This window comes from Vigna unguiculata, chromosome 11, assembly GCF_037176805.1.
Source record: "Vigna unguiculata cultivar grain cowpea cultivar isolate G323 ecotype 2 chromosome 11, ASM3717680v1, whole genome shotgun sequence".
Taxonomy (NCBI): Eukaryota; Viridiplantae; Streptophyta; class Magnoliopsida; order Fabales; family Fabaceae; genus Vigna; species Vigna unguiculata.
Window position 1 is genome coordinate 16,134,868 of NC_140802.1, and position 72,089 is coordinate 16,206,956.

The window sequence follows — 72,089 nt, forward strand, 5'->3', positions numbered from 1 at the left end:
ATAATCATTTCTAACTAGTAACTCAGTTATGTTTGAACCTTAATCGATCTTGACAAACCCACTAAGTATTGTTTTGACATAATCACACTTAACTAATATAGAATATTATCTAGACAGAACTAATATAGAATATTATCTAGACAGTTCATAACTAAGATGAAATATTCTCTTGAGAACATCTACTTCTCACTGACCAGATCTTCTTTAGATAATTATCACTACTAATTAAAAAAGAGATTTTTTAGAATTTGGTCTCACTAAACAAATTGAGCTTATATGAAAGTGTTGCTGATGCTGAGATATAAGGAGTTTGTATGAAAGTGTGTTTGCTCATGCTTGGCAAAATATATTTTAAAATAAAAATTTACATGGTAAATTTTCAAAGAAAAATGTGAGCATTATATATTCGTACCAAAACCTAAATTGGAAGAACATACACATCACAGGCAGGAACATCATTAAATGAGCATTAATTAGGCGAGCAGGGTTGTGTATACCATCTTAACCATTCGCACACAAAGCTCGGTGTAAACTTTTGTACTTAGAAAACATCGAATGGTGACCTAATTATTTTTCAATTTTTGCTTATGTTTTAAAATTTCCCCAGAAAATTAAGCACGCTAGTACTTTAGCAATTGACACTAATGGATTTCAAATTTAAATATTGTATCTACAAAAAGAAACTCTTATCAAGAGAAATTAATCTTATCTTCTTATCATAGCTTAGATATTGCGGATTTCAATAAATTACTTTGCGTATATACCTGGTTCTTGGAAAAAGAATACGAATACGATACGGTAAGCAAAACTCTCTTTTAACACTCCTTTTTTAGATACATTTCATTTTATTAGTTAAGATTTATGAACTTATGAAATAGACAATGAAAGATTTATGAACTTATTAAATAGATGATGACATTTACATATTTAGTAGTGAGACTTACATAAATTTTACTTAATAAATAAATTTGTTAAAAACTATTAAAGAGTATATTAGTAGTTGTTTCTTAACACGGTAATAGTTCGAAAGAGTTAAACTAAAGTGATGTGACATAATCTTTTGATAAGTATATCATTTATGTATATAAGAAATTTGGTTTTCATATTTTCATGTTTTTGAGTAAATTATCATACCACTTCATCATTGGTGAAAAATTAATTTCTTGAAATACTGAAACTGCTATTTTGATCCTTTTAATTTATGGTTTGCCATTTTGGTTTCTATACTGTTTTCTGTAATTTAAGGACTTTAGAAAATTCACAACTTTGATTCAAAATTATTAATTTTACATATGTTTTATTTATTTTTTTATCCACTTAAACTATAGATCTAACACATTCATTTAAAGTACCATGAAAATGTAAAAACAAAATAACTATATGTATGGTAATTAAAAATTGAATAAAAATACAATCTTTTTAAATATAAAAACTAAAAAATCAGAAAAAAAAATAAATACAGGCGAAAATGATAGATGAATAATGAGAGGGAACGAAAATTATAATTTAACTAATTAAAATATATCAAAATGTTGATTCTTTTCTATAACATCTACTTGTTTTACCTCATCTTTGGATAATATTATTTGGTCAATGTTTCGACTTCAAATTCATAATATTATTAAATAACATTATTAAGATTAACCACTGCATTTAAATAATTGAACGCTTTAAAATTTAAAATTTAAAATTTTGTCACATCCTTACAAATAATATAAGAATACTGAGTATATCATAACATGTATGATAATATTGAACATAGAAAGATGTATAAGGTTACAAATTCTAAAATATTTGGTTAAAAGATGTGTTTAATATATTTTTTGTGTATAAAAATAGAAAAGCAATCTTTAATGAAGTATAAGAAAAAGTATTTATTGAGAGTGATATTTGAATTAATAGAAAGAGTAGTTTGAACAATGTCTAGGGTTTGATTGTTGAGGTTTGAGTAGCTCCACCTGGTGGTGTGAAGCATGGGAAGTGTAGGTGATGGGTGGTGGGGCCCTTTGTTGCAAGACTAATCAGCATTTGGGCCCTACCTATGAGAGTTGTTTTAGGGGTTTACACCATCGAAGATTTTTGTAGGCTTCATCGATTTTGATTAGATATTGGGTCATTGTGGGGTAGGGTTTGGTTTCATTTCCACATGCATTTTGGCATGTGTGGCCATCTACTCATGCACATCTCTTTCAACCCCTCTTTCGGTCAAATGCATGGGAGGAATCGCAAACAATGTCCTATGACAATAAAAACTAGTGTATCCTTCATAAAATCACATTATAGCTACCTTTGCTAAAAATTCCTAGGGATTATGGTGAATGAATTTATGGACTTAAATATTGAACTAAACAAAGATCAATAAACAAGTTAAAAAGTATAAAGTAACAAAAAAAATCTATTAAAGTGACAATATATTGAGACTCGAATAACAAGAAGTGATTGATTTGAGGAGTTATTTGAAGTCCTATAAATTTATTAACATTTTTTTTAATTTAAGGAATTAGTGTAATGATATCACTTTCTCAAACTAAATTGATTTGTTTGCTCCAGCCGAAATTGACATTAAATTTTTTTTTCTGTATATTACCCATCTTAGTCTATAATTATGAAATATAAATATTTTTTTATATAGTTAAATTATGATGAATAGACATTTTGAAATTGCTAGAAAACGTAAAACTAAAGTGGGTTAAAAGTACATATAAATTTAGGGAAGTGGTAGTTTGATACCGATCCTACCATTTGACGTTCATATAAATTAATATTTTATTCAAATAATAATATTTTATTAAAAAAAATTAGTGTCAAATAATAATTAGTTGAAAATAGTGGTATCAAATTACCTTTTTTTAAAATTTATCCAAAACTGACACTCGTCTTTGTAGTGGAAGATAAAAGATAAATAAAATGTTGACTTTAAAATTATTGAGGTTAATTAATAAATTGATCTGTACAGATTTTAAAAAGTATTCGAATTGATTCTTAAGCTGATGTTTATCGGAGTCAATCAAATAGACTTTTATGCCAACACTAATTACAGTTTACTAATTAAAGTTCATTAATTCTTTGAATCGACAAAAATAAAAATATCAGGAAAAAAAAAAACTCCACTGATATCATTTTTTTATCGGCTACGTTGATATCATGATAACAAGCTTTCCCTCTAATTCCCCACCCTTTTTTTTTCCTTTCTTTGAATCTAGGTTCCTAGCCACCATGAGTTGTTCCATGCATCTCTTGACAATTATGATGACAACAATCTCCACCATGTAAATCCTAGCATTCTGTTTTCCTTTTCTCTTGCTTCTTGGTCTTGATCAAAGTAACTTGCCAAAAAAGATCTTTGTGACAACCTCCGCACAGTAGATCTCCAATTTGCTCTCTATTGCATAAAATGTTCATCTTACATACAAATAGTGACAAATATATGAAAAAATGGTTAAATATATTTTTAGTTCTTGAATTTTAATGCAAAAGTGAATTTAGTTTTTGTTCGAACTTTTGATGCATTTTGCTCCTCAAATTTAAAAGTAAATGAATATAATCCTCTTAACCTAATTATTTTATATTATTTTGACGCGTCAAACGTATTTCATACTAGCATTTGTGTTATTTACATTATTTGACACATTACCGCATCAATGTCAATTGGAAAATGCGTATCACACGTCAAAATATTTTAACGTAATTGTGTTATAAGAACTTTATTCATTCATTTTTAATGTTTGAAAACCAAAATGTATCAAATTTTCGAACAGAGGCAAATTTTTATTTTGCATCAAAGTTCAGAGACTAAAAAAAACAAATTATTTTTTGACAAACTTTTGACATTGTTGACGTAGCACCTTATTGGATGAAAGAAATGTTTGTTATGCCTTGAAAAAGAAAGAGAGAGGAAGAAGGTGATAAAAAGAAAATGCAAAAAGAGGAAGAAGGGTTTGAGTGTTAAAAATAAGAAGATTTATAAATTTAAAATGAAAAAAAAAACAAGTAGATACAATTTCTAAGAAGTGAACTTTAAGTCTATCTCAAACTTACAAAATTGGCTTCTAAAGTGAAATTTGTACCTACTTATGTACTCTAAATTGGGTTTGTCTCTAGTCAATGTGTGACTTCCAACACCCCCTCGCGTTGAAGTATATATATCTTAAGCATGAGAGTAAACATTAATGGGTGGTTTGATAGTGGTCCGATAACAGGTAGAACAATAGACCCAATAAACAACAAATTTCCTTAGGATAAGCTCTAACTCATGATTTATATCATGTTAAAAGGTGGACTTTAAGCCTAAATTAACCTTACAAAACTGACTTGTAAGGTGAGGTTTTCACCAATTTATATATACTAAATTGGTCTTATCTCTAGTCGATGTGAGACTACTAACAATTTCTTTTTACATATAGGAATAAATATATTAAAAAAGAATAACTAGATTGTGTGAACACATATAAAAAATATTATATTTTAAATCAAAATATATATTAAGAGGTGAAATTTAAGCTTATTACTCAATTTTACTATACTCTCTCACATCGCATATACATGTCGAGCATGGAATTAGACATTAATAATCGTTCAATAGTTATCAGATAATAGATTATACAAGAGATCCTACAAACAAATCTTGCTAGGATGTGTAGGCTTCAAACTACTCCAACCATCTTAAGAAACTTTAAATCTATTTCTACCTTCAAATTATCTCTAATTACTTTAGGATCTCTAACTATGTATTGTTTGTTCCAGTGCACTAAGCTCTATTTTGACATACTATTAGTCACTTACTCGGTCATTACCCGTACAAATATCATTTACTCAAACAAAATGTGTCATATTTTCTTTTCTAAAAACGCTATAGGTATGTATTGTGACCCTACATACACATTATGCAACTACATTAAGCTTTCTTCATGCAACAAGTGAAAACAATGTTAATTTAGGTTAATACAAACTTAAAAAATGAGGCTTTTTATTTTATTTATTTTTTACCTTTATTTGATACAAAATTATTTATTAGTTTGTAATAATTAATTTCGTTTAACATTTATTTTTCAATAGATAATAAGATTAAATCGTTTAATATTTCTTGAGACATTGTTGATCTTAAATAAATTTTTATTATTAGTTTTGAGAAACTCTTTTCGACCGAAGATGTAAGACCCATGAAAATTAATTAATTAAATAATTAATTAAGTAATAAATGCGGGTAGTGGGAGCCTTTATGGCATTAAATATTGATTGATGTGATGTGGAAAAGTACTAGCTCAAGTGGTTGAGAGTACTTGCGTGATATTAGCTCACCCTATCTGCTTGTGTTTGGCGATGATCGTGTATGCGGTACACGAAAATAGATGATAGTGCAAGTGGTGCTGGTGAGGCATAGGCTCGGAGCGTGGACTAGTTTGGAAATTTATCAGAGTTTTAATATGTTTTGGACAGTTGTAATAATTTACATTACTAGACCTTAATTTTATTATGGATTTCTCATGTTGATTTATAATAGAGAGTTTGAGATTATTTATTACTATTATAAAGTTTTAAATTTCCTGCATTTTTGGGAAATGATGTTTTATTAAATGAAGATTATTTACATTTTCTTTATGATATTAATTAAATCCATAATATCCGGTCGGGATGTTACTGAAGAAACTGGCAATGAAATTATTAACATTAGTTTATAAGCTATATATCTATTTGAAAAAGAATCTATTATTTTTATATAATGAAAAATGTCAATTGGTTTATAATTTTCCAAACCTATACTTTTCCTTAAGATATTTAATTCTGAAAATAAATAAAATTCATCAATATCCAACAAATGGTCATGTTTTAAAGATTTTTCAAGGTTTAAACGATTTTCTAATTCATTTTTCTTATTTACTTTTATAAATTTATTTATAGCTACTTTTTGTGATGAAATTAAAGCAAATTCTTCTCTTGTTTTGGATTTTTGAATAACTGATTCAAATTTTCTAACATATTTATATACTTTTATATGAAATAAAAAATTATATTATGAATGAATTAAAACAACAAAACTTGGTTTTGGTTGTCAAGAAAGTAAACATGATAGTAGACTTATAGTATCTTGAAGTCTCAAGTCTCTTTTTCCTTCTCAAGTCTCAACTTTTTCACAAACTTGTAAAGTTTATTTTAAGATTAATCATTAATATAGATAATTCAAAAAAATTATTTTTCTTCTCAACTCAATAGTAAATGGGCAAGATATATACAAAAAAAAAAGCTCTCAAAATCCGTAAATCGAAAAGTACCAAAAAACAAAACTGAACAAAAGAAACACATTTCTAATTCTAATACAAATCTAAAACAAAATAAAAATAACAACAACACAAATTGAAAGGCCCACTTATTTTCCTGCCCTAATGTTTAAGGGTCTGTCCTAATCTATTGGGCCTAAAGTTGGCCCATAGGGTGCCTAAAACCCCTAAGCAGCCCTAACACTCTCATTCTACAATCACTTGAAAAAAAAAATAGTCACCTTACTCTCTCCTTTTTCCCTCAACAGAAGCTCTACTAGGGTTTGGTCCCCTTCTTGGTCACGCTAGCTCAAAACACATTTCCATCTCATGTAAGTTAGTTCTCAAACTGTACTTTCTCCTTTCTAAGTCTTGCTTTAGTGGTTCAAACTAGGGTTCCTCTTGGTAAACCAGTTTTGTTTTGGTGTTGCTATTTCTCAGCTCGTTAAACTGTTCTAGGAACTGTGGTGCTTCTCTGCTCGTACCAAAATCCTTCACAGTAGTTTTTACAAGTATGGGAAGCTAAGGTTTCGTGTTGTAATTCATTTTGCCTAATTTTATTTCTGTTTTGCATTTCTGGTGATTGTGTGGTGTTCATGATGAAATGAAAATGCATTGTTTGCTGTTTTTGATGAATCTCTGGCTTTGTGTGCTTGAAACAGTGGTGAGAACTGATAATCTCACCCAAGCGAGCTTGCCTCACCTAGCCGAGAATAGTAGAAGCTAGCCTAGGTTGCTGCTTGAGCTCTCGCTCAAGCAGAGAGCTTTTGGAAACCTGATGTGTTTCGCTTCAAAAGTAGCTCAAGCGAGGGAGTCTCTCTTTTGGGCGAAGAGTAGTATCGCCCAGGCGAGGAGAGCTCGCCCAAGCGAGAGCTCGCAAAACTTGTAGTGCTTTCTGATGGTAGTCTCGTCTAAGCGAAAGCCTATAGCTTGAGAGAAGGGTCTCTTTCGCCTGAGCGAGGGCCACGGTTTGAGCGAGAGTAGTGCAAGCTCTAATGCTATTTCCTTCCTTGTTTTCGAGGATTGATTGTATGATTGAGTGGATTTCCCCTAATTAAAGTATGAAATATATGAGTATGTATGCATGATCTGTTGTGTGGCTGGAATTGATGACTTTGGTATGATCTTCGTATGGAACCTGAGTGGATGGTTGGTTATATATATATATATATATATATATATATATATATATATATATATATATATATATATATATATATATATATATATATATATATATATATATATATATATATATTGGCACGAGATTGATATGTATGATAATTTTATGGTGGTTGGTGAGACATGATTTTGGTATGGTTTAGGACGTAATTCCATTAATCTCTAGGTAAGATCTCATGGTGGTGCCTCATGGTCAGGACGTAATTCCATGACCCCTTTTAGTGGGAGCTCATGGTAGTGCCTCATGGTCAGGATGTAATTCCATGAAGGTTTCATGGTGGTGCCTCATGGTTATGACGTAATTCCATGACCCCTTTTAGTGGGAGCTCATGGTGGTGCCTCATGGTTTGGATGTAATTCCACGAAGGTTTCGTGGTGGTGCGTCATTATATAATTTAGTAAGGATTCAAGTAAGGATTGCTTCCTAAAACTCTAAAGAGTCAGTTAGTCTCACGTAGAGCGTACTGACTCAAGTGGTGAGAATAGCAGGAGGCCCTAGTCTTTGGCAAGATAATGGCCTTAGATGTTTGAAGGCTAACCTTGTGCGTGATAGGGTGAAACCCATTGGCAATTGGCTCTGCAGAGTAGTAGAGGTCACCACAAGTGCAAACATCCAATGAATTTGACTGATTATATGTATCCGGATAATTGAGTCTTAGAGTCATGATTGTTGGTCATCACATGCTTGTATGATTTATGAATCTTTGACTTTAAAATTGTATGCAATTGTATGATAAAACATTTTTCCACTCTAGCTTACCCTTTATGTTTCCTTGTGTGTTCATGTGTGGTTTTCTCCTTTTGCGATGATCATTAATTTATTGATGTGAGCTGATGTGAGAACTCCTCGAGGTCATCAAGGTGATGGAGATTCCGCTGCGTAGCTTGTCTTGGGTCGAATCCTCCTATTTCTGACTTCTCTTTTAAGGTTGTAGCCCATGTATTGCCTTGCTCTTTGAATATACATTTTGGTTACTGTTAAACCTTTATTTTGTTTGGTAATGACATCGTGGTGTGCCTTAGTATTCCCCTCTAAGTATTCTTGGATAACTTTAAGCAATGACATTTATACTCCATGGCTTTGCCCTTTTATTATTCTTCGTGATGTTCCATTTAATTAAGTTATTTATTAAATGAGATGTTACACAAATAGAAAAAGAAACATAATAACCAGAAATGAGGATGAAAAAATTGGTACATACGAACAACATGAGATTCAAGAAATGTAATCTGTCAAAATCCTAAAAAACACGACTCTTATAAGAGAAGAAAGTAAGGATAGGCAAGAGAAGAGAGATAAAAGAAGAAAATAAAATATAAATTATAAATGATTAAAAATGATTAAAAAAATATTTTAAGTCATTAATTATCATTTTTAATACCAATAAAAATTAACAAACAATAATAATAACTTAACTCAATTTTATTCTCAAACATAAACTTATAATTAATTAATAGAGCTATATTAGTAATAAAATATTTTTTTGAGATTTTTTTTTCTTAAACATAATTTTATAATTAATTTAATAAAGCTATATTAGTATTAAAAAAATTGAGGTCTTTTTTCTTAAACACAATTCTATAATTAATTTAATAAAAGAATATTAGTAGTAAAAATAAAATTTTTTGAGACCTTCTTTTGTTGAAGGTCTAAAACGAGTCTTTTACCCTTTACCCTTTAGTCGCCCCACTCTGTTATGTAAGTTGTATTTTACAACTTGTTGATTTTCATTTAACTTGGTACTGTAAGGTTTCAATTGTAATTCTTTTTTAGGTATCATCAATTTGTAAAGGCTTCATCAAGAATTTGAGCAACTTCAATTTTAAATGAGTTTGTTGAAGTAAACTCAGCATTAAACATTTTGCATTTTATTGAGAGAAGACTATCTCTCATCCTTCTCTTGTATGATTTTAGCTTGGGCATAACTTGTTTTTATTGTTGAGTCAACTATTTTTGTTACAATATTCAAAAGGAAAAAAAATCAAAGTATTTCACGATTTAGATATATACCATTAATTTATTAGTTTTTTTGTTGTTGTTAAAACTCTGTAGAAAAATCATCTGGACAAGGAAAAATAATCATTGAAAAGTGGGTTGTTCATATTACATATATAAATAGGATTCTAGTGTTTTGAAACTAGTTTTCACCATCATATTGAACCTTTCTCGTTTCGAGGTGAACAATTTCAATTAATAATGCAACATAGTGCCGATGGGCTTATGTAGTTCTTATTGATTGGAAGATTTTTGAAAGCACATTGATAAAAATAGTTAATGATTTGTACATATTCTACTTAAACATATAAGCCATGATTTTATGAAAAAAATTACATTTTAAATTATTATCATCATAATCATTAAGGTGATTGGAAAGCAATGAGTAGACCTATTTTAAAATTTGGCAATTAATTGGTATATATTAAATTTTAAATTTATAAAAATACATAATTATATATATATATATATATATATATATATATATATATATATATATAACTTTTTATTCAACAAAGATAATTATTTTTTTCCACATATGATACATATAGCCAATAAATTTTTTATAGCCATTAAAGAATTTATCTTTGAATAATTTAAATAAAGAATAAACCGAGAAAATAAATAAAATATATTTTTCAAAAATATTTTATTTTGTTACTTTGTAATTATAATATTATTAATGACTATTTTTTGTTTTAATTTTAAAAAATGTAAGCACGCAAGTAATGACTATTTTATTACTTTGCTTGTAACGCCCCATTTAATTTAATACATAAAATTAAAGGAAACGTCACACAGAGATAATCAACAATGCAGTCCTAGGGTTCATAACGTCACCCCTACAAAACCAGACACACCACGATGCCAACAAAAGCAGGATAACAGTTTAACTAAGAGTTTATAATCCAAAGGCAACGAGTACAGGGGCCATAGCCCTAAAGAAGCCATGAAGAAGAGAAGTGTAAGATCCAGCCCAGACGGCTAAGCGGTGGAATCACCATTCTCTTGTTGATCACGAGAACTTCGCCCGTCTGCTCCCATCAACCAAGTCGATGATCATCGCAAGAAAGAACAGCCACATACATCACAACCATGCAACAAAACAGGTAAGCTAGAGCCAACAACATATTCATCATGCAGTCAAATATATTTTCATCATCCCATATCCATATAATCAACCAAACATGTTATGACTCTCATTCAATACACTACGACTCGACTCGACTCATCCGGATACGTATAACTTAGTCGGATTCAGCGGATGCTTGCACTTGTGGTGGGTATCCCTGCTCGACTCTGAGCTGCTCATCTCCGAGCTATGTGTTACAAGTGTTACGATAAATCAAATCTTCCTCACCACAAGGTTAGCCCTAAATGAATTACAGGCCTCCTGCTACTCTCACCACAGGAGTCAGTCTGCTCTAAGTGAGACTAACTGGCCCCTTAGAGTGTCAGGATGCAATCCTTACCTTGAATCCTTACCTAGTTATACAGATGGGGCACCACCATGGGCACCCACTAACAAGGGCCATGGAATTACATCCCGACCACTGAAGCGCGACCCCAGAGGTCCCACCTAGAGACCCCAAGGAAATTTATGCGCTGACATGGACCAACAATCATAGCTCAGACATAAATGAACGTAAAATCATATTTACATTTCCATCCCAACCCCTGAGATTTCTTTCTCATACGCATCATATTTCGAATCCATATCTCTGATCATCACCACCCCATGAATCTAGGGCCTCATCTCATATTAATCACGTGTTCCTTTAGTTCCAAACCACTCATTCATTTCACATGCCAAAATCAAACCCCACCCGTCATACGCAATTCATGAATCATGCCGAACATACCTCATACTCCATCATATACATGTCATTCATCACACAATCATACTCAGCCAAAACAGATCATTTAGGAACAACAGACATCCAAATACAGTACGGTCTCGCCCAGCATCTCGCTCAGGCTGAGGGGTCTCGCTCAGGCGAGACGTGCTCGCTCAGGCGAGCCTCCCCCTCGCCTAGGCGAGAGCACAAAAGCAAAAGCATAAGCAACGTGGGATCTCGCTTAAGCGAGATCCCTCTCGCCTAGGCGAGTTGCCTGCTCGCTCAAAAGTTGAGCGAGTCGCCTAGGCAACCTTTCGTGCAAAAAAAACCTAGGCGAGCTCTCTGTTTCATCTCGCCTAGGCGAGATGGACTCGCTTGGGCAAGATTAACAGGTCTCGCCACTGTTCTTCACTGCAACAGCCATGTAAATCGAACCAAACCAGCATACAAAGCATTCTCATACACCAAATCGAAGGATTAAATCATACAAGCAGAAATCAACGCCATTACAGACCAAAACTACTGGAAAACAAGAGCTCTAACTTCCCGTACCTGGGATTCAAGCTAGTAAAACGCTCTGACCCGCACAACGAAGGTAGAACTGCCCCTAGGGCGGTTAGCAGCTGAACTGGACGGCAGAACAGAAGAAAGGAGCGGGTTATTACCAAACCCTAACGATACAGTGAACACAAACCATGAGTGGAAGGAGCATGAGCTGAGGAGTGACTTACGTGAATAGGAACTGAGTTTGAGCTCGAAGGAAAGGGGACCTTAGGGCAAACCCTAGCAGAGCTTTTCGTGAGGGCAAGGGGAAAAGGGTTGACGGCTGCTGCGTTTCTGTGAGAGTGAAAGTGAGGGTTAGGGCATCCAGAAAGGGGTTTTATCAATTGGGCCAACCCTAGGCCCAAACACAAGAGGACAACCCTTAACTTTAGGGCAGAAAAGTTAAAAGATTTTAAATGGGCCTTACATTGCTAGTAGATAATTTAAATTATTATAAAATTACTTTTTAAGTTATTAATAGCTTTATTATGAAAAAAGATATATTCAAATTTATAAACTATTTTTATGTTTTTATTTTTACTTTTTTTTCAATAAAATTCTCATGTTATGGCATGAATGTAGGAATGTTTAGTATGATTTTTTTTTTTTTTGGAATTTTATAAATCAAGAATCAAAATGTATAACAAGTATATGAGTGTTATTCTAAGTAGGTCTCCCATGAATAAAGAACGAAAATAAAATGAGGTGAGTACACGAAGAGATCAAAGATAAGATCAAGAAAGGGACGGCCACATAGGGAATCAAAACCGGAAATTGAAATAAAGTCATCATAGAAGTGGAAATTGAAAAATGATAAAGAACTCAAAAAATGCATCAAGAAAGGTGTATACTAGACAAAATTGAAAGATGGATTGTGTGAAGTTGAATGGAATGTTGAGGCATATGCTAACTATGGTAAAACATTGGTTTAATTGACATAAATGACACAATGTGCATGATTTTTAGACAGTTATTACAAATTATGTAATTTTCTTTTATTTTATTTTCACTTAACTTTTAGATAAGTGACAAATGGTATTTATAACAGATACCCTAAGAATGTCGCAAACAAAATAATGGCTAATCCAATGATGATGTTTTACTGTAATTTTGGTCACCACTCTCATGGATTTCTTTTACTAGTTTCTGCTTTAACCTTGACAATTTATTTTTCTGCATTTACATTTTTTGCACTTCTATTGACGACATCGAGGAAATAGTCGAATCAAAGAAATAAATAAGTATATGGTCATACTGAAACAAAGGATGAAAAAGAGATGTGTCAAGATAAATGGGATCAATGAGAGGAATCGAGCAAAGAACATTGTTAAGACATTCAATGAAGTTTGACCAGGATAAAAAACACATCAAAAGAAGCTAGATCAAGGTAGAGAAGAATAGAGGGAATCAAAACATAGATTAAAACTAATTTGAAAGGGATGTTATATGTAATAAAATGTAGAATCAACGAGAATATCTAACACTTCGTGGAAAATTTAAGGCAATTACTTTAATTTTTGTATTTCTTCTTTTATTTTTATTGTGTCAAGTAACTGCTACAGAAGGGGTGAATATAAATGGATAGATCAAACTTAAATAGAGTGTGACATGAGATAATGCCACAAATAAGAAGAAACGACAAATCTAATGTTGGTTATAACAAATTGGGCCACCACTTTCATTGATTTACTTTACTAGTTCCATTCTTATCTAAAACACTAAAATACTATCATTAGAAAAGATTGCATAAATTTATGATCGATATTCACATAAAAGAACAACTCAATGAATTATATGTATTTGTGAAATTGATCTATGTTCCTACAGAGAACAAACAAGATAAGTTAGGCACAAACGTCACCTTACCCATGTAGTCCGCTATCTCCTCAGTTGGCCTCTTCCCGGTTGGTATATGTCGGTTTGGACCCAGGAGGGGTTACCTGCAGAAGGGGCTCCGAAGCTCAAGTGAGTCAAAACTCTCAAAAGGTCAAATCAGTGATTAATGAATGCGTACCTTTAATTACTGGGGTCCATGTGTATTTATAGAGCATTAATTATGTCTGGTTATCCCATGGGTCGGGCCTTGGCTTAGGCTCTAGCTTGGGCTGTAAGTGGGCCTGGGCCCTAACCCAGTCCCTTAGGACCTATTGAACACGGAGGACTTCGATTTTACTAAGTATACTGAGGTTGTCGGCCTAAACCGACTACTTTCCTTGGCGGTCTGTGTTGCTCATGTGCTGTCTTAGGCAGGTTGTTCCTCTAGACGTCTAGGTTACCGATTTTGGCTGGCTAGGCCAGCCTAGGCCGGTTACTTGAATGTTTTGGTATGGTGATCGTTTTATCATTATTTTGTTAAGTTGGCTTGGTGTGGTACACCAGTCCTCCAACCTTGACCGACATAGGTGTCGGTTAAGATTGATATGTGTTGATATGCTAGCGGAACCGACTAGGTGTGATACAATCTACAATGTAAACGGTTTATACATTAACATTGGCATTCTAATTTAAATTTTTGTTTGCTAGTTCTATTTATAATGAATTCATGTCTATTTGATTTACCTCATAAAAATATATTCAACAAGTATCAAATCAAAATCTTTGATAAACAGTATCATACAAGAGAAAAATAAGGTATTTCTGTTTTTTTTTATCCTTAACAAGTTAAACATACCTTTTATTTTATATTTTAAATTGATTAAACATTAAATTTGTAATTTCAGATTTCCCTAAATTGATATGAAGGTTAAAACGTTCCAAATACTCGCTATATTAATCAATTTTTTATTGTTGATAATATATATATATATTTTGTGTGTGCATCAACCATATGTTTAATACGTACCATTGACATAAGTGGGGTTCACACGAGATCAAGAAAACAAGAAAAGAGAAAAAAAAAAAAAAAGTGAAGGTTGAGTTAATGGTCTGTGGGACCATTGATTTAGCAATTGGCATGGTAAATTTTCTTAATCCATTGGTTGATGTTGGCATTGGTGGTGTAATATGCCCAACAAAAGCAGAAAGTGTGGAAAACCTTTGTCCCCACACTTATCTTTCCCCCGATCTATGCTTTTATTTTATTTTTTTCATCACATAAAACAAATTAAAATTAATATCAATCACCATCGAACTTGGATATCTGGAGTCACTTTTGAACAGCACCACATCTTCACCATTCATTATTTTGCAATTTTCATTTTCGAGAGATGTACGTAATAAATAAATCGTGTGGCTGCTCCATGAACTACACACCCTATAGCATTTATTTTCGAAACTATAGGGGCTTCCATCTTCACATCACAATCATGTTTTGATCAGATTCTCTAGAGTTCTAATGCCTCGGTGCAGTTCATAATTAAAATTAATCTTAGTTTATGTATATTCTGGTTAAAAAATCGGACGTGTTTTACGGTGGAGATTGTTCACAGTTTTCGTTAAACAGTGAAAATGAAAATAGAAAATGATATTGTTGTGTGGTCCCATTCACGTGTCGAGATTACATGATTCGGAATCTTACGTGTCGTTCTCTCAACGGCCGAACTTCCTGTTGGTGTATTCGTGTGTTATTCCACCCAACCCTTTCTTTTGCAACCGCACTCCTTTTCCTTCATTAAGTCCATAGCTTTATTTTCTTTTTCTTTTCAACAACACTAGGTCAATAACTTGAATCCTATCATCTGAATATATTGGTTATTCGACTTTTTAATTCTTCAAATATATTTACAAAGAACTATAGTATATTTGTTAATAGTGTGCTTTTATGCATTATTATCTGATTATAATTTGAAATAGATAGGTTGATGGTAATGTAAAACAATTTTATACATTTATCTTATCATATATAATTTTTGTTTTTTTGGAAATGAATTCCGTAAAGAAAATTAGATTCAACTCAATCAAAATTCAAAGTGTATTGTATAAAAATATACTTCTGACATCTGAGCCACGAATTTGATGAATATGTTTACATACCTTTTTTGTATAAAAAAATTATTGACTTTTATATTAACTACTTTTAAATTTATATTTACTTTAATTCTTTTAACGGTGCCTATATACTACAAAAAAAATATAAAGTTTTTAAATTTACAAAAAACAATTTTAAAAATCAAAGAATAATTTTGTATTTAGTTAAATGCAAACAATATTTCAAATTAAGTTATTATTTAATGTTTTGACTTCTAACAGGTAATTTTATTTGTTCTCTTATAATACACATTACTTTTTAAATTTTTATTTTAATTATTTTTCACAAAACAAAATATTTATTTTAATTATTTTTTATCAATTCTCTTAAGATTTTGTTTTCATGCACAACACTTAAATCCAAAGTCATGTTTAAAAGTAAATCAAGCATAAGCTTAGAGTCCTTTAGTGATTAAATGTATATCTAAACTTATGTACCCTGTCATAAATATTTACTAAACCCTCAAAACTTATTTGTTTTAATTTTTATTATATTCTCTTAAATTCATGAATGAGATTCTACATCAAAAACTCTCAAAAGACCCATATGCCCCTCCGATGAGTCATGGAATCTTTCACACACCCACATGCATGTATTAAGTGCAACATTGGAGGTGTTCGTAGGCGATCATTTCCATTTCCCACAGCCACATAAGATCATGGCCTTCACCTTGACTTTGGATGGTAAATAAAGCTACATACATATCATCATCATCATCATCATCATCTTCTAGTGAAAGATGTGTGTTTTCTTCTTGTGTGAAGCCAAACCCACAACAACAACTACAAGCACAACCATTGGAACCCAACATAGTGCTGAACAACCTCGGTAAATAACCATGGATAGCACCGAAGACTCGTCAACGAGTTCACAACAACAACCGAACCTCCCACCCGGGTTTCGGTTCCACCCCACAGACGAAGAGCTCGTGGTTCACTACCTCAAGAAGAAAGTTGATTCTGTTCCTCTCCCTGTTTCAATCATCGCTGATGTTGATCTCTACAAGTTTGATCCATGGGAATTACCAGGTTTGTCTCCAATTTTACCCTTACAAATCGCAATCTTTAAACTCTATTTGTTGCTCACAGTATCATGATTTTGGATGTTTACACTCATCAACCGTAATTTCTACATAACTCTTCATTTTGTATTACGATTTTGGATTTTAATATATTAAACTGCATGATCCACACTTCTGATTTTTATCTGGGTGTGAGTGTATTCACATAGATGACCTCACCAAGTGGAATAAGAAAATCTTTTGTATTATAATTTAATTTGGATGAAAAATGAAATGGGTGTTATTAGTTTTTCATTTTTGTTGTTTTCCTTGGTTTTTGCTCATACTTTTTTGTTTGCATTTGGTTATGCAGCTAAGGCATCGTTTGGGGAGGAAGAGTGGTACTTTTTCAGTCCGAGAGATAGGAAGTACCCAAATGGCGCGAGGCCAAACAGGGCTGCAACTTCAGGGTACTGGAAGGCGACGGGCACAGATAAACCCATATGCAGTGGAACTCAAAAGGTTGGTGTGAAGAAATCTTTGGTTTTCTACGGAGGAAAGCCACCAAAAGGGGTGAAAACCGATTGGATCATGCATGAGTATCGTCTCGCTGAAACCAAGCCTAACAACAGACCACCTGGGTGTGACTTGGGCCACAAGAAAAACTCCCTAAGGGTAAACCTTTTTTCATGTAAAAGATACCTTTGTTCTGCTTCGCTTTTCAGCACATCATGCACATCACTTTTTCCCCCACTAGACCCTCTCCTCATTAAAAGTTAGGATATATTAAAATAATAAATAAAACCACATTGTTGAAGCATGAATCACACTTTCTGAGTGAAGAAGTGTTTATAAGAAAGAAAAAAAGCACAACAAGATGAGATGAAAGTATTTAATATTTAACATGAATTGGTGCATGGATTTGTAGCTGGATGATTGGGTGTTGTGCCGGATCTACAAGAAGGGGAACACACAAAGGTCAGCTGTGGAGCATGAGAGGGATGATTCCATGGATGACATGATTGGAGAAGTACCTTCTTCCATGAACGTGGGCCACATGAATGCGAGATTTCACCTTTCAAAGATGTCTACCAGCTACAGTGGTGCATTGTTGGAAAATGACAGAAACACGTTAGAAGGGGTGGTTATAGGCAATGGTGTGAATGGAATCAGCACTACTACAAGTGCCATGCCATCTCACTTTGGCACTTCAAACTCCAAGCCAGATCACCTTCCTTTTGCCCTTTCAAACAACGCTTCAGCCTCCAAAAGAACACTCTCAACACTCTATAACTGGAACCACGACACTGATCAAAAACACTTCAATTTGGACAATAATGGTAATGTGAGTGTTGTGAGGACTGAAGAAGACAACAATGCTTCTCCTGGCTCCTTTGCTACTCTGCTTAACCAGCTCCCACAAACACCTTCATTGCCTCAAATAGGGTCTATGGGAGATGGGTTACTTAGGACACAATACCAAATACAAGGGACTAATTGGTACGGCTAACTCCTCTTTCGGATATATGATATCATAATTATAATGAATGCACAAGGAGGAGCTCAACTATGGTGTGGCAAGGAATCCTCAATTGTGGTTTAATTGTCTTAGGAAAATTGAAGAACGTTAGAGTACTCTCTAATCAATGTTTTCCTTCAACTATTTGCAGGTAGCTCCAGGTAATTAATATCACATGAGGTGAGGGAGTGAGCCACATGGTACTTAGTTTTATATATAGATTCATATAGAATGATAGGATAGAGATATAGAGATAGATATAGAGACATATTTGCTTGTTTTATATTGGTGTGTAAAGAAACAAAAGAAGGGTGCTCTTTGTGTACAAAATTTCAAGAGGGTAAGAAAAAAGAGTTGGCCATTTATATTTATATTTATATGTATACTTTGCTCTAAGATACAACTGAAGAATGTAGAACATATACTTCAGAATGAAATATATTGATGCAAGAGTTTAAATATATATATATATATATGTGTTTCTATATCTAGTTCATGCTTGATGTTTATCTAATTTTTATTTGTTTATTATGTATGACTAATTAAATTGTTAAGCGAACAGAACTGAAAGAGATTTTGTGTCACGTCTTTGCATGTAACCTAGGTATAACCTAGATGGCTGTTGATTAGCATTGTAAATATCTCTATCATTTGGCCTGAATGATTTTGGCATCTAAAGCAGGTTAGGTAGAATGTGTATCCATACACAAGGAAACAAAAAAGTATGCAATATTATTTTGTTTTTTATAAACAATAATTTTCACTGCCTCTGTCTTCTTGTATGATATAGGGGCCCGTCTTGTACCAAAACAAATATTTATTTTTATTAAATAATGTGTGCAACTGCAATCTTGTGTTTGAGACTTTTTAGATTGATACCCCAGTTATGAAAGAAGGGTTCTGAATTTTGTCCCAGATGATCACACTCTTTGAAAACGAAATGTTTGTCATGACTTGTATTCTATCTCATGATATTAACCTTTTTCTATATCTGATTTTCTGGTTGGTAAAAGTAGTATATCATAGTAATAAAAAAAAGGTCAGGAAGATTCATAAGTTATTGTGACAATAACTATGCTATTTCCTATTTATTTAATTAATACTCATGATGGTATTATCGGTGGATCATGTGTCATCCATGCTTATGATTTAAGTCGATAATGTTGATGCACATTGTCAAATTCAATTTTTTTCCTTTTTGTTTATATTCTTAACGTTATTAAATTTTCGTGGCATTGTGATGCTATGATTACACGTGATCATTAATAGAAATTGGCTCTTATGCTATATAACTTTCTTCCCCATATTTTATTCTTTCTAAATCGGGCATTGGCATCGTGCATCGCCATTGATGCCCGTAGGCATGTAAAATGTAAACTTTTAAATGTTATGTTTAATTAGTACAATGATATCTACTTTTGTTTGAATGTATTACTTTAGTATCCGTTTTTAAAAATATGTTAGTTGAGTATCAACTCTTGAAAAAATGCCTTAATTAGGTTTTTTTCAAACAAAAATTATTAACACCGTTAACGGTATTGATATTTAAAATACTTACAAAATTAAGTATTGATATTTATATTAAAATTTAGTGGTAAAAGTCATAAATAAAATTAATGGTGTTAATAATTTTTTTTCTAAAAATGAGCTAATTGATACATTTTTTCAAAAGTTGAGACTCGATTGACACCTTTTTAAAAGTGGGTACCAAACTGATACATCTGAGTGAGAGTATGTATCATCAGACTAATTAAACCTAAATGTTAATATATATATATATATATATATATATATATATATATATATATATATATATATATATATATATATATATATATATATATATATATATATATATATATTACAATTTGGTGACATTGACTTTACACTAAATATTATCTAGTGATCCATCATAATTGTGTCAATTGTCATTGTTAGGGTCAATCACTCCTTACTAGTGCAGTTTTAAGTTTTGACAACACCCTATATGCTTCGGTTCTGGCGCAAACGAGGAATATCATGACGCGGTGATATTTTTGTAATTTAAGTGAACTTTTATGCCTCAGGTCTATTTAAAATCAAGGCAGAATAGGTATTATGCCTCGGTTATAATCAAAATTGAGGCAGATCAATCACAATTTTCTTAAAATTCCCGCTATTTTAAATATTTTAAAATGATCACATATGTTTGCGCCTCAGGTCCCACTAAATTAAGGCATGAAAGAAATTCTGCTTCGGTCAGATATAACCCAAGGCCATTAAGTTGCAGTATTTTTCCAAAAACTGCATTTTTTTATATTAATTTATAAGAGAATATGCCGCGTGTTAGTTTTAACAGAGGCACATGGAGCTTGTTTGCAACGTGAAACGCGCACGCGCCAGTTTCTCCACTACTCCCTACGCCAACCACCCCTCCACCGTCGTTTGGCCGTCGAACAAGGTGTTGCTGGGCCACCTCCATTGTTGCGGGATTGAACGGTATGTAGATAGAGGCGTTGTGCTAGGGTTTTGTCTTACGTGCTTGGCTCTTTGAACACTTTCTCCACCCGTAAGCACTTTCAAAATTCAATCTTTCAAACTTTTCATTTCCATTTCCATGGTTTTTGTTTTGAATAGACTTATCTAGTTTCAGCTACCCAAGGACTCCAACAAACACATGCTTGCAAAACAAACAACGTTTACCAAGAGCCAGGTAACACCACTTCTACTCAACAATTGTGTAAAAGTTTCTCCTTTTAACATTATAAAGATTATTAAAATTTGGGTTTTAGGTACTGAAAATTGGAAATGGAACCAGTTTCAAATTGGTTCATAAATGCTCGAGTTCAACTTTGGAAGCCAATTGTGGAGGAAATGTACTTGGAGGAGATGAAAGAACACGAACTAAATAGTAAATTTTTTTTTAATTTTTGATGTCCATTAGGTCTTAATTAAAGTAAGATTTGATGCAATAATCTTCATATATACCTTGGTTATAAACCAGGTATAAACCTCTCCCTTTTTTACCTCGCCAGGATATGCCTCAGTTATGAACGCGCGATAAAAAAGCCAAAATAACCGTGACAAAATCTCCTCCTTGTACTAGTGTCTCATCTGAGGTATTGACTACTTTGGAGCATGTGCTCCATCACGGGTTTATCCTTAAAAGGCACCTCAAAGGGTGGAAGAAGAAAAGAATATTTAAACTGCCTTTTGCCTCAACTCATAAGTGATGTGAGACCATTGGATGTCATAGAAACATAATCCCTTTAGTTGAGGTCTAAGGGGGATGACTGTTCATCCCCAATGGAGCACTTAAGGGATAGATTGTTCATTTTAGAACCTTGTTATTGGCCTCACGGTGGACGTCAATGTTTCGATCCCAAGCCTACCAAGTGACATTTTTAGATTCAATCACCCTTCATCTAAGGTATTGTCCGCTTTGAATTCTGTGCTTCGTTACAATTTTGTCTGTAAAAGACAAGCCTCATGGTGGGCGACAATGGTTCAATCCCAAGTCTGCCGAGTGACATTGTTAGGGTCAATCACCCCTCATCGAGGTATTTTCCTCTTTGGATCCTATTCTCCATCACAACTTGTTCTTAGAATGCGCCTCATAGGGTGGAAAGGAGGAATGAGTATTCAAACTGCCTTTGGGCTCGATTAACCGATATGAGACTATTGGATGTGGTAGGAACAACACAAATTAGAGAAATGAGGGTAATAAAGAATTAAATATAATAAATAATATTTCTTAATTATTTCATTAGAGGAAAAAGAGTTGAACCATGAGGCAAGGTAAAATAATACACTTTAAATAATTTAAAAATTAAATTGTTAAAGTCGATGACTTTAAAATTTGATAAATAATAAAAAAAATATGATTTAAAGTATTGAATGAGATTTTATAAGTTGATAAGTTTTGTTTCTTGTGAATTTTGTTTCTATAATTGTTTAATGTATTTTTTTAGTGAACTAAATCAACTCACCATATATTCTTTGAAAATAGGATTACCAAACAATTGCTTTTCAATCTAAATTAGATTGTTTAAATTCAATATTCCACAATTAACACAAAGTTGATGTACAATCAGTTTATATTGTGGATCAATTTTAAAATATGGTTAACTCACTGGATTGACTTTTGATATGAATACCAATTAAATATTCATGGATTTCTTTCCAATTAATATTATTTTTGTATTTTTAGATCAAACTAGAATGGTGTGAATGGATATAAAGTGTTATGGATAAAAACAAAGAAGATGCAAATGAAGATGGTTTGAGGACATTGAATGATTTGCATTGTAAGTTAACAAGATGGTAGGGATGTAGTAGAAGAAGATGAGATGAAATCAATTCATAGCCCTTACTCCACTTAATCTAATTACTACTATCTATTTTTTCATGCACTCTTTATCACAAACCAGAAAAACCCAAAAACTAATTATCAATATACTTGTTAAATCCTTGTGGATTCGGCACTTATTGATACTACTACGCACCAGTGCACTTGCTGGGAAATGATTGTTGTGAAATAGTCATCATCCACCACAGGAACAGAATCCACCACAAGTTGGGCTAAAGAGCCCTTAATTCCATGTGTGCACTAACAACCTTAGGACGATAATGGTGTTGTATTTTTGTTCCAACTATTATCTCCCCACCAGAAATAACATTGATATCCTGCTGTAATCGTCTACAATTAGATAACTAATGACCAATCATTTTACAAGTTGAACAAAATAGAGTCAATTTCTCATAGTCCACACTAGCAATAAAGGAAATATTGGCATTTCCACCAAAATTTGATTAGGAAAATCAGATAACAAATCAATATCAACAAAAAACTTGCAAAGAAACTTGCAAAGATAATGCCACATGTGACCAATGTCGTACCCAATCAAATAAACAATTTAAAATGTAGTACGAGGAGTTCTTCCAAGGTTGTCTCCTAGTGACCACTGTTCTCAATCAAAGGTTTCAGTTTAACATAGATAGGGGGAGTTTCTTGGTAGATTCAAAATGCAATTAAAAATGGTGAATGAAATAGTGATTAAAACGTATTTGTTGCAACCGAAATCACGATGGGACGACGAACCAAAAAATGAAATTTGCAAAAATAGAGAGTTTGGAGTCGCCACCATAGTTATTATAGGAAACTATGAAAAACCATAAAAAAAAAAGCAAGGTCTGCGAAAAACCAAATTTAGGATCCGGGAGTCGGTTGCGCGTGGGGAAGGTATTAGCACCCCACAACGCCCGTCCTACGACGGTACCTTTAATTAAATGTGCAAAAGTTATGTGGTTTTTCAAAATATTTAATTTTCCCAAAAAATAATATAAAAGGATGTACAAAAGAAACAAAAACATTTTTTTTTTTGGTTTTTTGAGCCCGACAAGGATTAATCCTTGCTCCTACGTATCTCCATTTACAATGGAGAATCAGGGTTACGTAGTTCTTTATGAACAACTATTTGGAACAATATTTGAAAAGTGATTTAATTTTTTTTAATAATTTTGAAAACCTTTTTATTTAAATTTTTAGTATTATTTTAATATTGATGTCACGCGACGCAAGCGGCCAAACAGACATTGAAAATAAGTTCTTTTTTTTAATCTTTGATTTTTTTTATCTTTTATAATTTTTCATAATTTTTTAAAGTTATTTAAAAGTGAATGTGAATGTCACTACGGCGTGACCAACCAAATAGATATTAAAGAGTAAACAAAGAAAACTATTTATTATTCTTAGATTGATATATACATTTTAGAAAAAAATGAACCAAAGTCTAAGTGGGTGTCATGCGATGCGAGCGGTTGAACAGACACTAAAGAAATGGGAAAAAAATATTTTTTAATGATTTAAAATAATAATAATAATAATTGACAAAAATAAATAAAAAAAGAAGCAACTAGTAGTTCAAAAATGTTCAATATCTCCTCACCTTTTCTCCTTTTTTTTTTTGCCTCCTTCTCTAATATTTTTTTGTTTTTTTTTTCAAAAGAGATAAAAATGAGATGGGTTTGTGTGGGAGGTAATGAGAGAGAAAGAGAGAGGGTATAGAATGTTTTTTTCTCTTTTTTTTCTACCTCCTTCAATATTTTTTTTGAAAGAGAGATAAAAAAGAAGATGTGTGAGAGTGGTGATGGGAAAGAATTAGAGAAGTGTAGAGAATTTTTTTTCGGTCCGTATGACAGAGTGCGTATTTATACTCACACCTTGCAATATCAATGCAATCTCAGTCTTAATTGTAATGAACAATATAAGGAAGGCGTTGGTCATGATAGCAACACATTATGGGAATCAAATCGCAGCAAATCAGAGCACAAAATCAATCAAGATCAATAATATTGATTCTAACCGTCAACAAATCAGAGAACAAAATCAATCCCAATTAGTAATATTGATTCTTACCATTTGAAGAGATATTGCTTCTAATCATTACAATCATATGACTAATTTCTCTTTCAGAAACAAAGGGTATAAAATATTTGAGTTGTTGGGCTCATGATAATGAGTGTGATAATTAATAACAAATTGGACTCTTCCTTCTTTTTTCTTTTTTTTTTCTTTTTTTCATCTCTCTTTTCTTTTCTAAAATTAAAGTTTTTGAAGAAAATTTTGTTTCATATTTTTTTTTATTTTCCATTAACTTAAAACTTTTAATTTTTTTTTATTTTTTTTGAAAATAAATTTATTCACCCAGATGAAATTGGGTGTTTATAATATTAACTCCTTCATTTGAATGCAAATTCAATTATCACTGGTTACAAAATTAGGGTTCTATTTTAACTCTCAATCCACTCGAATTTAACCAACTAAATAGAGATTAAAACAAGTTTCATCATGCAATTAATGAATTCACACATCCATTAATCTGAAATAGTGTCAATAACACACACTACATTCATTAAGCATGAACAATCTTCATCATGCAATTAAGGAATGCACACATCCATGAATCAGAAATAGTGTCAATAACACACACCACATTCATTAAATATGAACAAGCTGAGTTACACAAATGCCTAAATTCTATATTAAGCACATATAGATTAATTTCATCCATTAAAGCAAAAATTCAAGATGAAGAGTAAACAAAAACAATAACCTAAAATTGAATAGAGCAGTCCTCAAAGTTTCATCACATTCTCTTTAAGGAATCAATACAAAAAGTCTAGATGGCCACAGAAATGGACTTACAATACAGTGAAAGACGAAAAATGCATCATAAAGTATAAAGGATGAGAAAATAAACGTGAACCAGAATGCAACTATGCAGAGAGAACAAAAAACCCTAGCTAGGTGATTTTCAAGTGTAGAACAAGAGAAACCCCAAATGGGTGTTATTCAAAGCATAAAAACTGAAAGGAAAGGGGGATTTGTATTTCATAACATGAATAATTAAAGTCCCACAACCCCTTCATGTGGTCACATCACATTAAAGGCCAAAATCCTAGTTGACCTAGGTATGGGCCCAAATTTGACCCAGTAACACACCCAAAAATAAGAAACTATAAAAATGCTTTCCTTTTTGATAACTGATATGGAAAATAGGGTTGACATGGAACTATTGATATGGAAACCTCTCTTTAGCCCAAGAAATAAAAGTCTAGGCCCAAAAAATGCTTCAGAACAAAACTTGAAAACAATTAAAAGCAAAAATTAGACCAAGTGAATTCAAATTAATTGAAATATGAATAACTGGCCTAAGCCAAGTGATGAAAATATGATGACAAGAATATTATGCATGAATGAACAAATAAATCGGTACAAAAAGATAAGAAATAGGAGAAAATAATGGCTCATCAATGTGATATTGAGTAAATCGGTTTCGGCTGCCTATACTCCAACGATAGGTTATGAATGTGAACCCAACATTGAGTTTTCGTGAATTTCATGGAAGCTGGGACAAAATCTTTTGTCGAAGAAAAATAACAAAGAATACCTAGAGATAAATTCCAAGTTCCAAAAGCCAAAACCCATTGCATTTCTTGTAAAAAAGAAAAAGAAAATTCAAAGAACTATTTGCCATGCGAAATTGCCTTCCATTGACCCAACTGCTTCCGAACCAAATCAAATTCTCTTAAATGTCCAAGTGTATAAACAATTTATCCTCTTTTTTGCTAACGAGATATGGCCATGCAAATGATTTTGGCACTCCTCCTTACCTGTATGATAAACTTCCTCAACAATATACATAGTGACTATATCTGCCTTTATAAAAGGGGGAAGTAATTAGACAAAAGAATATCACACGCACTATTAAGAACTTGTATAAAAGTACATTTTTGTGCCAACACATTCAAAGAAGATTTAGGGGTAGTTGGCTTTCCCTGATTTGTAAGAAACCTAAGGTTTTTAAAATCTTGATGAATGATTGACCCCAACCAAGGATGAAGGCACATGCTTAAGAAGACTAAGCATGTTTAGAAAGGAAGTTCACTAATCCTTCATCCCTTTCATTTGTGTTTGTTATTTTTGATTCCCTAAGTTGACTTAGTTGAATCAACTTTAGTTGACTTGTTGACCTTTGACTAGGTTTGACTTGTTGACTATAGTTGACTTGACTTAAGCCAACATGCTAATCTATGTTTATTTGCTTTATAGGTTAATTAGGAGTAAGAAAGCAATGCTAGGTGGCACATGGTGATTGGGGAGCATAAATGATGTGGAGGAGAGAGTAAAGCAAAGGCATAAAGCATAAAGTAAAAGGCATGAAGCAAGTGTACCTATGTACCTTTAGTCTCCTTTATTTTTAGCACACTTTGGCCACTTTTTGGAGATATATGAGACACATTCTTTGTCTCCTTTTGTGCTAGAACGAAATTAGCCTTGCACACACCATAGTTGCCTCTTTTGTCTCTCATTTTTGTAACCTTATTTGACCTAGCTTCTAGAAACTAGGGTTAGGTTTTTGTAGAGACATCCTTAGGTATCTTTTATTTGCTTAGAGGCCCCTAAACTCTTCTATATAAGGGGTGCTCCTAGACATGTAAAAGGGTTGAACATTTTGAAGTAAAAACACTCTTGTGTCTCAACCATTTATGAGAGTTTCCTCCCTTGGGAGTGAATACTTTTAAGCCTTATCTTGCATAGCAAGTGGCAGCACACATCCACTCATCTTCAAGGTTGCCATGGCTTCTAGCCTAGCCTTGTAGTGGCGTGCTTCTCACATTTTTACCATTTCTTTCCTTTCCATTTTATGTTTTCTTCTTCCTTTAATTGTTCTTGGTTTTCTATGGTTTATGTGCTTTCCATTTCCTTTTCGTTTTGAATCAATCCATCATCTTCTTCTCTTGAGCTTTGTGAAAGGAACCTTCACATCTAGATAGCTTGCTATCTTAATGTCCAGTGGGGATTTCACTTAGCTTTCTTAATCAACTCACACCATATTCAATAATCTTAAAAAGGAACAAGATAATCCTTCATCAAATCTTGAGGAAGAAGCCATACCTATGCAATCAACAACCTTCTCTCCCACCAATGTTCCACAAGTTTGACCTATGCCTGCTGCAAAAAATGCACATGAACTACAAATGCACAACCTTGGCAAGTCAAGAACAAATGTTCAAACCAAAGTAAGAGTGCATCACTACCTAGCCAATCTTGCTGCAAGCCTTCAGCCATGTGCAAACAATAATTCCTCTCTCAACCAGTTGTAACATCCCATTCGGATATTACGAATTTAACTAAAATAAAATATAAATAAATAATAATACCTCATTTAATTAGATTCATTTCCCAAAAACTCGGGAAAATTTAAAACTTATTACATTATCAATTTTTCAAAAAAAAAAAAAAACTGCCAAAGTATAAAATTAAATAGTTCAAATCTGATAACATCAGTGATTACAAAATTCTTGATTTTCATAAAGTGGTAATAAAACTCTGAAGAAAATTCCCCAAGCTAGCGTATGCTCTGGCTCTATGCCTCACCAGATCCACCTACATCATCATCTACTCCTGTGTACCGCGTACACGATCATCGCCAAACACAAGTAGATAGGATGAGCTAACAATATATAAAACATATACAAATCACATATATAAACAACAAACATCAAAGGAACTTCGTCCTTTAATTCAAAAACCATATGGCCACCACCATATTATCCATGTTCCACGTCTTCAAATGAATACCTTAAGATGTCTTGCTGCCACACCTACAAGCAACAACTTGTAGAACACGTGCGGGAAACATGCTATAGACCATACTCTATAACGCCAGGTGGAGTTCCCAATATGAACACAGTTCGTAATGTCCCAGGATTACCAAACTCGTCAACTAATTACTGAGGAGGGTAATCTATCTGGACCCATCCGTACGAGCCACAACTCGCACTCACACCGGCAACACTCGCCAACCCGAGCCACAACTCAAGAGTTTCTCGTGTTCATCCTCCATCCCGAGCCACCACTCAAGATATGTCATTCCCAACCACAACTCAAGGAATGCCACTTGCTTAACCCCTATTCTGAGCCATAACTTAAGAGATACGTTTCGAGCCCCAACTTAAGGAACATCCAACAAGCCGATATTTAAGGTATCACCAAAGCCTTGTAGATCACGCACATCCAAAGCAAACAAAGCTTCAGCCTCTGCGTTATCGCCTAGCGCTGCTCCAGAGCTGCTAGGCGAAACTCGCTTCCAAACCGCCTGGCAGGGGACACGTGCCGCCAGGCGCCAAGCGTCAATGTACATACTGCGTCTGTAGGTATTGCTTGGTGGGACGACCTTCACCGCTAGGCGCCACACTATCATACTTCATCCTCACATACCCCATTCATTAAATGAGTCACCCATGAAATTTCCATGTATTCATACTCATGTTTTCATTCATTACTGATGCATAATGCTCTCTTCCTTCTAAACATAACTAAATCTCTATTTCCATCCTACTACATTCTCTCTTAGTATCTTGGCACATAGTACTACATTTTTACTACTTGAATTGAACCATGACTAACTTGACCACCCACAAGATACCACAACTCCTAAGTCACGTGATATTGCCAATCCATTTCATACTAGTAGTTTAATTATTATTCTGGAATAAGATACACATCACAATTTCTCCCAATTATCATGCAATCACATATTAATTCATAATAGTTGCCATATATTTTATTCTCCATTTTTCCCTTACTCCAAGTTTCCTAATTCCATTAGCGTAAATGACAAATCACCATAGAGTCCACATGCCCTCGTTGCATCTCACAGCCACGTAGTGCATAAATTCACTTCACTGACGCTTAACGACTCCCTTAGTATCGTCAAACGTTGTATAGTATTCTGGGAAATTCCCAGAATTTCTAGCACCTATGAAGACCCCAACAACCATAAAAATCCACCCCTCTAAGTATTTTCTCGATCCACCAATCAATCATGCTGCCAAGGAGGTCTAATACTAATTTAATTATGAAATTCCAGTTTCCTTAGGGTAATTCCTTAATCCTTTAATCCTAACGCAACATTCCAATCCTTTCCAAACCCTAAACACAATATTCCTTGAATTTCATTCCATTACTTCCAAACGCGATGTAATTCAACAATATATGACGCTCAAAATTCAACCAACCTATAGAGCCCCATGTTTCCCTAATCAGAATCAAACAAGACAGATCAAAACATCAAAATCGAGCCAAAATGACTCTCGTCGCCTGGCGATTGTTCATCACTGCCAGGCGGATCATCCAAAAACCCAGAAACTAGGTTGAACAACACACGTTGCCTGACGGCCCAGTTCGTGCCACCAACAGTTCCTCTCAGGAACCCATAAATGCATAGAAAATGGTATAAATCGCCTGGCGGCTTTGAAGGACCGTCAGGCAGTTTCTGAAATAGTTCTTAATTCCTCACGAAAATGCAACTTGTTTTTGCTCTCAAAATGATTCCTGGACAATTCCCAAGGCTTCCCTATGTCTTTCTTAGTGGTTGTTTTTCCAGTCCCTCTTGGCTCAACTAGGGTTTCTAGCCTTTCACATTCATGCCAAAAAGAATTTTGGCAAAAAGAAAGTTTAATTTGGACATACCAAGGTTCGAACCCATAACCATGCCAATGTCAAATCAATGGACAATCATTCAACCAATTCATGTTTCATGATAATTCTTAAAATTCTAGGATTATATTGTCACCCATCATGATCAAGCATATCATTAAAATAATAATTAATTAAATAACACATAAATGGCATACATAAGACATAAACCCAAGTCCTCTCATACAATCAAGTACTCTCAACCATTTGAGCTAGTACTTTTCCACATCACAACAATCAACATTTAATGTCATAAAGGCTCCCAATACCAGCATTTATTAATTAATTATTTATTTAATTAATTAAATTTAGAGGGTCTTACACCAGTCGCAAGCCTTCAGCCACGTGACGAAACCCTGCTCCAATCAATCTAACTAGTGCACCGCTCTAAGCACCTATGTAAGTGATCAACCATGTGAAACCACTCCAAGCATACACCACAAATTCTCTTATGGTGTGTTTGGATAGAGTATTTTAATGAAGTAATTAATTTTTTTGAATAATTTAGATTTCTTTGTAATGAAATGTTTTGTTTGGATAGAAAAATTAAAAAGCATTTAAAATGCAAGCATTTTTTTGAAGTATTTTAGTTAGTTAAATTAGTAGAAATTCAAATAACCTCAAAATATGTGGAATTTGAAATTCTTCTCATACTCTAAATTGTCTGGTAGAGTTGTGTTGTAAATTTGACTTAGTCCATAGGCGAGCTTGATGAGTTAGGCCGACGCCTCAACAAGCCAGATAGGTCGGGTGGGCCCGTCGATCCAGACAGGCCGGGTGGGCCTGACGACCCAAACAGACCAGATTGGACTGACGACACAAACGGGTTAGGTGGGCCCCACGACCCAAACAGGTCAGGCAAGCCCGATGACCCGTACAGGGAGGGCAGGCCCGACGACCCGAAAGAGGTAAACGGGTCCGTTTCCAAATTTATCATGAACTCAAAATATAATTAAGCCTAAAATAAATATTGTTAAAATGAAATTTTATCTCACAAGAAATTCAATTATTTTATCGAAACAAGAAATTGAAATGTCAAGTATTTTAATTTCGTTATCCAAACAAGTTATTTGGAAAATGAAGGTAATTTAATTACAAGCAATTCAAATACAATGCATTTCAATTTCTCAACATTGTTGAAATGCTTCATCCAAACACAAGGTTACACTATCAAGAAGAGGATAAGAATCCTAAACATATGTCACAACACAACTTAGCTCGCACTACAAACAAGCACATAACAACTTGCACCACATGTAAGCACACCAACTGCCATACACCAAAGCAACATAAAAACATTGTTGCCAGGAGGGAGGCCTAAGGTTGTCACCTATTTTGAACTCTCATTTCGATATTGCATAATCCATCTTTCAATTTTCTCTAGTGAACATCTTTCTCAATTATTCTTCAATTTTCACTTCTATGCTTGTTTTATTTCAATTTCCTTATTCGATTCCCTTATTCAATTCCATGTGTCACCATGCATTTCTTAATCCTCTCTTATCTATCATCATCTTTTGGTGCACTTATCTTATTCATTTCGATGTATTTATCTTGGTATCTTCTTCGATCTATTGATTTTGATACCCTTAACACATTTGCAACCTGAAAAAAAAAATCCTATAAATCAATAAGATATCAAATCTAATGTACATTTAACAAATTCTCACCCTCACATCTTAAACACTATATATGAACAACTTTTTTCTCTAATTAAGTGTCTCAAAGTATTCTAAAATTATAGAAGAATGTTCTTGATATGTTATAAGACAATGTCAAATCCTATTAAAAAAGCTATTATTGAAGATTGTATTATATCATTAAAGAAATATGTCAAATTGGATTTCTAGAATAACTGACATGATGTAAAACCCAACATAAAGATGTTTAAGCATTTGAAAAATAAATAATTTATAGGCATTTTTCTAATGGACGAATTATTTTTATTAATCTTTTTATGAGGATTTTTAGTATTCGAATAGAATTTATTATGAAGAATTTAAAATTAGTTATTAAGGGGTAATAGTTTATGATTCAACATCTAAAGTAGCATTTTACGTTAAATGAATAGTTCAACAATAAACGATTAATAATAATGGGAAAAGGAAATTAAGTAATAATTTCTTACTTAGCATTTACAATTATGTATATAGATAAAAAGGATAAATAACTTTAAGCTGAGTGTCAGAAGTCTCACATCGACTAGAGATAACACCAATTTAGAGTATATATATGGGTGCAAACCTCACATTACAAGCCGGTTTTGTGAGGCTGAGTTTAGCTTAAAGTCCACTTCTTAACAAGGTATCAGAGCCATTGTTAAAGTATTTCCTAGCGAGATTTGTTGTTTTTTGGGCATATTATTCTACTCGTTATCGGGTTTGATAAACCTTCTAGTCACTTCAGATTTAGTTAAAACTTGATTTCCTCATTAAGAATATAGTGTAGTGATTAACCAAGGATTAATCCTAGGAAAGGCAATTTAACTTCAAATGATTCTTGAGTGTGTTTCGTGAAATGGAGGAAATCTAGATGAAGTATACTAAAATAAATGCTAAAACTACTGAAAATGGTATGGAGATGTATGTATTCAAGGTGTTCAATAAAATGCTTAAAAAAACTAAAATGTATGCAAAGTGTTTGTGGAAATGTCAATCTAATTTATGCATATCAATTAATCAATACTCTAATCCTACATGCAACCTAATCAGAATATGCCTATAATGCACGAATTAACTGAATGTACCTATTGGAAACAAGATTAGAAGATGATATGCAGAAAATCTAATTATGAATGAATGTTCATGAGTGTGCATGAGTGAAAGATACAAGACAACTTCGAAATTCATCATAAAATGAATGATGTAATGTTATCATGATGTAGAACGATGCGAAATGACCTTTATTGAATGTAGAAACTAAAATCATGCACAATGATCGAGTAGAATATGAAATCCCAAATTACGAACCCTGGCTAACATAATTAATGGTTAAAAACACAATTGCAAAATTAAGCAATGGAAATGAGTCGAATAGATCACATATTTGATGGGAACCCCATTTGCACAAGGGATGATTTAGGATTTTAAGGTTAGAACGTTGTAGGAAACTTGGAAAATTAGTGAAAAGGGTGAATTGAAAAGTGGCTGAAATTCCAATTTGGACAATAGTTTAGAAACGTCAATATCTCGAGCTATAGAACTCCAATTGAGGTGATTTCAAAATGAAATGAAAGTTCACGTTGTGAACTTTAATTTAGGCTTAAGAATCACTAATTTTGGGTGAGTTTAGCAAGAGCTATGACCACGAGATAAATCTGGGTAGAATTGGATTTTCTAAATTTAGGTGAAGAACAAAGAATAGTAGGTGAATATAAAAGGTGGAAGGAAAGAATCACTCTTTCCAAAGGAGGCAACACATAAAGGATAGGAAAGTCCTTTGATACAGCCAAGGGGTTCTTGAATCACTCAAGAACATAGGAGAATCACTCTCACTAAGATATAAGAGATAAAACTCTAATATTTTTGAATAAAACTCAACTTGTCTTCATTGATAAAAATGGTTTAGCTTATATAGAAGCTTTAACCAATAGAATTACAAATCCAACTTAAGTTAATAATGATCCCACTAGTTAATCCTTGATTGTAACTGAAATTATGGCAACCCAAAAGCATTCAGCTATGCATCCTGTAGGTCTCCCAAAGGCTGATGACTAAGTTTTCAATTAGGCCATTATTATAACTTGAAATAAAACCAAATGAGAGCCCATTAATTGATTAAGCCAAAATATAATTTGGTCAACCAATTTTACAAATGATTGGGCCATTATTTAAATAAACTAATAACTTTAAAAAATTGCAACAAAGTGGTGCATTAGTCCTTCTTCATTTAGGCCATGATGTAATTCAAAGCCTTGATCTTTTCTCCTTGAAACTTGGGCTTGTATTCAAAATAAATATATATAAAAAATAAAACTACACATTGTTAATCTATCTTGGTTCCTCCACTTGATCTTCTTATATCATTTGGAGATGACAAATTAGTTCCAACATTATGTGCTTGTAATAAATAAAGAATATAAGTAAGGTTTTATTGATATAACTTAAGAGAGCAATGTTAAGTAAATTATACCTCATTGACAAAAGAATGTACCAAACCAACAATCGTTACAAGGACATCTTCTAGAACATCTTCTCTAGAAGCGATGTAGGCAAGCAAAATCTACATTTCGTTTTTGAAAATTTTAAGCTCATTTTCCATCCTCACAACCTCGTTCTCCATATTTGTTGAAATTGCACCAGATGAAGCAAAGTTCATACCATTTAATCTTGAAGTGGATTGCTTAAAAGGTAGGGTAGGACAAAGTCCATGTGAGAGTCGTTTAATCCAACCTAGGTGCTCTTTTCTAAATATGACACCAACTGAATCATATGGTAGTATATGTGATGCTTTTTCTGAAAGTTATTCAAATTAAGCCATGACTTTGGTGTATTTTTCTATTGCTTTATAAGAGAGGAGAAAATCATTGTCATTTTAAGTTAAGGTTAAAGTGATTACTTTTTCAAGCATTCTTCATTATTAAGGTAGAATGACAAAAGGTTACTTCCATTCTAAATCAACAAGTGAACCTAACTAGCAACAATAAAAGGTGAGCTAAACAAAGGATAAATAGTTTGTTTGATAGACCAAAATGTTATCAATCAAGTGAACCTAACTAAAGACAATAGTCATAATGTAACATTTAAGGACTACAAACACAATATTCAAATTATTGGAATTTTAATAATGAATATTGTTTTCTTATGAGTGTAAGCTAGAGAGGGAGGTCTCATATCTACAATCCAAAAACTATTGTTTTCTATTTTCTATTCTCATTGCTGGTTTGTGAGCTTTAAATATTTTAAAATGCTTAAGAATCAATAAAAAGGAAGGAAATGAGGAGTTGACATCTAGTCAAATTCCATCAAAATAAGGTAAAATTTTATTTAAACTAAAGAATGCAAAATGTTAACCATATTAGATATCAATCGAATATCATCAAAGATACCATCAAATTTGGATATTAACAACCACAATATCATCAAGGGAAAATAACATTAACACAAGAAATTTCAATTGCAAGTCCCACCTCTAAGATTAAATGTAAGACCAGACTTCCTACTATAGATACCCTTCATGTTAGTGGATGAATGTGAAAGTGAGAGTGCATAGTGTTAAAATAGACGAGCCCCATTAATCAATAAAGTTTTGATGATAATAAAACAATCACTTTACCACATGACAGAATCCTTTTGAAATGCACGAGCCCCATTAACTGTTAACACTCCATTTTTCTGCTTTAAAACAATCTTTTTTGTCTAGTTTAATTTCTAAATTTCTATAATTAGAGTAATTTTTAGTTTTAGTTGTAAAAAGAAAGTTATAAATATAATTGTTAAAAGAAAATTAAGATTATTCAAATCAAGTATGAGCTCATTCATAAAAGAAAAGAATATATGATGTAGGATTATCTTGTTCCTTTTTTAAGATTCATGAATATGGTGTGAGTTGATTAAGAAAGCTAAGTGAAATCCCCACTGGACATTAAGATAGCATGCTATCTATATGTGAAGGTTCCTTTCACAAAGCTCAAGAGAAGAAGATGATGGATTGATTCAAAGAAAAGAAGAGTGGAAAACACATGAAAAGAGTAAAACTCGAGACACACAACCAAAGGAAGAAGAAAGCATAAAATGGAAAGGAAAGGAATGGTAAAAATGTGAGAAGCACACCACTTCAAGGTTGAGCTAGAAGCCATGAAAACCTTGAAGATGAGTGGATGTGTACCGCCACTTGAATCAAGATTCAAGATAAGGCTTAAAAGCATTCACTCCCTAAGGAGGAAGACTCTCACAATGGTTGATACACAAGGGTGTCTAATTTCTCCAAAATGTTCAACCCTTGTACAAGTGTTAGAGGTACCCTTAAATTGAAGTGTCTAGGGGCCTCGTAGTAAAAACAAATAAGCTAAAAAGGATTACAATGCAAATAACAAAATCTAAAGTCTAGAAAGTAGGTGAACAAAGGAGCATATGGACACATTCTAGAAGCCTTCTTGGCCAAGGCAAGGTGGAGGCTCCTTCTAGATGTTTCTAGACTTCTTAGTGGCCAAGGCATGTGATCATCCTTTTCAGATGTTTCTAGAAAGCTTTGCTTATTCTCTTTCCTCCACATGTGCTCTTCTAAAAGCCACCTAAATGCGCCACTTCTCCTTCCTTGTCCCACCTCTTAATGAACCTACAAGACAAGTTAAAATTGAATTATCATGTTGGTTAAGGTTAAGCTAATCTTGGGACAACAAGTCAACCCCAAAGTCAAGGTCAACAAGTCAACTTAAAAATAGTTAACCAAAACTAACTTTATGGAATTGAAACTAAAGTGATGCAAAATAAAGATAAAAAGGATAATGTCTTCCCTTTCGACATGCTTCTATTGAACCTTCTAGGGTTGGCATCCATGGAACTTGATGAGGTGGTCAGATCTTCATCAAGATACCTTGAAGAGCATCATCAAATTCAGAATTGAAGTATTGAAGAATGACATTGAAGATTTAAGCTGAAAAATAAAATTAAAGAATTGATAAAGTTATTCTATATCAAGAAGATTATGATCAAGAGCTTTGAATTCTTAATGGCTATCAAATGCTACAATTATATAATAAATGCAAAGCTATATGAGAAGATCAACAAAGCTAAAAAGATCAAAGTGCTAAGAATTTTCATATCATTAGTGATTAGTGAATTGGATTGAGAACTTACATATCGTAAATCCTCCACTATGTGAATTTGTAACCTACGAACTGAATTGTTCAGTTCTGCTATAAAAGTGTTTTTTGATTATTCATTATAATTTGAAAGTTCTTGATCTCAAGAGGAGATTGAGAAAGCATACCTGGAGAGGTTGATATTCGGTGTAGCATGAGGTTTGTACTCGTGTACATGGAGAGGTCGAAACTTGTGTAACGTGAAAAGGGTGATACTCATTATTAGCCAAAGGTGTTATTTAGTTGAATTTTCGAAGTAGGTTTCTTAAGAGACTGGACGTAGGCTCAAGGGAGTCAGTATAAATTCTTTGTATGCATTTTCCCTATCCTACTCTTTACCTGGAATTTTTTATGTGTTTGTTTGTTTCCACGCATATTGTTTAAATTTATTACTGACTCTATTCATGTGTCCCTTCTAGTGCCACATAGTAGGGTAGGAAGGCGAGAGTGAAAATGCAAGTAGCAGGGATGAAAAGTGAGAGTGAGAATGGATGAATGAAATCTTAGAGTGAAAGTGCAACAACAGGCTATAAAATATTACTATAGCGTTTATTTAAAAAATGACAGTTAAAATTATCAATTTTACAAATAAAATATATGACGTTTCAAAAAATATAGTTAAAACAATCATATTTTGCATGTAAAATATGACGGTTCAATAACTACTATATTATAATGTAAAAAAAATGATAGTGTTAAATAACCATTATATTAAAACTGTCATAATTTACAAAAAAATTTTGTGGTAATATTAATTAAAGTTGGAAGAATTAAAAAGTTGTTCAACCAAATCTAATATTAATTCTTTCATTTTTCTCAAATGTTCTTGTATATTTCTTCATTTATATATAACTTATTTTACATTCTAAAAGCATGCACTCTTAATTTGTATCGGATATATAACATCGTATTCTTTCGTATATTAAACTTACTTTTTTCAAAGGAAGAAGTCAAAAAGAGGCTTCATATTATAATCCAGGACATATTTATACTACAAAACACTTTAAGTTTCTGTACACTTTAAGTTTGTGGTGTGAATAAGCATAAATTTGTAGAGGTTCTTGTTTTTGTCCATCTCTCATAAGTGATATTAATTTATAAAGAGTTTGCTATTATTATTAAAGTATTCGACGGTCAGATTTTAATTTTTAAAATCTATTAAATCTAGCAAATTAGTAAACTCTTGCTTAATGCTTTCTCAAAGCGTTTCTTTAAACACTTTCAAAGTTTTAGAAATGAAAAATAAAATAAATTATCGGCTTTGTTATATTTTCATTTGTCCTTTTCGTTAATCACTACAATATTAAAATTTTGAAATTAAGTGGGCACATGCCCCCCATATACATATTACATATATATACCAAAGTCCATCTATGTTTACAACAAATCACGTAAAAGTTTGTTAATATATCAATCAACAATAGTTTATAACATATTTTTTTAGGAATAAAAAGAGGAGAAAAGTAGCAGCTATCCACTTGGTTGTCACTAATAGGTCATGGTGCTCTAACCCTAATTGCATTCCAACCACTGAAAACTCGTTTTTGATGCATCCCTTTCCAAAGAGATAAACAAATAGATAGTTTATTCATACCTTTTCTTCAATGCAAGGTTGTTAGTTAGACAACATCATAATACGCCAGGACTCGATCAAGGATAAACAGTGTACTCTACTGAATGAGAAAGAGGGGTTAAGATGAATTAATTAATTAATTAGGTCGATTATTAATTATTGTTTAATTTCAGGTTTCCAATTTGCACCCAGAGCATCTTTGGTTTAATCTAAAAAAGGGTATGAAGATATTTGAGCATGGGTGTCACTTTCTTTGGTGGGAATGATAAGACATAGTGGAAGTATATTCCACCGCCCCAAGGTCACACAAATGGACATGAAAGTCGATTTCATCACTAGCTCTCTTTGTGGCTCGACTCTAAGGGACCATTCTTGTTATCATCTAAAGGAATCATTATCCAAAAGCCACACAAATCAAATTTCTCTTTAATTGCTTTCCTTTTCAGGGAAAGAAAACGAACCAACTTTGTAAAGTTTAGCATCACTTGTGCCTCGTTTTGGAATAGGTATCATGACCACCAATTGAACGGTTAATTCTATTGGTCTTCTCTTCACTTCTGCATCATGCTTTCAACGCCCTTAAAGTCTTTCAACTCTTATCTCTCAATTAATAAACATATCTTATGTGTGAAGCAAACAAGTTTTTGTTGCATAGTAAATATATATCCACTTTTTCTTTTCTTTTTTATTCTTCGTATTATTTATCCTATTACTTAAAACATTTATTCCTCTTACCATGATATGATTGTAATTGATCCGACAAAAGTTTTCACATGGAAGAAGTTCAAAATAAGATTCTCCATTGAATAGGTTATTCTCAGAACATATGATGAGTATGTCTAACCCCCGTATAAATCTATGGACGGATGCTCATTGGTGAGTGTAAGAGAAGTTCCTCACACAATTTTTTATTTTAAATCTATTCATTTAAACATATTTAATGAGTGTAAGAGAAGTTCCTAACACAATTTTTTTTTTCATCTATTCATCTAAACATATTTAATAATTTTTTTCTCTCAAAAGAGTAAGGGTTACTTTTTCTAGGATATTTTTTAATAAATATGAAAAGTTATAAGATATAAAAGATAGAACAATTAATTGATATCATTTTATTGTATTACTTTTAAATTTTTACATAATATTGTGACTTATCTAGCTAATTTTAACGATGATGATATTTGATTATAAAACCCCTTTTAAATAGATTTGTGTGTGAGCACAAAGTACTTAATCGTTGTATGAAGCAATTATAAATTATACCCACGTAATTAAACCATAAGTGTGTGTTGAATTATATTAATTATCATAATGTTTTTTTAACTAAATAGATAGAAATTTATGTAAATCAAAAAATTGATCGATATGTGAAACATGAATGATTATTTAAATTAATAATTGAAATAATATTAATTGGTTACAACTACTTTTAAAAGAAATAAAGTATTTTCTACAACTTTCTAAAACACCTCTCATAATTTCTTATAAGTTCTTAAATTTCTTAAATTGTAAATTGGTCTCTAAATATTTTATATTAATTACAAATTGATTCTAAATTAATTTTTATTATTTTCAACTTAGTCTCTAGATACTCTTAACAATCATGATATAGTTTTTAAATAATTGTTAATATTTACAGTTAGATCCTTCTCGACTTTAGGTTGATTTTTAGAAGCACCCTAAAACGTCAAATTTATTCTACAACTGCTAAATTTGTAATGTCCTCTTCACTTAATATTTAATTTCTGATATCAACATAATTAAATAATTTATAAAATAATTTATACATTTACGTTAATTAAGTTTTTGTCACTATTTTTAAATGTTGTTAGTGATTTTGTTGCCAAATTTGTCACTAATGGAATTATAAAATTTTTGTATTCTTACATTTTAGAAAATTGAGAATTGAGATATAGCAATACTAACTCATATAAGATGGTAGAATAAATTAAAAACCATTTAAAAATATAGTGGATTAAAATACTATTTTTTATCAGAATTAAGAGCATGTACTTTTGTACAGGTGGCAAGATTCAAGTGGCGACTTGAATGCTGTTGATGTTTGGAATCGAATCCCTTGTTACTCCAAAGGGGGAAGATCCATCTGAAAAAGACTCTTCGACCCTCAAGTCAGTAAAAGAGTTTGAATCTTTTAAAATAATAGAGAATGAGTATGAGAGATTGTGTATTCGTTGGGAATACTAGATGTAGGGCCTTTTGGGTCTTGGATCCATGTGATAAAACATGTAATGTAATACTAACCAATATCAATAAAATAACAACTTGAATAAATAATAATAGTAATAATAATGTGGCACCCTACCTGATATACCAAATATCTTTGTAAGTATTTAGCATAAAGGAATATCAAGACGTAATCAAACTATCGAGATTTAGTCACATATATTGTTAATATATTAATATTTGCACCCAAAAATATATCTTAGAATATCTTTCAACCATTTTTGGTCAGTATAGGTAAATGGGCCTTATTGGGCCATATCACTTAGCATATTTGTTGGGCTAGGTATGTATAAATACATTTTTTTCCAAAAAGGTAGTGTTAAGAAAAATTTGTATAGTATGTTTGTAAACTCAAGCTCTTTCTTTGAACGAGAGCTTCTTCCTACACCTCCAATCATTTCTCCTTCACCTTAAAACATTTTAAGATTATCACTTTGCCCCTCAGTTAAAATGAAAACATTTTTTCTCTCTCTCCTATTTAATGCATGAGAATTGAGTCCCAACCGCAAAATTTTTAACCTAGCTGTTGTTGTAACATCCCTAAGGAATATTACATGATAATAAATAAATAAAAACAGAATTTCAATAAAGTCCACATTTAATATAAACCATTTCCCAAAAACACGGGAAATTTAAAACTTTAATAGATATAAAGTCGTAAACCAAGAATCCAAAATTTCGTGAAATGAAATTAAAAGCAATGGCTCCCGCCAAATTTACATAAAGTTCTTAAAACAAAATCATCAACATATACTATATGTATATACAAAATATCCCCTGCTAGCCCTCGCTCCGAGTCTATGCATCTCCTAGCCCACCTGTCACATCATCTGCTCCCGGATAACAAGATATCCGATCATCGCCACACACACACACAGATAGGGTGAGCTATGCACAATAAAATATAAACAGATGTATGTGAAATAAACATACTTCCCAACCCAAAATAACATAATTAAGTTCATAATTTCCAATCACCCAACTGACGAGTGCGTATTTTTGCCCTCATTTAATGTTTAATTATGGGTATTTAATTGAATTTGTGTGCTTAAAGATTGATTTAATTGGGATTTCATATAATTGGGTTTATTGAGCTTGAGATACAAAAACATGTTAAAAATAGCTTTTTAGTTGCATAAATGTTCGTTGGATATTTTGAGGTGTGTTAGTGCAGCTGCAGCTAAGTTGAGCTCATGGAGGTGTGGAAATAAATTGATTAAAGCTTCATGACACCTTAAAGATAAATCCAAGAATAAGAAATTATCAAAAGCACAAAAATCCAAGCTAAGCATTGCATGAAGACGACAAGAAAAGCTTGAAAAAGTGAAGAAGTTTGGCTAAACCAAGAAGAGAGGAACAAAAAAAAATTGGACCTTGCAGTTTTCTTTATCTTTATGATAGAAGAAAATTTGGGAAAAATATATCTTTAGATATTTTATTTGATATTTTTAAATAATTATCTTATTTAATTATATCATAAAATATTAAAAGATAATAACTACCAAATCTTTTTAAATATGACAAGATCTTCTTGAATCCTTTTAGTTCCACAACAAACAAATATATCTTGAAGATATTGGATTATTTAGAAGATAATTTAAGGAGATTGCAAAGGGTTGATTTGGAAAATTAATACAAATACTAATTGGTGATAATTTATCATGTATCTTTAATTAATTAATTTATTTAATTATATTAGATATTGATATTATCAACCAATTATATTTGTCAAATAGTCTATATCTCTCTAAATATTTTTAAATATTTATCTTTGTCTTTTTTTTCAAGATATTTGAGAGATTTTAGCAACAGAAAAGCCTAGTCCAATTCCTATATAAAGAGACCAAGGGAGAAGCAGAAAGGACAAGCTCGGGACTTCGAAGTTTGGGAACCCTTTAGGGGGGGCCTAATTTCGTTTCCTTTTTCTCTCTCCATTCTTCTATTTTTATTTTGTATTCCATTGATTACTAAACTTCTTGGGTTGATTCCATGGTAATTTCATTATGGATTTTGAGGTTAGAATGAAATAATATCTTTGTTCTTTTTATTATTATTGAGGTTTTAATTCATCTAAGTCTTTTATCTTTGAATCACGTAAAAAGTAATGATTTTAAATCTATATGCATGTTCATCATATGAGTTCAAGGGTTTTTAAATTTAATTGAGACTTTACTTTGATTTTATTTAGAAACTTTCATGTGATTGAAAGAGTTTTTACCAATAATTGAGACTTTACTTTGGTGAAAGGTATTTACTCTAACTAAAATTAATCGAGACTTTACTTTGATTAATTAAGCTTTTTATTTGGTGAGAAGATAAAAGAATAGACATGATTAGGCATAGTAAATTTGATTGAGACTGTACTTTGGTTGAATTTACTGTGGATAATCTAAAAGTTCTCACTTTTAATTGAGACTGCACTTTGGTTAAAAGTGAGAACGCCAACAAATTAATTGAGACTTTACATTGATTAATTTGTAAATCTACAACAATAATTAATTGAGCAACAATCTTTAGATAACCGATGATGAATCTATTTTGAAAAAGTAATGGAATCAATCTATTTTCTTTACTATTGTTTATATCTTATTTTATCTTCTTATCTTTATCCCTCATATTTTTATAATTTTATTTGACTAACTCTTGTATAGTTTTATAAGAACTAACTTGCTAAAAATCAATTCCGTGTTCGTTGGGAGACGACTTTGGGTTACTTTACCCTTACTATTTTGTTGACTACTTTCTTAACAATACTGAAGTTGTTATAAATAAGTAGTATTAATTTTATCGCGTCAACGACAACGTTATCAAATTTGGCGCCGTTGCCGGGGAACACGATTAGAATTTTTATCATTTTAGTTCTTATTATTATTTTTATTCTTTTGATTTTATTTTTATTTTTATTTTTTGTTTATCACTAACATTTTCTTTTCTCAATTTTTGTTCTAACATTTTTTTTATTTTCTTTAGTTATTTTATTTGATTTTATTTAGTTATTTTTTTTAAGCATAGTTTTTGTTTGAGGAATTTTGTTGGGAAATTTGTGAAACTAGTTGGGAAAAACTTTGACTAAGGAAAGACAAGGTACTTAAGTTGTCCATTGAGACACACCTCTCTTTCTTGGAAGTCTACTCAACAAGCTTTCAAATTATTTCTTTTCAGAAAACCTCTTTCAAAAATGCAAAATAATTTTTCATACGAAAGTAATCAACATTGTAGTTTTCAAATGGATTACAATCTCTATCCACAACAACCACGTGATTTTCAGCAACAAATTGTCACACCTACTTCTGCACCTGATATAAGTGGGTTAACTTTACGACAATTTAATGATCTATATCCTAGATCATCTTTTTTGGGATATGAGCAACAACCATATTCTGAGTGTCCACCTCAGCAACCATATGTTCCAAATAGTTTTCAGCAACAATATGTACCACCACAGCAAGATGAAGCAACCAATGGACCATCCTACAAGAAAGTTATGATATTAATGGGTGAAGTTATAGAGAAATTAGAGTCCATGGATGAAAGGTTGCGAGTTGATCAAAGATGTAGAAATATTGAGCAAGAGTGGTACGAAAATAAGCAAATATTGTCTGATATGTTGAGGGATGCAAGTAACAACAACTTCATAGAATTACTTGTAACTGTTAACACCACCTCTCAACCCCATCAGAGATTTCTTGAAAATCCAGATTTTAATGCACTTCGTCATGAAATCAAAGATGTGCTTCTGAAGTTGGCCATCAGAGCTGAACAAATATCTGAAGATTTGAGTCAGCTAATGAATGATGCAGTGAGAAAGGTCACTTTGGAAGATATGATGAAAATGATGACTGAAATGATGGAGATGAATCAGACAGATCAAAAAGAGATGATGAATGCCGTCACACAAAGCTTGCAGAGTCAGTCTGAAAAACCAATAGCGGAATCACATCACATTGATATATCTACTGATGGATATAATGATGCTCATAGTAATATGTCTATTGATGGACATATCAATTTTGCTAAAGATGTTACTGATGAAGAAATTAAAGATTCTCACAAAAACATATCTACTGATATATATGTTGACGATGCTTAATGTGAATATAAAGTTGTACCCGTTGATGAGGATATGAGTACAAATGATCATTTTCAAGAGCAAAGTTGTGAGAACAATACAATGGAGGAACCAAGTGCAGTTGAAGAGCCTATAGTATTCGAAGATGCAGCGGAAGCATCTACTATTGCAACTGACTTGGTTAATGATGAAGCAACAGAGTCAACAACACTAGGTGAAAATTTTTGCTCAGAAGATGAGATTATGAGGATTACTGATGATCCACTTAATCATTCGAATGCACCTGATGATGCTCAAGTTGAGTTGAAACCACATACTCCACACATCAAGTTTGTTGATGTGAATGATGCAAATAAGTTTTCAGTGGTTATCTTTGTTGACATGGCTGCAGAAAAAGAAGAAAGGTTGCTACAACAGGTAAAAAGCTTAGATTCAAATTCTTTTGAAATCATTGTTGATAGAAAAGTTAATTTGCATGCATGTTTGTTTTTTGTTTCTATTTTTAATTTTAAAAATATTAAAAAAATTTCAAAAATATGTGTTTTTGTTTTCTTTAATAAAATTGTACAAGCTGACTTGTACTTTATAAAATTAAAGAAAATAAATTTTGACATATGGCCAGATTGAGCCAACAGTCACAAGATTTTTCGTTTCCTCCCCAAAATAAGTCCATCAACGACATTTTTTTTGAAATAAGTGTGGGGGAAACAAACTGTAGGTAGAATTTTTTTTCTGTTTTTCAATTTTTTGTTTTTGTTTTCATTTAAAAAGAAAAAAAATTGTGATTGCTTTTTGAGAAAATTGTGAAAGTATTAACTTTTTACTAAGTGAAACTTTTAAACAATATGTCTCATAAGAAATCCACCAAAAATATTTTCCTGCTTTCAATAAAACATATTGACATTGGATTTTGGATTTGATTCAATAATTGGGATGATCATAATTCTGGAAAAATAAAAGTCATGTTGATATGAGTGGTTTGTTTCTATGAATTACTAATTGAGTTGATTTGAGAATTTCTTGATTAAATCTTTTGTGAAAGAGTTTGACCTTATGAGTCTTGGGCCTTAATGTAAAGGATGAACTGCTATGTGTCATTCCTATTTTTTCTTGAGTGACTTGCTCATGTTTGTTTATACTCAAATGTTTAGCTTGACTCTTTTGTTTTGCATCTTAGGTGAATATGCATGATTTGATATGATTGAGGTAATTCTTGTTTCTAGCTACTTGGCCAAATAAGCCCACCTTGATATTAATCCATTGGTAACCCCTTTGTGCTTTTAAACCTCTTTTTCTTGTTTTAAGCCTATTGCATAACCTTGAAAAGAAAAAGACCATATTCTACCTTAGGAAGAAAGAAGGAGCTAATGGATTGTGTTCAGGAATGGTTGAGGAATAAAGTGTGTGGGTGAGTACCTCACCCACAAATTAATAAAAATGGCAAAAGGAAAAATTGTTGATGAAAAAGTGTTGAAATAATTGCTTTCTAAAAGAAAAAGAGAGAGCAACAAGCAATAAATGAAAAAGAGTTGTTTTTGAAATTATGCTCCATTATTCTTTCTATATTTTAATTTCAAAAACCCAAAAATCCTAAAATTTTTCCTACCTTTGCCTTGGCCCCGTTATAACCTGTGAAAAGTCCTCATGATCTTTAATTGCATATTTTCTGAAAGTTTGTCAATATTAGAGTCTTGTTAAGTATTAGGAGTGTTTACTTGCATGGGTATTTTGAGTGAAAACACAAGCCAAAACACTTGAGAGAATTTTGGTGAGACAATACACATTTAACTTGAGTATTTTCTTTCATAATTGATTGTCTTGTGAATTCAAAAGATTAACTCATGTGTGAAAAATAAAATCTTTCCATTTGTGTATGCATGATAACTTGATTTCAAGAATATTGATTTGTCTTAAGTAAGGTTCATTCCTTTAATCCAGTGTTAATGTGACATAAAATACCTCAGAAGAAGTTTTGAAATTGCTTGATTTTGCCCAGGAGTGCAACAGGATAAGTGTATGGGTATGATGAGTGCGTATTTTTGCCCTCATTTAATGTTTAATTATGGGTATTTAATTGAATTTGTGTGCTTAAAGATTGATTTAATTGGGATTTCATATAATTGGGTTTATTGAGCTTGAGATATAAAAACATGTTAAAAATAGCTTTTTAGTTGCATAAATGTTCGTTGGATATTTTGAGGTGTGTTAGTGCAGCTGCAGCTAAGTTGAGCTCATGGAGGTGTGGAAATAAATTGATTAAAGCTTCATGACACCTTAAAGATAAATCCAAGAATAAGAAATTATCAAAAGCACAAAAATCCAAGCTAAGCATTGCATGAAGACGACAAGAAAAGCTTGAAAAAGTGAAGAAGTTTGGCTAAACCAAGAAGAGAGGAACAAAAAAAAATTGGACCTTGCAGTTTTCTTTATCTTTATGATAGAAGAAAATTTGGGAAAAATATATCTTTAGATATTTTATTTGATATTTTTAAATAATTATCTTATTTAATTATATCATAAAATATTAAAAGATAATAACTACCAAATCTTTTTAAATATGACAAGATCTTCTTGAATCCTTTTAGTTCCACAACAAACAAATATATCTTGAAGATATTGGATTATTTAGAAGATAATTTAAGGAGATTGCAAAGGGTTGATTTGGAAAATTAATACAAATACTAATTGGTGATAATTTATCATGTATCTTTAATTAATTAATTTATTTAATTATATTAGATATTGATATTATCAACCAATTATATTTGTCAAATAGTTTATATCTCTCTAAATATTTTTAAATATTTATCTTTGTCTTTTTTTTCAAGATATTTGAGAGATTTTAGCAACAGAAAAGCCTAGTCCAATTCCTATATAAAGAGACCAAGGGAGAAGCAGAAAGGACAAGCTCGGGACTTCGAAGTTTGGGAACCCTTTAGGGGGGGCCTAATTTCGTTTCCTTTTTCTCTCTCAGTTCTTCTATTTTTATTTTGTATTCCATTGATTACTAAACTTCTTGGGTTGATTCCATGGTAATTTCATTATGGATTTTGAGGTTAGAATGAAATAATTTCTTTGTTCTTTTTATTATTATTGAGGTTTTAATTCATCTAAGTCTTTTATCTTTGAATCACGTAAAAAGTAATGATTTTAAATCTATATGCATGTTCATCATATGAGTTCAAGGGTTTTTAAATTTAATTGAGACTTTACTTTGATTTTATTTAGAAACTTTCATGTGATTGAAAGAGTTTTTACCAATAATTGGGACTTTACTTTGGTTAAAGGTATTTACTCTAACTAAAATTAATCGAGACTTTACTTTGATTAATTAAGCTTTTTATTTGGTGAGAAGATAAAAGAATAGACATGATTAGGCATAGTAAATTTGATTGAGACTGTACTTTGGTTGAATTTACTGTGGATAATCTAAAAGTTCTCACTTTTAATTGAGACTGCACTTTGGTTAAAAGTGAGAACGCCAACAAATTAATTGAGACTTTACATTGATTAATTTGTAAATCTACAACAATAATTAATTGAGCAACAATCTTTAGATAACCGATGATGAATCTATTTTGAAAAAGCAATGGAATCAATCTATTTTCTTTACTATTGTTTATATCTTATTTTATCTTCTTATCTTTATCCCTCATATTTTTATAATTTTATTTGACTAACTCTTGTATAGTTTTATAAGAACTAACTTGCTAAAAATCAATTCCGTGTTCGTTGGGAGACGACTTTGGGTTACTTTACCTTTACTATTTTGTTGACTACTTTCTTAACAATACTGAAGTTGTTATAAATAAGTAGTATTAATTTTATCGCGTCAACGACAACGTTATCAAATATAAACAAGATATCCGATCATCGCCACACACACACAGATAGGGTGAGCTATGCACAATAAAATATAAACAGATGTATGTGAAATAAACATGCTTCCCAACCCAAAATAACATAATTAAGTTCATAATTTCCAATCACCCAACCATGACCTCATAGTCCTTCATGAGTCATATGCATGAACTAGGTCTTGTGACTTCCCTCTGCTCCCACGAAACTAACTCATTCGTGGTCCAACCCTATGAGCCTATCCCGCTCATAGTCCTGCCCTATAGACTCCTCGCCTGTAGTATAAACATCCAAGTCTCACACTTGGACCCTAGCACGCACGCACTCACCATACTATGGACTCCTCGCCCGATAGTAGCCGACGGGAACATCACAGTTCCTTGCCCATCGTGCGCCCGACACATGCAATCACTATACTAAGGACTCCTCGCCCATTAGTAGCCAACGGGAACTCAACCAGTTCCATGCCCATCATGTGTCCAACAACTAAGCACATCCCAGACCCCTAATGGACTTAGTCCTTCAAGCCCAAACATCACACCACATGCATATACAATCTATCCTTATGATAAACAGCCAAAACACACACTCACAAGCACAAGGAACATGGTAACTTGCATAAATTCGCTTAAGCTAGGGACCTCTCGCCCAAGCTAAGCCCTCAGTCTCGCTTAGGCTAACTCACCTTCCCTGAGCGAGCTTAGAATAGCAACAACATCAAGTTATCTCGCCTAGGCGAGATCATCTCTCGCCCAAAAATACATTTCAAACTCGCCTGGGCTGAAATACATGCAAAGCACCAAAACATGACCAAGACATCTCGCTTAGGCGAGCCACTCTCGCCTAGGCGAGATAGTTCGTCGCCCAAACCCAAAAACCCAAAAACCCCTCGCCTGGACGAGAAGTCACGCTCAACATGCGCACATTTCATCACTATCTCACTTAGGCGAACCTCACTCGCCTGAGCGAGTGTATGAGTCACTTAAAACCAATGCTCATTGCCTGAGCGAGAACCTCGAGTGAGGTGAGAACATTAGCCCCTGCATGTCTTGCCTAGGCGAGTCCCACCCGCCTGAGCGAGAAATGTAGGTTCTACACTGTTTTACGCACCCAAGCACTTCATCAGCTACCCAAAACGCTCCCAAAACCCACCAATTCAATTGTCAACATTACACTCACAAAACAACAAGGTATAATTGCCATACAGACTCCCATTCTCACATTTCATACCATAAAAACATACACAACACAAAATAGTCATCATGAGCACCAATTCACATGAAATTCCCAATCCAACAGTACCAAATACACATCCCCTAATTTCCCTCATAAAGAACTCGAAATTTCATGGCAAAACAACATCCCAAGCATACAATCTGACCAAAAGCATATAATTTCAATTCAGCTCCCCTAACCTGGATTGATTGCTCAACAATTGTGAAGGTCGAACCCCCTTGATTCAAAATCCTTTCTTGCTTCAACCCTTGCACCTCAAAACTCAGTTCACCCTCTCATACTCGTGCTCCTCCCCCATTCTGCTAGGTTCTCTACCTTTCCACATTCACTCCAAACCAAGCTTAATAAAAATAAAGGTTAAATTCTGTCTACCAAGGTTTGAACTCATGACGTTCCACCCACAATGCCAAAGCACAACCACCATGCCAATTCACATTTGGTGATATACACAATCAACATAAGTTTACAATACCAATCACCTACTCATTCATATTCTTAAAAATCAATAACAAAACAATCACACATAATTGGCATACTTAGGACTCGAACCCAAGTCCTCTCACACAAACCAAAGTACTCTCAACCACTTGAGCTAGTACTTTTCCACATCACAATAAACAACAATTAATGCCATAAAGGCGCCTTCTACCTGCATTTATTAATTAATTAATTATTTAATTAATTAATTTTCCCGAGTCTTATAATTCCCCACCTTTAAAAGTTTTCATCCTCGAAAATAGAACTTACCAGTAAAGAGATGAGGATAAGACTTCCTCATGAGGTCCTCCATCTCCCACGTCATCTCTTGGGTTGGCTCGTCCCAAAGAACCTTCACAGTCTGAATCTCCTTCCCTCTGAGCTGTTTGACTTGAGAATCTAGAATCCTCACTGGTCCAACTCCAAGAGTCAGGTTCTTACGCACCTGAACATCATCCTGCTCCAACACATGAGTAGGATCCGCCACGTACTTCCTCAACTGTGATACATTGAAAACATTGTGCAGGTTTCCCAAGTGAGGTGGCAATGCAATCTCATACGCCACCGGTCCAATTCGCCTCGTAATCTAGTATGGACCGATGAATCGAGGGGTCAACTTCCTCGACTTCAATGCTTTCTAATACCTGCTGTAGGTGTAACTCTGAGAAATACGTGGTCGCCAGCCTCAAACTCGAGTGGCCTCCTCCTCTTATCTGCGTAGGATTTCTACCGACTTTGAGTTGCACACATTCGTTCCTGTATGACCCTTACCTTCTCAGTGGTCTGTTGTAAGAACTCTGGACCAAGTACCATAGCTTCCCCATCGTGCAGCCAACACAAAGGTGTTCGACACCTCCTGCCATACAAGACCTCGTACGGTGCCATCCCGATACTGGAATGGTAGTTGTTATTATAAGAGAACTCCACTAGTGGTAGCACATCACTCCAAGTCCCGAGGTGGTCCAGAACACACGTTCTCAATAAGTCCTCCAGAGATTGTATGGTTCTCTCAGACTGACCATCCGTCTGAGGATGATATGCCGAGCTCATCTTCAACTGACCCAAAGTGTTCTGCAACGACTGCCAGAACCTCGAGCTAAACCTCGGATCTCTATCCGATATGATACTCTTAGGCACACCGTGTAATCTAACTATCTCCCTAACGTACAACTCTGCCAGCTTATCTAGGGACATCTTCTGATTAATAGGTAGAAAGTGAGCGCACTTCGTCAATCGATCCACTATTACCAATATAGAATCATGCCCCCTCACTGACCTCGATAGATGAGTAACAAAATCCATGGAAATGCTGTCCCATTTCCACTGAGGAATCTCAAGAGGCTCTAACGTACCATCTGGCCTCTGATGCTCTATTTTCGCTTTCTGACACACTAGGCAAGATGCTACATAGTCTGCCACATCAGTTTTCATACCAGTCCACCAGAAAGTCGCCTTCAAGTCCTTGTACATCTTAGTCATACCTGGGTGTATGCTAAGATGACTCTTATGCCCTTCATCCAAGAGCATTTTCCTCAACACCCGACTGTTGGGTATACACACCCTCTCTCTGAATCGCAGGATACCATCTCTACCCATCCTCAAGTCTTTTCTCTTCTCTGTGCCCAATTCACTAATGATATGCTGCAATTCTTGATCCTTACCCTGTTCCACCCGAACCTCATCCAAGAATTCATTAGTGATCCTCAACATGTTGCACCGTATATGATCTGTCTCCACATCCAATCCAGATTCATATCTCGTAGCTTCTCGATCAACTCCAACTCCTTAATCATCATGGCCGACACATGAGATTTCTTCCTGCTCAGAGCGTCTGCTACGACATTAGCCTTACCAGGATGGTATAATAGCTCAAAGTCATAGTCCTTCAGGTATTCTATCTAGCGCCTCTGCCTTATATTCAATTCTTTCTGATCAAACAAATATTTCAAGCTCTTGTGATCATTGAATACCTGAAACTGTGCCCCATACAAGTAGTGCCTCCATGTTTTGAGAGCAAAAACCACCGCCGCCAATTCTAAATCATGTGTAGGGTAGTTTTTCTCATGCACCTTCAACTTACGAGAGGCATAAGCAATAGGCTGTTTCTCCTGCATCAACACACAACCCAGACCTTGGTATGAAGCATCACGGTATACGTCCAATGTCTTGGCGGTGTCAGGAATAACTAATATGGGAGCAATAGTCAATCTCCTCTTCATATCCTCAAAACAGACCTCACACTCGTCTGTCCAAGAGAAAGGCTGGTCCTTCCTAGTGAGTTGAGATAAGGGACTCACCAGCTTGGAGAACCCCTCCACAAACCGTCTGTAATAACCCATCAAACCTAAGAAGCTCCTCACCTCAGTAACCGTCTGTGGCCTTTCCCACTTCACCACAAATTCAATCTTCGCTGGATCCACCGCTATACCTTGGGTTGACATTACATGACCCAAGAATTGTACCTCATCCAACCAAAACTCACACTTTGACAGCTTCCCATACAGTTTATGCTCTCTGAGAATTCCTAGCACCACTCTCAGATGATTTGCATGTACATCCCGACTCTCCGAATATATCAATATGTCATCAATGAACACGACAACAAACTGATCAAGGTACGGTCGGAATATCTTGTTCATGTAGTCCATGAAAATAGCAGGAGCATTTGTCACCCCAAACGGCATCACTACATACTCGTAATGGCCGTATCGTGACCTGAATGCCGTCTTCTGCACATCCTCCAGTTTGACTAAGATTTGATGATATCCAGACCTCAAGTAAATCTTAGAGAACACTATGGCTCCCCTCAGTTGATCCAACAGATCATCTATCCTCGGTAGCGGATACTTATTCTTTATGGTCAGTTTATTCCACTGACGGTAGTCAACACACAACCTCGAACAACCATCCTTTTTCTTTACTAGCAGTACCGGTGCTCCCCAAGGTGATGCGCTCGGCCGAATGAACTTCTTCTCAAGCAAATCTTCTATTTGCTTCTTCAACTCTACCAACTCTACGAGTGCCATTCTATAAGGTGCCATGGATACTGGGCCAGCCCCAAGGATGAGATCAATGGAGAAATCCACATCCCTACTCGGTGGCAACTCGGGTATTTCATCTGGAAATACGTCGGCATACTCCTCCACGACTGGAATCACACTGATTTTCTCGGCGGTACTATTCTTTTCTGCATGAGCCACTATCATAAAGTAGGTGGCTCTGGCTTCTGCCTCATTTATCCCCCTCTGAGCCGAGATGAACTCCAGTCCTTCATGTTCTGGGAATACCAAACTGCGTCGTCCACAATCAATTATGACGTGATTGTTAGACAGCCAGTCCATCCCCAAGATTACGTCCAGTCCCTCCAAAGGCAAGCAAACCAAGTTCACCTTGAATCTGCGACCTGCCACCTCCATAGAACACCCAACGCAGACTGAACTGGTAGCCACTTGACCTGAGGAGGGAGTTGAAACAAGCAACTGACATCCCAAATCACGTGTCACCAATTGCAATCTCCCCACGCACACATTAGAAATAAAAGAATGGGTTGCCCAGAATCAAACAACACCAACACTGAATTACCAAACAATACACAAGGTTCAAGAATAAGATTACCCGACTGTGTCCCAGTTTGTCGCATATAAAACACTTGCGACGGTCTCCTGACCCTCCTACTCCACCTGCCAGCTGTGGACAATTTATCTTCAGGTGGGGTCCGCCACACTAGTAGCAACTGGGACCCTGGGGTGTCTGTGGCCAGCTGTACGGCTTTTTCATCTGCCTAGCTCCGCGACATTCTTCTGATGTCGGCTCACAATAGGACCAGGGCCCTTCTCAAGGCTCTCCGCACTCTTGGCCTGCTCCACCATGATGGGAAATCTCCTCTCTCTCAGAGTGGTCACCACCCTCTTCAGCTCAAGTCTAAGACCTCGCTCAAACTTTAAGCACTTCCACTCTTTTGTAATGTTCTGGGAGGAATACCTCGCTAAGTGCTCGAACCTATTCACATATTACTGCACTGTCATGTCTCCCTGCTACAATGCTAGGAACTCAGCATCTCTATCCTGTCTCGCCGTATCTAGAAAGTACTTCTCCAGGAAACGAGCTCTAAAGTTGGCCCAAGACACTAGCTCTTCACTATTCTCCATTTGTTGTTGCATACCTGCCCACCAGTATTCAGCATCCCCATTTAGCAAATACGCAGCAAACAACAATTTTATGTTCATCTTCGCAGTTCATTACTTTGAATATTTTCTCACACTAGCGGAGCCATGCATCCGCTTCATCGGGGGACGCCTTGCCAGTGAACTCAAATGGGCTTGTGGCGCAAGAAATCCTCCACAGTCGGCACCCTGACTGGTGCAATCGCCGTCCTGGGCTGTGCGGCTACGGGTGGCTGCATCGCATCCACCATTCGGTGAATCGCCTCAGCGATGTCATCAGCACTACTACTCCTCCTCCTCCTGTTAGCAGCCACAGCCTGGATACGCCACATTACAACTGTTAAAAATTAGTCGCTTAGTCAAACAAAACCACACAATTTTTCAAATTGAACACACAACATACCACAAACAAACACATCGATAAGCTCACTTCCCACTAGCCCCAACATATTTTAAAAATATTTTCAAAACTTTTGCTCTGATACCAATTGTAACATCCCCAAGGAATATTACATGATAATAAATAAATAAAAACGGAATTTCAATAAAGTCCACATTTAATATAAACCATTTCCCAAAAACACGGGAAATTTAAAACTTTAATAGATATAAAGTCGTAAAACCAAGAATCCAAAATTTCGTGAAATGAAATTAAAAGCAATGGCTCCCGCCAAATTTACATGAAGTTCTCAAAACAAAATCATCAACATATACTATATGTATATACAAAATATCCCCTGCTAGCCCTCGCTCCGAGTCTATGCATCTCCTGGCCCACCTATCACATCATCTGCTCCCGGATAACAAGATATCCGATCATCACCACACACACACAGATAGGGTGAGCTATGCATAATAAAATATAAACAGATGTATGTGAAATAAACATGCTTCCCAACCCAAAATAACATAATTAAGTTCATAATTTCCAATCACCCAACCATGACCTCATAGTCCTTCATGAGTCATATGCATGAACTAGGTCTTGGGACTTCCCTGTGCTCCCACGAAACTAACTCATTCGTGGTCCAACCCGATGAGCCTATCCCGCTCATAGTCCTGCCCTACAGACTCCTCGCGTGTAGTATAAACATCTAAGTCTAACACTTGGACCCTGGCACGCACGCAATCACCATACTATGTACTCCTCGCCCGATAGTAGTCGACGGGAACATCACAGTTCCTTGCCCATCGTGCGCCCGACACATGCAATCACCACACTAAGGAATCCTCGCCCATTAGTAGCCGATGGGAACTCAACCAGTTCCATGCCCATCATGTGTCCAACAACCGAGCACATCCCAGATCCCTAATGGACTTAGTCCTTCAAGCCCAAACATCACACCACATGCATATACAATCTATCCTTATGATAAACAGCCAAAACACACACTCACAAGCACAAGGAACATAGTAACTTGCATAAACTCGCTGAAGCTAGGGACCTCTCGCCCAAGCTAAGCCCTCAGCCTCGCTTAGGCTAACTGACCTCGTCTGAGCGAGCTTAGAACATCAACAACATCAAGTTATCTCGCCTAGGCGAGATCATCTCTCGCCCAAAAATACATTTCAAACTCACCTAGGCTGAAATACATGCAAAGCACCAAAACATAACCAAGACATCTCGCTTAGGCGAGCCACTCTCGCCTAGGCGAGATAGTTCGTCGCCCAAACCCCAAAACCCCTCGCTTGGACGAGAAGTCGCGCTCAACACGCGCACATTTCATCACTATCTCGCTTAGGTGAACTTCACTCGCCTAAGCGAGTGTATGAGTCGCTTAAAACCAATGCTCATCGCCTGAGCGAGAACCTCGAGTGAGGTGAGAACATGAGCCCCTGCATGTCTCGCCTAGGCGAGCCCCACCCGCTTGAGCGAGAAATGCAGGTTCTACACTATTTTACGCACCCAAGCACTTCATCAGCGACCCAAAACGCTCCCAAAACCCACCAATTCAATTGTCAACATTACACTCACAAAACAACAAGGTATAATTGCCATACAGACTCCCATTCTCACATTTCATACCATAAAAACATACACAACACAAAATAGTCATCATGAGCACCAATTCACATGAAATTCCCAATCCAACAGTACCAAATACACATCCCCTAATTTCCCTCATAAAGAACTCGAAATTTCATGGCAAAACAACATCCCAAGCATACAATCTGACCAAAAGCATATAATTTCAATTCAGCTCCCCTAACCTGGATTGGTTGCTCAACAATTGTGAAGGCAGAACCCCCTTGAATCAAAATCCTTTCTTGCTTCAACCCTTGCACCTCAAAACTCAGTTCACCCTCTCAAACTCGTGCTCCTCTCACAAGCAAATTCCCAGCACTGCTAAAACCCTTCCTTGTACCTAATTTTGGGCTTTTATAGGTGCCTTTAAGATGGGTATTAAAAATGGTTGCCCCCATTCTGCTAGGTTCTCTACCTTTCCACATTCAGTCCAAACCAAGCTTAATAAAAATAAAGGTTAAATTCTGTCTACCAAGGTTTAAACCCATGACCTTCCACCCACAATGCCAAAGCACAACCACCATGCCAATTCAAATTTGGTGATATACACAATCAACATAAGTTTACAATATCAATCACCTACTCATTCATATTCTTAAAATTCAATAACAAAACAATCACACATAATTGGCATACTTAGGACTCGAACCCAAGTCCTCTCACACAAACCAAAGTACTCTCAACCACTTGAGCTAGTAGTTTTCCACATCACAATAAACAACAATTAATGCCATAAAGGCGCCTTCTACCCGCATTTATTAATTAATTAATTTTCCCGGGTCTTACAGTTGTGCCGCAAGTTTCATTCACTCCACATCCGTAAGTCTCCTTTTGTCTTCTCCCAACATGCAACCAACGTTTCCTTTTCTCTTCTCTCCACATCTACAAGTGGAAGCTCTTTTCCCCAACATTCTCAAGCTTAACCAGCCCCTCCTTTAGGTAAGTAATTTTTTTTTTAATTTGTACCTATCTTCTCTCCACATCTACAAGTGGAAGCTCTTCTCCCCAACATGCTTGTACCTAGTAATTTACTATGCACTACCTTTGCTAGTATACATGAAAACCCACACTACAAAAATAGCACCCAAAAGTTCCTCTAGATCATACCATATAAATGTTTTCTGCATGGATAAAGATTACAAAATTGTTTTAATGCTTCTGTTTAAAAGATTAATCCCTATGTTAATTAAGAACATTGTTGTAGATTTATATTTTGTATTCTAATTTTAGAATACAAAATTTAAGAGAGTGCAAGTCAAAATTGTGCAAGTGTAGGAAGAAAGGGTCCATATTGTAGTCATCTTGTTAGAGAAAACAACAAGTAAATTTTTGTTTCCCTTTGGTTAGTATTCATAAAAGACAACTATAAAGCAAATGATATGCTTTTATTTTTCTTTGATCATTCCGTTTGGTTTTTCCTATTCTATATAAAAATGTAATTTTTCAATTCTAAGTCAATAAATGAATTTATTAGATATGAAAACCTAAAAACATTTCCTACCAATACTCAAATTATACAGAAAAAAATATGTAATCAAATAATATAATAGTATTATGTGATAAATAATAATACAATAATGTCATTAAAATAAAGTGTAACCTTATAATTCAAGTATTTATCAAATATATAGTAATAATGGAATAAGAAGAATATTCAACCAAAAATAATAGAGAACTATCTTTGGATTCCATACAAGAAGAACTCATAGATGAACCTTTACAATTTAAAGGACTTATTACAAGGGCAAGAAGCAAGATATTGGAAGAACAAATTTATTCAAGCCTCATCATGGTTCAAGCAACTGGAAATTCAAAGGATATGAAGATCATGCCTTCAAGTACATTTGAAGGATAGTTCTTAGGCAAATTAGTTTATGTTTCTATGTTTTTGGATCTTGGGCTTTCTTTTAAAAGATAGTTTATGTTTTTATGTTTTTGGGCTTAGGATTTCTTTTAGGGTTTCTAGATTTTCTTAAACTTATGTTCCTATATTATAAAAGAAACCCTAATAGTAATTGAAAACATAAATCATGAGTCAGAGCTTGAATGCAACTTAGTAAGAATAGACATATTCGTGGATTCAATTCACAGTAGCAAAATCAAATAGTGAAATTAGATTATGAAGAGAGCAATATGTATGCATATAATTCAGAAAAAAATGCTTCTAAGAAAAGCTCAATGATGTAGAAACTACAAGGAATGCATGAATGCTAAAAAGAAATCATTAATGCTATGCATGAGTTGAGATAAATAGGAATCTTAAAGCAACTAATTAAACTAATAGTGACATCAAACAAGAATTTGAGACCAAGAACATAAAGCATCAAGAAAGACTAATTGTTGCAAGAAATTAAATCTAAAATAGAAAAGAATTAAATTGGTGCAAGATTGGACATCAAGAACATAAATGGAATGGTAAACTTAAAGATTTAGAATTAAAAACTATAGCGCAAATGTGAATGTAAAAACCGGTTTAATGTTTAAACTAAAAATCTCCTAGTGGTGGATAAGCAGGTGAACATTACATTCTCTATAAGTAAATATATCGATAAGGTAGTCTATGATGTTGTACCTATGGAGGCGAGTCACTTGTTGTTGGGAAGACCTTGGAAATATGATAGAAAGGTAACCCATGATGGCTTGACCAATAAATATTCTCTCTTGTTTAAAGGGTATAAGTTGTTCCTAACATCTTTAGAGTGGTTTGTGAGGATCAAATTAAGATGAGACTGGAAAGAGAGCAAGAGAGAAATAAGGAAGAGAAAAATTCCAAAAAAAAAACACAAGAAAAAAAGAAAGTAAAAAATATAAAGTGTGATAAAAGTTTTTGCTTGGGAGAAAAAGAGGTAAACAAAGTGTTGGTTAAGAAACAACCTTTATATTTGCTTATGCCTAACAACATTGTTTTGTCTTCTGTACAAGCTTCCTTGTCTTTAGGTATGGAGCAACTTCTCAAGGAGTATGAGGATGTCTTCCTTAAAGACATTCCTCATGGCTTACCTCCAACAAGGGGTATTGAACACAACAAATGTAGGCTTGAAATGTTGATTTAAGACAAGAAGGGGTGGAGGGGGTTGAATTGGCTATTTAAAACTTTTTCGAAAGCTTAAAACTCTTTTTAATTGAATCAAATAGACTAGAAATTTAGAATATAAAAGTTGTAGACCAGTACACTTTCAATCGGTCAAAAAATAAAATAATAGACTAATTTTTTCTTGTTCTATGAAACAATTGATTAAAATGACAAATCAGTAAGCTAAAATACTGAGAATGCAAAATTTACAGATTTAACTCAAATAGTAATCTTTTACATACAAGACTTGTTCCAATCAATATTACTAACTACTCACATGCCAAAATGCCTTCAAGATCAACCAATATCTTCAAACTTCACGTTGCAACTAGTATTTCAGAGAGAGAGTTTTCCAGAGAAGAATGACAAGATTTTTGCGCTAAAAAACTCAGAATCACACCTCTACTCTTGAAAACACAACATATATAGTCTAGTTTAAGTGAAATCAGTTGATTGAATTTTCCGTACAGTTAGCTAATTTCTCTTGACTTAAGGGAAATTAGTCGATTGAAAAATATTTCAACCGACTGAATATACTGCAAGACTTTTAACTTGTTAAAACCCATTTTAACAGATTAAAATAGACACACTAAGGCACACAAGAGATCTAACCTATGTCATATAGCCTACAAACATGATATAACACCTAATCATTACATTTAACACATTACTTTCAGATTTAATACACTAAAAACATAATGTTCAAGTGGATCTTCATCAATCTTCATCAAACACATGTGATCTTCATGTACATGGCTTTATCAATTCTTTGCTTCTATCTTGCTTGTGCCAACATTCTCCCCCTGAATTGATGAAGCCAACATTCTCGAGTTAAATTGATGAGCTACGATCCATAGAGAAACCTAAAAAAGCTTTTGCACACACAAGATACCAACATACAAATACACATCCAAGCAAAAGCACACAAGCATACATACATATCACACATGCATATGCTCCTCCTATCACTAATAATGTGATCTAACTTTAGATTTCATATTCAATTTGCAGTATTACATGGTTCCAGCATATTTATTTTAGGTTTTCCAATTTTAACTCAATTTTACTCATTTTTCTCCCCCTTTGGATTCATCAAATGAAAGAAAATGCATAAATCAGTTTGGAAAGATGAAAATTTTCATTAAAATAGTAACAAAGGGGTGTATCACGGTAACTGATATGAATACAAACAAAGCAAAATGAAAATTAAAATGAAAAATACATCATAAAGCTGAGACTTATATAATCAGTCGATTGAAATTTGAAAATAGCTGATTAAAAAACTAGAACAGATAGACAAATACACAAAATGCAATAGGAAAATGCAATGCATGACTTATGAGCCATCCTCTTCACTCATCCCTTGGTTGTCTCTATTATAGAAATTGGAGAGGAGGTCATGAACATTATGGAGTTAGTCATCCAAGTCTCGGAAACTTGTTGTGCAATATGCATGATGTGCATTTTAAGCTTTGAGATGTTTCTCATAGGTGCCAAAATTCTCTGCCCTCAGCAATGACATGTGTATCACTTTAGGAAGAATGATTTGCTTCCTAATGATCTCAATCAAGAAAGTTTGGATCCTATCTTCATGCCCTTCAAACCCTGCTTCAAGCCTACCATGATTTAAGGCAAGGGGCGATGATGGAGTAGGTGGGGTGAAGTTTTAATCATCTGAGGGGGTTGTTCTCTGTCTTCTAAGCATGGTGAACTATAGGTTTGGCTCTTGCTAAAAGATAGGAATTCCAATGCCTGATGCTTATGCATGTATATATAGAATCAACATGGTGATTTTCAAAGCCAAACAATTAATTTGTACAGATTTTCTAGTTTCAATGCAGTACAAGGAATTAAAGCCAATTAAATGTGAAGGAATTTGAATCAGAGTGTTCAATGATGTGTTTCCCATGCATTTTATGAACAATCCACTCACAAACAATTCACATCTAATGCATGCACATTGGAAATCATGTAATTAAAGCACTTTATGGTCAATGCAATCTTGAAAAGTTGATTTTAGCTGATGTAATAGTTGTTATATGTTGCTACTATAGTCTAAAATAGTCATGCGATGGATACTTTGACTGGTTCATTCAATTAAAATCAATTCAAGCAAATCCACATCAGCATAAGTGAAATCAACACATAAAAATACAGAGTTAGTCGACTAAAACTGTACCAGACCATTGATTTTTGATGTAGTGGTAGTTTTAAGTGAAATCTATGTGTTGATTTTGCAGTTTTAGTTGACTAAAAATTTCAAATCACAAAAAATTCACACCAGACCAATTTAAATGAAATATATGTGCTGTTTTGTGAGAATTAGCTTATTGAAAAAGTTACAGAACACAAATTATGCAAATTATGCCAGTTTAAGTGAAATCTGTGTTAAATTTGCAAATTTAGCTGACTGAAATTCTGACAATTCACAAATTATGCAGATTTTACCACTTTAAATACAATAGGCACATGATCTAATAAAATTAACAACCTAAACAGATATAAACATACATTTTTCATGTCAAGAACACCTAATTCAGTTATAAGCTTATTAAATATATCATGTGCAAGTAGTTTAGTGAATAAATACGCCAATTGGTTTTCAGTTTTCACAAACTTGATTTCAATTTCACCTTTTTGAATATGATCTCTTATGAAATGATGCCAGATTTCAATGTGTTCAGTTTTAGAATGCTGAATTGGATTCTTAGGTAGGTTGATTGCACTTGTATTGTCACAATAAAGAGGTACCTACACTAGCTTTACACCATAATCTAAGAGTTGATGCTTCAACCATATGCTTTGAGCACATGCATGTCTAGCTGATATGTACTCAGCCTCAACAGTAGGTAGTGTTACACATGCTTGCTTCTTGCTATTCTATGAGATTAGGCTTGATCCAAGTAGATGGCATATGCCACTTGTGCTTTTCCTATCCAATTTGCACCTTACATAGTCAGAATCTGAAAAACCACTAAGAATAATGTTAGATTCATTAGGATACCATAATTCAACATTAGTTGTCCCTTTTAGATACTTAAGAATCCTTTTTACAACTTTGAAGTGCGATTCCTTTGGATTGGATTAAAACCTTGCGCACAAGCAAACATCAAATTAGATATTCGACCTACTAACGGTTAGATATATCAAAGAACCAATTAACCCTCTATATTTGGTTGAATCAACTCTTTGTCTAGCTTCATCTGCATCCATAAGAAAGTTTGTAGCAATTGAGGTGGCAGCCTCTTTGCAATCCTCCATTTTGAACTTCTTTAGTAGGTGAAAACAGTATTTTGACTGGCTAAAAAATGTCCCATGCTTGAGTTGCTTCACTTGCAGCATTAGGAAGTAGGTTAGCTCACCCATCATAGACATCTCAAATTCTCCCTACATAGCTGCAACAAACTCTTCACACATAGAGTTATTATTTGATCCAAAGATTATATCATCTACATATATACTTGAACAAGTATTACATCACTTGCATGCTTTCTAATGAAAAGTGTTTTATCAAGCGCACCTCTAGCATATCGTTTAGATAAAATAAAGTTGGTTAACCTCTCATACCACTGTCGTGGTGCTTGTTTTAAACCATATAAAGCCTTTTTCAATTTTAAAACATGATTAGGATAAAGGTGATCTTCAAAGCTAGGGGGTTGTGATACTTACACTTCTTCATTTAAGAAACCATTCAAGAATCCACGTTTCACATCCAATTGAGAAAGTTTGAAATTACACACGCAAGGATATGCTAACAATAACCTCACAGCTTCTAGCCTAGCTACATGTGCATATGTTTCATCAAAATCATTACCTTTCTCTTGATTATAACCTTTAGCCACTAGCCTGGCCTTATTCCTAAAAATATTACCATTCTCATCCTTTTTATTCTTAAACACCCATTTAGTACCAATGACATTGATTTCATTAGTTTTAGGAACGAAAGGCCACACATCATTTATAGTGAATTGATTAAGCTCATCTTGCATAGCAACAACCCAATTACAATCACCTAATCCATCATTCACATTCTTAGGTTCAATTTGAGACACAAATGCAACATGTTCAAAGAATACAAGCTTTCATTAAGCATGTTTCTAGCTATTTCCTCTAATGATATGTTCTTTCTCTCAACCACTCCATTTTGTTGTGGAGTTCTAAGAGTTGAAAAGTTATGCTCAATACCATATTTTTTACAAAAGTGCACAAACTTTTCATTTTGAAACTCTCAACCATGAACACTTTTTAGAGAGGTTATTTTAGAACCTTTTTCATTTTCTAAAACCTTGGAAGGTTTCTTAAAAGCGAAAAAAGGTTTCATTCTTGGCAGCTAGAAATAAAGTCCATGTAAATCTAGAGAAGTCATAAACAATAACCAATGCATAATAGTTTCTACCAAGACTCATAGTTCTAGAAGGACCAAATAGATCCATGTGAAGCAATTCTAAGAGTCTTTCAGTTGAAATACAATTTTTGGGTTTAAAAGAAACCTTGGTTTGCTTTCCCCTTTGGCATGCTTCAGATATCCTATCCTTCTCAAACTTAAGTTTTGGTAACCCTTCAACCAATTGTTTTCTATTTAGCCAATTCAAATGATGCATATGTGTGTGACAAAGCCTCCTTTGCCATAGCCAAATATCATCCTCTTTTGTAAGAAAACAATGAATGTTAAATGATGCATGGTGCAAATTAAGCAAGTATATATTGTTGACTCTATTTCCTTCCAACACAATGCTACCACATGCATCATATATAAGGCAATGGTTTGGCTCAAACATAACTTTAAAACCTTTGTCACACAATTGGCTTATACTTATCAAATTGTGCTTTAGTCCTTAAACTAGAAGCACATTGTGGATGTTGAATGAGGCTCTATTGCTTATGACTCCACTTCCAAGTATCCTTCCTTTGTTATTGTCACCATAAGTCACAAAAACCTTCTTCCTTTAGTTTCAACTTTGCAAACTTGGACTTGTCACCAGTCATATGCCTTGAGCAACCACTATCTAGGTACCATAGGTCTTTCTTTTCATGTTTTATGACCTACAAAACAACATATCATTCCATGGTACCCTTTAATAGTTTAGTTCCAACATGGTTATGCCTTTCTAGATCCTTTTGGGATCCATTTCATAAATCCTTTAGGTACATCATATTTTCTAGCATAACAATTCTTAAGAACATGACCTTTCTTCATACAATAGTTGCAAGAAATTAATGATATAACATTTGGCTCACTCTTGGAAAAGAAACTAAAGAACTTCTTGGCTTTCTTTTCATGGATAGGTGTATAACCAAGTCCAGCCTTCCCAAAAATACAATTTTGAGAGCCAAGAACAACTTCCAGGTTTGGTTTTCCTCTTGTGAACTTTGCACAAGTTTTCAAAAGATATTTCACTTGATTTTTTAAAGTAGTGCAGTTTTCACAAGGTTTTATAGCCAGTTGTTTTTCAGAACGGTCGACTGAGTTACTGTAAATCATTTCTAAATGTTCGAAATTAGTTTTTGTACTACACCTAGGCGGCTTAGCCTGACTATAGCCATAAAATCCGTCTACATAACTCCCAAGGACGCAAATAATCACCATATATATGCTAAGCAAATAAGAGTAACCGACCTAAGCTGCTAAAGAGCAACCGGCCTAAGCCGCTAACTTAAGAAAATTAAGCGAGAACTTGACAAATTCAGAGCATCACCAGCAAAACCCCTAGGGCCCACGATAATCGAACTAAGGGGCCTGGGCTAAGGCCCAAGCCCACCTACGGCCCAAACAGGGGCCCAACCCATGATGTGGCCAGACATAATTAATAATCTATAAATATGCATAAACCCTAACAATTAAAGGTACGCATTCATTAATGCCTTATGTCAGCACCCAATTTTGTCCGGATTATAATATATATATATATATATATATATATATATATATATATATATATATATATATATATATATATATATTATTTATTTATTTATTTATTTATTTATTTATTACTCTTTTGTTATTATTATTTTTACTTATATATTTATTTATATTATTATTATTATTTTCTTTCTTATCTTATTTTACTTTGATTTTAGGGTTAAGTATGTTTTTAGTCCATGAACTTTGGCCCAAAATTGGAATTCGTCCTTGGTCGAAACTTTGATAAATTTCGGTCCTTAAACTTTAAAAAAGAATGAATATAGTCCTTTTAACCCAATTTTGTTAATTTTTTTTAGGTTTCAAACGCATTTCTCAGTAAATATTGGAGTTGTTTACGCCGTTTGACACATTCTCAACTCAATATTTACTGAGAAATGTATTTGAAACCTAAAAAAAGTTAACAAAATTGGGTTAAAAGGGCTATATTCATTCATTTTTAAAGTTTAGAGACCAAAATTTATCAAAGTTTCTACCAGGGATGAATTCCAATTTTGAGTTAAAGTCCAGGGACGAATTCCATATATTATGTCTTTTTTTTCTCTTTGTTTTCAATTTTCTTCATATTTATTTTTATTTTATTTCATTTTATTACTATTTATTTATTTATTTTTATTCTTTTAAAAGAAAAACAGATTTAAAAAAAGAAAAAAACGGATTAAAAAAAAGAGAAAAGAAGAAAACATATCTGAAAAAGAAAAAGAGCAAAGAAAAAAAAGATAAAAAAGAGAGAGTAGAACAAAGATTTGAAAAAAAAGTAAAGAAAAAGGGGTGCAGAGCATTCAATTTTTCTGCACACTAGTTGCCTAGCTTTTTCCTTCTTTGGCACCCTGGAACCTGCACTGGCTGAGCTGTAGCTACCTATCCAACTAAAGAAGAAACTGCATCATTGAACAATAGAGGGAGGCCATGGTGAATAGAGGGAGGCCATGGTGACTGAGTGGCTGCATCTACATGGATTGATTGAAGGGAGAAGTGACTCTGCAGATTGGGCAAGGGGGAAGCAACCGCCACTTCCCACCTTTTTACATCTCTCAACCAGTAACAAGGAGGGAGATCTCATAAATAAGAAAGAAAAAACGAAAAAGGGGATTTTTTGGAAAAGCTCTTAGCATATTAAGGAATACAGAAGCTAACTGGCGGAAGAAAAAAAAAATTCAAATACAATTCATATCCAATTCATATTCAGAGCAACAAAGTGAGAAAGAAGAGAGGATAAGCTAGGAGAACAACAGAACCAGGAGCTTCAAGAGGTAAGATTTATGCATTGAGTACTTGCGCAAGAATGACATGATATGTTGCATTTGTTGTGTTATGAATGTGGTATGATGTACTGCATTATCTCGTTGCTTATCTTTCGCTGCTTATTTTTGTTCATGATCTAAACTGGTTATGCTCTGCTCTGTTGCTTGCTGTTATTTGAGTGACGAAAAAAAAAGCATGTTTAAACACGAACTCATCCCACGAACTCATCGCACGATTCCCGTTCTTTTCTCTCCCAAACCCAAACTAGTGCACGCTTAACCTAAACCAGTTCGCCGTGATCAATCCAAAGCTCAACCATTATCTCGTCCTCATTCTCCCTTAACATCAAGACTCCGTTTCAACTTGCATTTAGAGGTCCAGATACACATATCACTATTCTCTTTATTTCACTATTGTTCACAACCCACCATAGCCCAATCATCTTTGTCACGCACCCTTCCATCGTCAGTTAACCCCTTTTCGCATTCTTCATCATTCACCTGCATAAAACCAAAACAACAAACAAAACACACAAGTAAAAAAATAGAATCACAACTCCATCCCAACAATCCAATGCCACACTGGATCAGAACCCCATTCCAGTCTCTTTTTCTCCGATCAGTCGTACCCAATCATAGCACATAGATGAATAAGGGAGTAGAAACCTTCACCGGCGGCGAGGTCGTCGGTGGTCCAGAGCTCTAAGCAGAGGAGTGTGGCCGCGTGATGGTTGTAGACCCAATCGCGGTGGCGGGCACGGTGGTGACGAGCCTCAGAGTCCTCGTGCACCTCTCTTACTCGCGGAAGAGGATAGTCGAGGATGAGGGCGAGTGAGCGCTGGCGTGTACGCTGGCGGTGACTGGAATCGCTGACGGTGGTCTCCAGCAAGCGGGACCTCGTGGCCATGAAGGGGATCAGTGCAGCCTCTCTCGTGAATGCACTAGAGAAGTGAAGGTGGAGACCCTGGTGGAGCAGCATTTCGCGCGAGTTGGAGTGAAGGGTGATGGTGTCGCCGGTGAAGCCTCCGGCGAAGGTCGTTGGTGGTGGCTAAAGGGCAGACGCGCCTCCCAGGCCCTAGGGGTTGTGTTGGTGGCATAGAGAGAGAGAGGGCTCTTGATTAATGAACAAGTAGGTTAGATTAATTAGGTTTCTCATTTAGGGCTTAATCTATGTTTCAGATCAGTTTCGCCTTCTACACCCCAGTTTTGATTTTCACACCCGTAAGTTCACCCTGGGTTGGACTATCAATTAGTTCCTACACCCCCATTTTTAATCTCTGCACCTCCTTTAATTTGGGTTGTTCCTGCTTTTTTTTTTCTTTGCACACCCTTGTTATTTGCTAGCATCACACCCTTATTTTGTTTGGGACTGGTTTACTGTTATTGTGTGCAGCCCATGTTCCACTTCACACCCCTCTAGTAACTTTCTTGCGCACCTCCACAATTACTAATCCCGCACCCCTGCACACACTTTTCACTCCTATTTTGGGCTTGTTCCATACTTTACTTGGTGCACCCTACCTTTAATAAATACACCTCATTTACTTCATGTATCTCCTACTAATTACTCATGCACCCCCATATTTTGTTTTTCACTTTTATCATTCTTAATTAAATTGTTTCTTTTTTATTGTTATTTTATTTATTATTATTATTATTATTATTATTATTTATTTCTAAAAAAAATTTGGAAATTACCAAAAATTGCAAAAAAGTAAAAAATAAAAAATCTAAACAAAATGTTATCTTTCACTTTATTGTGTCTTTCCGGTCGCTCGCACCGTGTGACATTTATTTTCTAAAAATACCAAAAACATTTTCTTTTCTTTTGGTGTTTGTCTAGCCGTTCGCGTCATGTGACACCATTTTTTTTAAATAATCTCAAAAACACCAAAAAATGCAGAAATTTAAAAAAAATACAAAATATAAACATTTTCCAACATATGTTTTCTTTTAAGAACTACGTGATCCTTGATTCTCGACCGCGAGATACGTAGGAGCAAGGCCAGTCCTTGTTAGGTTCACCTCCAAAATATCAAATCATTTTCTTAATTGTTTTTCAAATATCTTTTAAAGAACTACGTAACCTTGATTTCTCATTTTGAATGAGAATACGTAGAACCAAGGTCAATCCTTGTCGGGCCCAAAAACCAAAAAATATTTTTGTTTCTTTTATATATTCTTGTCTTATTATTTTTGGGGAAAATTAACATTTTGAAAACCACATCGACTTTGCATTTTTAATTAAAGGTACCGCCCTCGGGCGGGCGCGGTAGGGTGCTAACACCTTCCCTACGCGTAACCGACTCCCGAAATCTGGTTTTTTCGAAGACTTGTCTTATCTTTATGGTTTTCCATAGTGTTCTAGAATAACTATGGTGGCGACTCCCAAATCTCTTGTTAAACCCATTTTCTTTTTTGGTTCGTCGTCTTGTCGCGATTTCGGTTGCGACACCTTAATCATGAGATTTGACTTTCTGAGAGTTCTTTGCTAACTTAAGCGTCAGAGTCTTCTCCACAGGTAACCCCTCTCGGGTCCAAACCAGTCCAAACCGAGATACCAACAGATAGTATATGCCAGCCGGAAGGAAGCCTACTGAGGAGATTGCGGATTGAGGTAAGGTAACGTTTGTGTCTGACATCTCTTATTTATTCTCCGCAGGAACAATTGGCACCCACCGTGGGACACGAAGTAATACTTTACGAACCAATACATATCCTCTCGAAGATGGTTTCTACCCGCAGCAAAGCAAGAGTTAACAAGCAAGCTGAAGCAGGTCCTGTAGCACCTACTACTACCACTCCGGACTTGGCCGCTATCTTGGACGGCCAAGCGAAATGCAACAAGAACTAGCTGATTCGAAAAAGCGCAGTGCTGATGAAATGGAGGCACTACGACAGGAAAACTCACGTCTAAGGAGAAAGATCGAGGTCGATCCCACTCAAAAGGGAAAGGCTAAGGAAACATCCGACGTCGCAAAGTCCCTAGCTTTCCAGCCTACTGAAGAAGAAAGCGTGTACTATCCTATCCAGCACACCTTCACCACCACTCAACAAACTCTCATCCTCTCAACCCATCATACACACTTCCATCCCACCCTCCCAGGAAAAACTGCGGCTCCTACCCCTACCGCCACCCTCCCCACCACCCACATCCAACCTTATAACATCCCTCCCACCCTCCCCACCACCCATATCCCACCTCACAACTTTGCATCAACCTTTCCCACCCTCATCCACCATCCCATCCCCCCTCACCTGCTACCATCCACACAACCTAGACGCCGTCACCCTTTTACTAATTTCATCGCCAACACCTCTCTCCCTTCCCAGTGGGAACCTTTCACACTGGACCGTTATATAGGCGAGACCGATCCAGACGAGCACCTCAAAGTCTATATGACCAATGTCGCCCTCTACACCTCTAACAATGTCGTTTCTCCAAGGCCTTCCCTACCACCCTCAGAGGCCCCGCCCTCGAATGGTTTACCACCCTGCCACCATACTCCATCGACTACTTTGACACCCTCTCCTACATGTTGACTACTCACTTCGCCGGCAACCGCCCACATCAAACTACAACCATCTCTCTTCTTGGCGTCGGACAAGAACAAGAAGAGAAGCTATGGGCTTTCATCGACCGCTTCAGTAAGGCTGCCCTCCGCACACCAAACCTTAACTAGGAAATGATACTTCAGTGTATGACACTCACTCTCAAACTCGGCCCCTTCGCCAATAACGTTTACCTACACCCACACGCCTCCATGCATGAATTGAAGCTCCGCGCCGCGAACTACATCCGATGGAAGAGATGCAAACTCTCCACACAAAATTCTGCAACGATTGTACACCATCCGTGGTAACCCCCCCTACACAACCTTAACAACCTGATCCTAGACCCAGAAAACCCCGACAACCTCGGTTCACCAGATACACACCCCTAAATGTTCCTCGATCCCGTCTCCTTGATGAAGCTCTGCAGGCCGACCTCATCCCACCACCACGCAAGACATCCACTCCCCCAAACGCAGACATGAATAAATATTGCTGCTATCACCGAAACAACGGCCACACCATAGAAGAATGCAAAGCACTCCAAGACAAGATCGAAGAATTGGTTCGTGTTGTCCATTTCCGCCACTTCATCCATAGAGACAATCACCCTCTACGATCTAACCACTAACGTCCTCCCCGTGATTCTCGCCACGCCAAACATCGTAACCAACCCACCAACCGTGACCCCCAGCCTGCTCGCACTAATATTGCCTCGACCGACCCCCCACTACGCGGCGCCATTAACACCATCTCTGGTGGCTTCGCCAGTGGAGGATCCACCTCATCAGCCAGAGAGAAACATCTCTACCACCTCAAATCCATCAACCACATAACCCATTCCCACCATAGACGCTGCATGCCTCCCATAACCTTCACAGACGATGACTTCCATGGCCTTGATCAATAGTAGGATGACCTCATGGTCATCACGGTTGAATTGGAAAATTATGCCGTCAAGAAAGTCCTCATTGACCAAGGCAGTTCAGTCGACATCCTCTATTGGGCGACATATCATAAACTCCAGCTCCCCACCACCGCCATGGTTGCATACGATGAACCCATATATGGCTTCTTAGGGGAGAAGGTCTCCACCCGCGACTACATCAACCTTCATACTGTCTTTCGCGATGGCGCTCACACCAAGACAATTCCTATATGTTTCCTTGTCGTAGACGCGCCTACATCATACAATGTCCTTCTCGGCCGACCATCCCTCAACACTCTAGACGCTGTCGTATCCACACCTCATCTGGCCATGGAATTTCCATCCCCATCAAAAGACATCCTTACCATCCACGACGACCAACAGCTCGCGCAAGAATGCTACATGGCCAGCCTACGCCCACAACTTCACATCCTTCAAACCAACCATATTAAATGTCCACCCAGCTCTGACATAGCCTTATCTAGAGACGATTTGGACCCCAGAGTAGGCCGGGATGCCCGCCTCGAGCCGATCGATGAAACTATACCACTCGAACTAAGCACTGGTTTACAACACGAACAATGCGAAATCCTTACACCT

General features: G+C 34.7%; 2 protein-coding genes across 4 annotated transcripts; one reads left to right on the top strand and one right to left on the bottom strand.

Moving 5' to 3' along the window:
• The first annotated feature begins 16,411 nt into the window (after positions 1–16,411).
• Positions 16,412–18,762, top strand: LOC114170041 (NAC transcription factor 56-like). Of its 2 annotated transcripts, XM_028055509.2 has the most exons (4): positions 16,412–16,808; positions 17,154–17,455; positions 17,709–18,280; positions 18,451–18,762. In XM_028055509.2, exons 1-4 carry the CDS (start codon positions 16,619–16,621, stop codon positions 18,452–18,454), a joined length of 1,068 nt encoding a protein of 355 aa, XP_027911310.2. In that variant the 5' UTR covers positions 16,412–16,618; the 3' UTR covers positions 18,455–18,762. The 2 variants fall into 2 exon arrangements, with proteins under 2 accessions (XP_027911310.2, XP_027911309.2); XM_028055508.2 differs by having other exon boundaries at positions 17,709–18,762.
• Positions 18,763–66,907: 48,145 nt separating this feature from the next.
• On the bottom strand, positions 66,908–68,268 carry LOC114168500 (uncharacterized). Of its 2 annotated transcripts, none has more exons than XM_085668567.1 (2): positions 67,639–68,268; positions 66,908–67,510 (listed from the first exon to the last, which is right to left on the bottom strand). In XM_085668567.1, exons 1-2 carry the CDS (start codon positions 67,986–67,988, stop codon positions 67,507–67,509), a joined length of 354 nt encoding a protein of 117 aa, XP_085524693.1. In that variant the 5' UTR covers positions 67,989–68,268; the 3' UTR covers positions 66,908–67,506. The 2 variants fall into 2 exon arrangements, with proteins under 2 accessions (XP_085524693.1, XP_027909141.2); XM_028053340.2 differs by having other exon boundaries at positions 67,676–68,262.
• Between the last annotated feature and the right edge of the window lie 3,821 nt (positions 68,269–72,089).

Coding starts and splice junctions, on each gene's coding strand:
- LOC114170041 (XM_028055508.2), top strand. CDS start 16,619: ATGGATAGCACCGAAGACTCGTCAACGAGTTCACAACAACAACCGAAC. Junction 16,809..17,153: donor TGATCCATGGGAATTACCAG/GTTTGTCTCCAA, acceptor TTGGTTATGCAG/CTAAGGCATCGTTTGGGGAG. Junction 17,456..17,708: donor ACAAGAAAAACTCCCTAAGG/GTAAACCTTTTT, acceptor ATGGATTTGTAG/CTGGATGATTGGGTGTTGTG.
- LOC114168500 (XM_085668567.1), bottom strand. CDS start 67,988: ATGCTGCTCCACCAGGGTCTCCACCTTCACTTCTCTAGTGCATTCACG.